At 43.5% G+C, this 72,089-nt stretch overlaps 2 protein-coding genes across 2 annotated transcripts in view; one reads left to right on the top strand and one right to left on the bottom strand.

Moving 5' to 3' along the window:
- TSPAN13 (tetraspanin 13) overlaps nucleotides 1-13,309 on the top strand; it is a 26,265-nt gene extending 12,956 nt beyond the window's left edge. Inside the window, exons 4-5 of the mRNA XM_077490684.1 lie at nucleotides 4,131-4,244; nucleotides 6,365-13,309. Coding sequence (XP_077346810.1) covers nucleotides 4,131-4,244; nucleotides 6,365-6,439 — 189 coding nt within the window. The 3' untranslated portion in view covers nucleotides 6,440-13,309. The remainder of the gene's footprint in view (nucleotides 1-4,130; nucleotides 4,245-6,364) is intronic.
- Nucleotides 13,310-34,135: 20,826 nt separating this feature from the next.
- Nucleotides 34,136-52,227, bottom strand: AGR2 (anterior gradient 2, protein disulphide isomerase family member). The gene is made up of 8 exons (XM_077490683.1): nucleotides 52,071-52,227; nucleotides 49,348-49,479; nucleotides 49,041-49,104; nucleotides 41,049-41,101; nucleotides 40,306-40,379; nucleotides 36,874-36,937; nucleotides 36,119-36,202; nucleotides 34,136-34,360 (listed from the first exon to the last, which is right to left on the bottom strand). The coding sequence occupies exons 2-8, from the start codon at nucleotides 49,469-49,471 to the stop codon at nucleotides 34,311-34,313; spliced, it is 513 nt and encodes a 170-aa protein (XP_077346809.1). The 5' UTR covers nucleotides 49,472-49,479; nucleotides 52,071-52,227; the 3' UTR covers nucleotides 34,136-34,310.
- Nucleotides 52,228-72,089: the final 19,862 nt, after the last annotated feature.

Below are 72,089 nucleotides of genomic sequence, written 5' to 3'. Positions count from 1 at the left end.
ACTCCAGGTGAGGCCGGACCAGAGTCTTGCAGAGTGGGAGAATTAAAGCAGAAATATTCTGTTTGCTTTGTTAGCAGCAGCTGGACATTGCATGCCATTGCTGAGCCTATTTATTAGGACCCCAGGTCCTTTTCCATCCTTGATTTCCCCCAGTGAGTAGATTGCATTCATATTTTTGTCACCCAAATGCATTATTTTAAACTTTTCCAAATGAAACCTCATTTGCCATGTAGTTGCCCCACCCATCAATTTGTTCAGATCTTCTTGCAAGGTTTCTACATCCTGCGGAGATGTTATTGCCCTGCTTAGCTTAGTATAGACTGCAAATGCCAAGATTGAACTGTTTAACCCATCCTCCAGGTCGTTTATGAACAAATTTAAATAGGATTGGTTCCAGCACAGAACCCTGGGGGACCCCATTTTCCACCCCTTACCATTCTGAGTACTCCCCATTTATCACCACCCTGACCTCTCCCTTGTAGCCAGTTTTCAGTCCATGCCAACTGACCTTACTTTGTACAGTAAACGTTTATGGGGAACTGTGTCAAATTTTTGCAAAATCCAGATACACCACGTCTACATTCCTTCCTTTATGTAGATGGCAGCTCGCCTCCTCATAGAAGGTTAATAGATTGGTTTGGCCAGAATGATTATTCATGAATCCATGCTGATTACTGCTAATGATACAGTTCTCATTACTAAAATCTTGTATTTATTATTGTTATTATTATACAGGATTTATATAGCGCCAACAGTTTACACAGCGTTTTACAACATTAGGGTAGACGGTACAATTACAATACAATTCAATACAGGGGGGAATCAGAGGGCCCTGTCCCTTATCATCCCCTCCAAGAGCTTGCATACTATTGATGTTAGGCTGACTGGTCTATAATTCCCAGGGATGTATTTTGGCCCTTTTTTAAATATTGGTGCTACTTTGGCTTTTCTCCAATCAGTTGGTACCATTCCAGTTGGTAGACTGTCAGTAAAAATTAAGAACAATGTTCTGGCAATTACTTGACCGTGTTCCCTAAGGAAATGAGGGCGCTTGCTGAGATGTCATGAGGATAAATACTGAAGTTTTTTGGTTACTGAAGCCCCCCCATTCCCTCGTGAAGATGGAGGAGAAGAATAAATTCAATACATTTTTGCCATCTCCCCATCCTTTGTAACCAGATTTCCTTCCTCGTTCTTCATGGGGCCAATATGGTCTGTCCTCCCTTTCTAACAGTTTATATACTTAATGAATTTCTTGGGAAATCTCTCCTCTGTGTTCTTTGTTCCTAAGATTTTATCCCAGTTTTTATATCTTCTAGGAAGGTTCGTAGTTTAGGGAAGTTCACGCTTTGGAGATTCAGTGTCTTTGTATTCCCTTTATGCTTGCTATCTGCGTGATTTTACTGAAGCTAATTGACTTGTGATCGCTGTTTCCTAAATTGCCCCGTATTTCCACATCCATGATCGAGTCTGTAAATTGTCCTGCAAGTCATTAGGAACTGGCGAGCCTTAGACGAAAGCGTGATTCCTTCCGCCCAGTCTATGTCCGGATAATGAAAATCCCCCATTATGATGATACTTCCCATCCTTGCTACTAATCCAAATTGTGACAGGAAGTCCGTCTCCCCCTCCTCCCTCAGGTTATGAGGCCTGTAGCGTACTCCCAGTATTATTTTCCCTTTAGTTTCATCCCTTTGGAGCTCTACTCATAAGGATTCCACCTCCTCCCTAGCTCCCTTAGTTATGCCATCTCTTACATTAACTTGTACATTATGCTTAATATACAGGCATACCTCTCCCCCTTTTTTTTACCCTCTCTATCCTTGCGATAAAGGGAATACCCTTAAATGGTTGCCAGCCAATCATTAGAGCTGTTGAACCAAGTATCTGAAATTCCCACAAAATCGAAGTCCTCCTAGTACAACAGTATCTCTAGTTCTCCCATCTTGTCCACCAGGCTCCTGGCAATGGTGAACATGCCGCGTAGTTTAGACCAGTCGCATACTGCCCTTTTTATTGGGTGTTCTGAGATTGCAAATAGGACTTGTTGTTGTACTTCGGGTTTTATTAGGTCTTACTAATGATTTGTACATTTTATTCTGTATAACAATAAAATACAAAAAAAATCACAATTCTAATGTTATTTGAGGTTTTTGGGGGGTTTTTAGATAAAAAAAAAAAGTCCAAAAAGCAACCCCTAAAGGTTTTAAAGTAAGTGTTTTTTTTCCCCTTTCTTTTAAATTCTAAGACCCCTTTCACACCAGGGCGTTTTGCAGGCGCTATAGCGTTAGAAATAGCGCCTGCAATCCGCCTTAAAGAACCTGCACCATTGTGTGTAGTGTGAAAGCCCGAGGGCTTTCACACTACAGCGGTGCGCTGGCAGGACGTCAGGGAAAAGTTCTGCCAGCAGCTTCTTTGGAGCGGTGAAGGAGCGGTGTATTTACCTCTCCTCCACCGCTGCTCCCCATTGAAATCAATGGGGCAGCGCTGTAATACCGCCGGCAAAACGCCACTATTGCGGCGTATTGCTGGTGGTTTTAACCCTTTCGCGGCCGCTAGCGGGGGGTAAAAGTGCCCCACTAGCGCCCGAAATGCGTCGCAAAGGGCGGTGTGGTGTGAAAGGGGTCTAAGTAACTCTAAATAATAGTAAAATACACAAAAAACAAAAAATTGTATAGTCTCAAGTTTTCTGGTTGCTATTTAGAAATGTTTTTTCTTTATTGCCTTAGGCCCCTTTCACGCGGACAATCCATTTAGGTCCGCCTGTCAGTTTTTCAAGTGAACCTGAACGGATGCTCCATAGAGGTCTATGAAGCGTCGGATGTCAGCGGTGACAAGTCCGCTGACATCCGACCCGCTCCGATCCGAAAAAGTGTGACGGAGGCAAAAAGCTATTTTTTCATCCGTCATCGGATCAGGTGACGACTGCCCCGTGTGAAAGGACGGGGAGCGGTGCGGGCGGCCGGTCGGGGAGCAGTGCGCGGTGCGGGCGGCCGGTCGGGGAGCAGTGTGCGGTGCGGGCGGCCGGTCGGGGAGCGGTGCGGGCGGCCGGTCGGGGAGCAGTGCGCGGTGCGGGCGGCCGGTCGGGGAGCAGTGCGCGGAGCGGGCGGCCGGTCGGGGAGCAGTGCGCGGAGCGGGCGGCCGGTCGGGGAGCAGTGCGCGGTGCGGGCGGCCGGTCGGGGAGCAGTGCGCGGAGAGGGCGGCCGGTCGGGGAGCAGTGCGCGGAGCGGGCGGCCGGTCGGGGAGCAGTGCGCGGTGCGGGCGGCCGGTCGGGGAGCAGTGCGCGGAGCGGGCGGCCGGTCGGGGAGCAGTGCGCGGAGCGGGCGGCCGGGCGAGGAGCAGTGCGCGGTGCGGCCGGGCGGGGAGCAGTGCGCGGAGCGGGCGGCCGGTCGGGAGCAGTGCGCGGTGCGGGCGGCCGGTCGGGGAGCAGTGCGCGGTGCGGGCGGCCGGTCGGGGAGCAGTGCGCGGTAAGTGTAAAGGTTTAAGAAGCACAGATGGAGCATGGAGGGAATTTCTGTAGTGATGTAGCGTTTGGCCACACCCCTTCTCCACCCTCCACCTTCTCAGCCCTCTGCACAGATGACAGAGTCCCCACCAGCTGCAACCTTAGAATGGTGTGTTTCGTGGCATTGGAGGGACACTGCAGCCAAGTAAGAAACTCAAAGACAGACCTTGCCAGGCCCGTGACACTGATGGTCGCAGAGATGGGGTTGAACCCAAACACCCCCCCTGGCACTGCCCCTGGATTAGGGTGTGCCCAGGCACACCTCCTGCACACACCTATCCAGCGTGAGCCAGCTCTGTTCTCCAGTGTGACTCTCGTGCTCATGCTGGGCAGCGGGCTCATGCTGTATTGGAAGCGTTGGCTTACGCTGGATGATGCACATTGTGGGAGCCTGCTGTCTTTCATCCTGCGCCCCTCTAAATGTTGCGCCTGCAGCGACCACATCGGATGCCTTCCCACGTGCTACGCCACGGAGTAAAGCTGACCATGAAAAATAGTCTTCCCTTGACTCCATTGCAATTTGAATTTTATCAAGGTCTCCCTCAATTAACCCAATTTGCTCATTACTACGGTTTATGACAGTGTTCTGTCTGACTCACAGTGTAACAATTTATTCTTCTTGCAGAAATGTTTTCAAACTCATAACTGTGTGTCGACGTGTGGCTCGATCATTGAGAAGCATGCTGAAGAGGTGCTGAGAGTTGTGGGTGGAATTGGTTTCTTCTTCAGTTTTACAGAGGTAAGTTGGTGCTCGGGTGGTTTTGGGGAGATGTCGCTGTTACCGGAAGTGAAATTCCACCAATGAGCGTATGCAATGAAACCTTACATGAGTTCTCTGCATAGCGCCATCCACTTATTCACTTTACGTGCCATGGAACCATTTGGAGTGCACCAATTTCCTTTATATTTCCCCAATTAAGACACTATAACTTGATAAAACCTGGCAGGGGTCCTAACCTGTGGAAAAAAACACTAATGACTAAGGGCTGAAACTATTTTAAAGGCCCATTCCATGCAAGGTAAAAAAAAGTTCCCCAAAAGAGGTTTAAAGGCAAAGTTTTTTCCTTTTAAGAAATAAATGCACATAGTTTGCAGGAAAAAAATTGTGTACAGGCGGTCCTCTAGTACAGTGGTCATCAACCCTGTCCTCAGGGCCCACTAAGAGGCCATGTTTTATGTATTACCTTGGGGAGATGCAGACTAGAATACTGCAATCACTGAGCAGAAAATGATATCACCTGTGATGTATTTCAGTTATCTTACAAACCTGGCCTGTTAGTGGGCCCTGAGGACAGGGTTGATGACCACTGCTCTAGTACACATCTGACAATGACTCCTACTTACAAATGGAGGGAGACAACAGGAAGTGAGAGGAAATCTACCCCTAGGAATGGTAAGGTTAGGCATGGTGGGTGTATTGTTAGTTTTTGGGCGCCAGACACTTCTTGGATGCAAAAGAAAGTTTATTTCTCTTTAAAAAACTTTTTTGGGGGGGGGGGGGGGGAGAGGGCTAGGGCCAGGACACCCTTAGGTAGTTGCAAGATTAATTGGCAGACTCCAAACTTCAATAGGAAGACAGCCATGCAGGTAAAGGCATCCAGCAAGATGCCACATCTGCATGTGCAGGAATGCTGTCTCCTATGGCAACAGTCTTTAACAGTTCCTAACACAAGGCTTAACAGTTCGTTCACTTTCATTACAATTGCTCCTTGTAGTTCTCCCATACACTGAGCTCCCAGTCTCTCACCGCTGCCACTGAATCCCTTGAGCTCCTTCAATCTTCACGGTGGTATCTTCATCAAGCGTCGACACCTGTCCAGGTGGCACAAAACATAGATCACCTGACTCCATCTGAATATATAGGCTCTCGCAGCAAGCCAAGGGATTCAAGAAAACCCCTGCCCATTGGCTGAGATACCCCATATACCCATAACCTGACCTTGCGTTGCCCTTCTCGTATCTAGTACCACCAAATACCTGGCAACCTAATGGTAGAAGAGAAAAGGGCAACAAGGCCAAACTTCAGGATTAATCAGTAGATCTCTAGCAATAAACCAGGATAACTAGTCCTGGCAAGTAAAATTTTTGTGAGGAGCAACCCTGCCTAAACTCTAGTGTACTACAGACGTATTAGACATGTCGAGAGCTGAGGAGGTTAATATGGAGGAACTTAACTGGCCTTCATAGAGCCCAGATCTCAACTCTACTGAACATGTTTGGGATAAAACACAATGGCAATTGTGAGCTAGGTCTTCTCACCCAACATAAGTACCTGACCTCACAAATGTTCTTTTGACTCAATAGATTCAAATTCCCACAGACACCCTACAAAATATTGTGTAATGGAAGGGTCTGACAGACAAAAACTATAAATGGGTGTGCCACATCCCCAAATATGTGGCAAAAGAAGGGTGTACCCCTACCACATTATACCTGTACCTTGCGGGTACAAAAATGTTTTTTCAATTGTCCAGCAGTTTACTGCATTAAGGAGAAGCTTGTCCTCTAATTGCTATGTGTTAATTGTTTGGGAGTGTCCCATCCCCTCCTACTAGTAAAGTTTCTTCAAGCATTAACTCTTAAAAATGATGTTACTGGAGTCGGTGTGAATGGACCGGTTCTGGCTGGGGTGGGCAGCCTCTGTACTATTAGGAAAAAAATCTGATATTGCCAACGGCCCCTTCTGGGGTAGCACTACATCCATATTGCTGGTCATGGTTTTGGAATGAGATGTCCAATAAAATGTATAAAGGTGTGAGGGTGAAAGTTCCACAAACCTTTGCCCAGAAAGTGTGTATTTGAAGGCTAGCTTGGGTTAGTTCATTATTAGTTATTAATAATTTTTTATTTTTTTTCCAGATCCTTGGTGTTTGGCTGACTTACAGATACAGAAATCAGAAGGACCCGCGAGCCAATCCCAGCGCCTTCCTCTGATAGCAATACCATTTCTAAGACTGCTCGCTCCCTGTACACTACTGAATCCTCTACAGCGTCTCGGTTGCTGTGGTTGTTCTATCTTCTTTTTTTTTTTTTTTTTTGTCTGAAGGTCGTGACAACTATAAACCTTCTTTTTGTTTTTTTAAAAGGGACTTAAAATACCAATAATTAATTTATGTTCAACACTTGAAGGAAAGCTTAAAGGTGAAAACAAAAAAAGCTAAAATATTATTGATCCTGTCACTTAGCCTCTGTTACTATGGAAACACTTCTGAAACTCCAATGTCGATAAAAATAACACAAAACTATGTATTAAAGTGCGGAGTGTGATAATCCCAAAGAATCATACTGCTATATTTCCTATAACTTTTTTTTTTTTGGGGGGGGGGGGGGGGGGTTAAATGGAGGGGAGGTATGTGGGAACCACCAGACCTATAGTGAACTAATAAAGGGAAGACCAATGACCAAAGCTATAAATTGTGTATTTTGGATTAAGACCCCGTTACTACTTTTCCTGCTTCGTAGCATATGTATGGGGTAGCACTAGACCTGGTCATTAGGTCTGTGGTGGCACAACTCATGGGGATACCTTGGAGTAGGTGCCCTAAAGCATGCAAAGGTTGTTCGGGTGGAAGAGGATCACTGTGCATAAACGCAGTTCTTGGAAACGCAAGCTGATTGGAGAACAGTGATCACTTTTTTTAGGGTAAAACATAGCCAACGTGTTTCAGGGGACTGGTCATCCCCCTTCCCCAAGGCTAACATTGGGGAAGGTACAAATTAAAAACATATGTGAGTGAATGCATCTACAACTGAGGTACAAGTGGCCCTGAAGAAGGGGGAGCCCCAATCGTACACTAAAAAAGTGGTTATACTGTTTTTTTCAACTGGTTGGACTTATCAAGACTGTTCACTATGGCTCTCCTCGCCCACCCCCACAATCTTCAAGTATTTTTTGCTGTCTGTGTCCCATTGAGAAGATTTTTCTTTACTTCCTGTGTCAGAGACAAAACAGAAAGGGAATTCTCTTAACCAGCTGGCACCGAAACGGGTGTCTCCATTGGAAGTTTTCCTATCCCTTTCTATCTTGTTGACCATGGTCACCAGCACATATGATGCAGATCTTTCCAGTTGTGCCTGGACAGCAATAAAACATGACCAGGGTTTTCGAACCATTCCACACTCCATCAAAAAACTAAAAAATGTAAAAATATTTGGCTATACTTGCATTTACTATAACTGCAATAAAAAGTACATTTGTTGTACAGAATACAATTATGGGTTGGGTCCAGTGGAATATAGCCAGCTTGATTTTTAATGCATTTTTACTGTTGTCTGACAGAATTACGGGTTTGGGAAGCCATTATAAAAAATAAAAAAAAGGATCATTTCATATTCCATTACTTTCAATTATTTGAAATTTGAGAGTACTGGGGGAAAAAACTTTATAGAACAGTCATTATTGTCATTATTGACCATTTTGTTCCAGTTATTTGTGCTAAGACTACTGAAGTTCTCTTAATCAAAAGTTAAATGCATTTTATGATTATTTTGTGTACATTTTCGAGGTTCTCCAGTAAAGTGTTAATGGAGAGCTGTTCAGTGAATTGCACTCAGTTTTAAAGTTAAATGCAAGTTTTGAGGGCAGTTTGAATGATTGCTTGCCTAACAAACTGGAGTGTCCATGTCATCAGGAAACAATGTGAGGGTTGTCCAAAGTTCCCTTCCACATTGCAGCACTGGGGATAAGAGGAATAGGTGACCTGGGTATCACAAAAGTTTGTTTAGAAACCAGTGGAGGGGTAGCCAGTAGTGTGTTTGTTTTTTAATGCCTTGAGTTTAACGATGGGTTGGAATGATCGTGACATGAATTTTAACCAGTTCTATTGCTGTCTGATACCCCAAGACAAACAAGCCAGATTGTGTTGAATCACTGGATAAGACAACTGTTTCCCTCTGTCTTTGGTCAGGAGAACTTAAGAACTCTGCTGGTGTCGGTTAGTACTTGGACAATCGGTCCATCTTGGCTTTGGTTGTTCTACTACAGGGTTTCCAAACTTTTTAAACAAAGAACCATTGAGTTCTGTAGGAATGCCCCATCACTGGTGTCAGTGGGAGCAATAGTGTCCTGTCATTGGTGTCAGTGGGAGGTATAATTCCCCTGTCGTTGGTGTCAGTTGGAGGAATAGTGACCCATCGTTGGTGTCAGTGGAGGCAATAGTACTCCATTGTTGGTATTATTGGAAGGAATAGTGCCCCATCATGGGTGTCAGTGGGAGGAATCGTGCCCCATTGTGGGGGTCCTTAGAAGAAGTGCCTCATCATTGATGTCAGTGGGAGGAATAGTGCCCCATTGTTGGGGTCAGAGTTAGAATAGTGTCTCATATCAGTGGGAGGAATAGGGCCCCAAGGGCCAGATGTGGGCAAACAAAAAGATGCATCCAGCTTGCAGGCCACAATTTGGAGACCACTGGCCTATTAATAAGGGCTTGGATTTTTCACAATCCTCAATTTTTTATAGAAGTTCATGAACTGAAGAATGTAAAACACTGAATAGTCCTCTCTGTTGAAGAAATATGTCTCACGTTTATCTAAAGAACACCATTAAACCGAATTCTAGTAAAAGCAAGTGCATTTCTTTATTAAAGTGGTCTCCAATCAGTTTCTTGGCACACCATGAGGCAGTATTGATGGTGCCAGTCTCCCCACAGGTGCCCAGTACCTGGACTTTGGAGTAACTGCTGCACTTCACATGGTCCTATATGCGGTCTTTCCTTTTGCGTTGATGAGACTGTTTAACTTGCCAGCTATTGTGTTTTTTTTTTTTGTTTTTTTTTTCCCTTTTGTTACATAAAGCAAATTTCTGGAAAAAAGATGCATGTTGTCTTTACACCACCCTTTTTTAGGTAATGACTATTGGCTACTCTCTGGTACAAGAAAATCTGTTCCAACACTTGGAATTTTTGAATCGTGAAAATTAGGTTTCTTACTGTCTGTTTGAATTATAGGTTATACTGTAGGGTAGTGATACTTGTGTGCACTTGTTCTATCTGTAAAGAGAAACCACTTTCTGATCCATAGCAGATTTTACAACTTGTGTATTCAAGTGAGTGAGTCCTACCTGTACTGACTTAGTAATGTTTGAATGGGAGAGTATAGGAACATTGAAAAGAACTGTATTCTCCCTTGTTTCATTTTCAGTCTGGTTCCATTATCCACAATTGAGCACGGAGCCCTCTGGTGTCATTATTGAGGAACTTCAATTGTAACCCATGGAAGTAAACCTCCAATATAAGGCCAATAGTTTGTGGGCATCCTTCCAAATTTATTAACCAGTTTGGCGGTAGGAACTCAAGTGTCCTTTGGGATGAATTGGAACTCCAATTAAGAAACGGTGCTTCTCATCCAACACCAGTACCCAACCTTACAAATGTCCTTGAGGCTTATTGGGAAGAAATTCCCACAGACACTCAAAAATCTTGTGGAAATTCTTTCCAGAAGAGCAAAGCCTGTTATAGCTACAAAGGGCACAATTCCATATTAATGTCAACTGTTTTGGAATGGGATGTCCAACAAGCTTGTATAGATGTGATAATCGGGTGTCCACCAACTGTTGGCCATAAAGTGTTTCCAAAATCATTCTTTTTTTTTTTCTTATTAAAGATATTTAAAGAAGATGCCTGCACTGAAAATTAAATAATTGTCCCTCATAGTCTTTTTGAGGGGGGGGGCACACTATCTGGATCAAACTACATTATGCCTACAACAGCCACAGGAAGTAATGTGTCACGCTGATGCCTCTGTTGCTGCTTTAGACTTGTATAGCTCATTATGTTTTAGCAAATAAATTTCGTTATAATACAGCAGTTCTCAACTTGTTTTACCTCAGAGGAACTCGTAAAGTAATTTTTGGGTCTTAGGGGATTTCTTACTGAAACCAGTTTATCTGGGGTCGATGGGTAAAGTATTCACTTACCTTAGAGACCAGTCGGAAGAATGCTCGGCTTACAGTGGTGGTAAGAATGCCACCCTTACTGATGGCTTAATAGATTATGGGTTTGATTTTTGATGGGACAAATTTAAAAGTCAGCAGCTACACTTACTGTTCCACTTGTGGATGGGACTCCGCTTTAAGGAAGCCTTGGCTACCTCTAGAGGAACTCTAGCGATCCACGGAACTCTGGTTGAATAGCTGACACAGCAGCCTTCCTCCAACTTATTTACCCATGAGGAACTCCTAAAATAAGTGTCAGGTCTTGGGCAACACTTACTGAAACCAATTTAACTGGGGTCAATAGATAAAATGCTCCTTACATTTGTGGGCAGGGGGAAGAATGCCAACCTTACTGACAGCTAAGAAGATCAATGGTTTGATTAGTTAGCTGGTTTTGCCAAGTCGTGTTGGCTCTGGAACTATGTAGGTACCATCGGATGGGAGGGTAATTGGCCAGAGCTTAAGGAACCTCTGGAGGAACTTTAGAATTACACAGAGAATGGCTGACAGAGCATGAGAATGGCTGACATAGAAAGTCTTTTTTTTTTTTTTTTGTGCCCTTCTGTCTGAAGGGGTTATTGCTGATGTTTTTAACCCCCCCCCCCCCCCCCCCACAAATGGTGTGCAAAATGCAGGAACAGAATAAACAATGAAATTTAATGAGTCGATGGGCCTTTCCATTGTTAGTAAATATAGCTCATTTTGTGATTATTCGTTTGTTGATATTCTTAATACATTCCAAAAATCCCACTTGTCCGCCATTGGTTGACTTCTTTCTAAGAGTTTAAAGTGATACTAAACACACACTATTTAATTTACATTATCCCTTTTCTTTCTGTATGTGGATGGCGGCACTAATTGTTAAAAAAAATAAAAAATAATCAAAATACCTTTTTTATTTTATTTTCTAATTGATATCTGTATTGTTTCCTGCCTATCTGCAGGGAAACTGTCAGGAGGAGCTTTCAGTCTTCACCTACTGGTCACATGTTCAAAAAAAAAAAAAAATACAGAGTAACAATAAATAATACCTATAAAGAGTTTTAAATTGTCATACAAATATGTATAATGAAATAAAATATTTATTTTTTGGCAAGAACATGTTGTGGGATTTCTGACAGTCACAGGCTGTGTCACGCCCCCTCCAAGCCTGTGTCTTAGCCCTTGTACACATGGTCGGAGAATCCGTCGGAATGTGTCCTATCGGACCGTGTTGTTGGATAATCCGACTGTGTGTGGTATGCATCGGACTGATTCCGTCAGACCCAATTTTCCAACATGTTGGAAATATTTCCCGACCAACTGGTTCGATCAGACATACTCCGATCAAGTGTAGAGAATTTTGATCGGACCAAGTGCCACGCATGCTCAGATCAAATTCCTACATCAAAGCTATTGGCTACTAGCCTGAATGTAGTCCCATTGTAACGAAATTACGTCATCACGTTCTGAATGATCGGATTTTTCGAAAACTTAGCCCGACCGTGTATATACAACAGTTTCGGACAAGATCCGACGGACAGAATCCGACGGACAAAATCCGACGGATTTGGTTGTCGAAATCTCAGACCGTGTGTACAGGGGCTTAGAAGAATAGGGAAATGAAGCCTCCATCAATCAGGATGTAATATCCCATGCCCATTGTGTTTAGCTGGTTAGTGGGCATGAAGGCGAAGGAAGGAAGTGGGCTGTCATTTATAACTGTTTATGCCCACATGTGTTACTCTATAGTCACATGGGCTGCTCAGATGTGATAGGGAGGCAGTGCTCAGTATAGAAAATACACTGACAACTGAGCATGTGCAGAGCTGCCAATACTGCTCTGCAAAATCCCCAACTGCAGTGGGAACATAGACGGGAGGGGGGGAGACAGAACAGCAGGATCAACCAGATTTTTTGCAGAATATAGAAACAAATCCCATAGTGACAGTGAGTATGAACAGCATGTAATACACCATTTTATTGATAGTTGGTTAGGTTTTTTTTTTTAATGATGTGGGTTTAATGACACTTTAAGCAATGGCTAACCACATGTATTTTGTTCATGCTGTGTTTTGCATAAATATTTTTTAAGTGACTGTCATAGAACAATTAACTAACGTCTGAGTGAATTCAGAACTTATTCCAGTTCAGTGCATGCAAAGATATTGAAGCCATTGGACCTGCATGACGTCACGCCAAACAGCCTTTTCTGGAAGAGATTACAATGGCAGCTCACCTATACTGTATGTCCCATTGGCAGGATAGACTTAGCCAGAACTGGGCTCTTTGGCGTGACCAGGCAGGGACAAGCGTTTACTATGTCCCTTTTAGCTTTGCAGTGGGGGCAGATTCAGTACTTTATTGCGGTCCCACACAGTGCTGTGCTTTCCACCAGCACCCCATGCCCACAGGCCTTTTGAAAAACCAGAGAACATTGCGTTTCCGATCACTAATAGATTTCAGCAACCAATCCAAAGTCATACTTCAGCAGCAGAAATTAAAAGAATTCAGATTGACTGCTGTAGATTGCTACATCACTTTACCTTTAGTACCTAGGTATTCAAAGAGACCCTGTCACCAGTAACTCTTTACACAAAAGGACATACAATAATAATAAAAAAAATACAAATAAAATACTGGTCATATTCATTGGTGACAGGTTCACTTTAATAATCTGCTGACGGCAGCCTCTCTCTTCTGTAGTCTGCTGGTAATATCTTGTATATGGTTTTATTCACTGATGTGGTTTTTTGTTTATTTTATTTTTTGGAGCGTATTCCTGTACATCTTACATCTATGTTGTGTTATTCCCTCTCTTGTTTTAATGCTGTGAATACAGACTGATCTCAATTTGCACTGCAAAATGATTAATAAAAATCTAAAACAACTGATTTTGCGAAATCTCTTTCTAACTGCCGGCATCATAAAAAAAAAAAAAAAATATATATATATATATATATATATATATATATATATATATATATATATATATATATATATATATATATATATATATATATATATATATATATATATATATATATATATATATATATATATATATATATATATATATATATATTATTGCTCATGAACATTCAATGACAAGTTTAAACTACTATGTATAGTTGTTTTACTGCTTATATAGCCGTAATAATTTTTGTTCCACACAGAGAGCATTGAACAATTATCGCTGCTTCTGAAAATCTAGCACCCCTACCCCAGTGCTATATACTGTGTTTGTATGGTTTATATATATATATATATATATATATATATATATATATATATATATATATATTGTATTTTCCAAAAGTTTTAGGCAGGTGTAAAAAAAAAAAAAAAAAAAATTAACAACTTAAGGACCAGGCCTCTTTTTCAGACTCGGTGTTTACATGTTTAAAACAGGTTTTTTTTTTGCTAGAAAATTACTTAAAACCCCCAAACATTTTATATTGTTTTTTTTCTAACACCCTAGAGAATAAAATGGCGGTCATTGCAATACTTTTTTTTTTCACACTGTATTTGCGCAGCAGTCTCACAAGTGTACTTTTTTTAGAAAAAAATTCACTTTTTTGAATAAAAAATAAGACAGCAGTAAAATTAGCCCAATTATTTTTTTTTTTTATATCATGAAAGATAATGTTACGCCGAGTAAATTGATACCCAACGTGTCACGCTTCAAACTTGTGCCCGCTCGTGGAATGGCGTCAAACTTTTAGCCTCAAAAATCTCCATATACGACATTTAAAAATTCTACAGGTTGCATTTTTTGCGTTACAGAGGAGGTCTAGGGCTAGAATTATTGCTCTCGCTCTACCGATCGCGGCAATACCTCACATGTGTGGTTTGACTACCATTTTCATATGCGAGCGCTACTCACGTGTGCGCTCGCTTCTGCGCCTGAGCTCGTCGGGACGGGGTGTTTTTTAAAAAACTTTATTTTTTCTTATTTATTTTAATTGATTTTATTTATTTTTACACTGTTTAAAAAAAAAAAAAAAACACTTTTATTCCTATTACAAGGAATGTAAACATCCCTTGTAATAGAAAAAAGCATGACAGGTCCTCTTAAATATGAGATCTGGGGTCAAAAAGTCCTCAGATCTCATATTTGAACTTAAATGCAATAAAAATAAAAAAAATAAGTGATTTGAAAAAATTACATTGAAAAAATCTGCCTTAAGGCCCCTTTCACACTGGGGCGGTGCGGGCGCCAGCGGTAAAGCGCCGCTATTTTTAGCGGCGCTTTACCGTCGTTTTAGCGGCGGTCTGCGGGCGCTAGCGGGGTGGTTTTAACCCCCGCTAGCGGCCGAAAAAGGGTTAAAACCGCCCGCAAAGCGCCGCTGCAGCGGCGCTTTGCCGGCGGTATTGCCGCGCTGTCCTATTGATTTCAATGGGTAGGAGCGGTGAATACACCGCTCCTTCACCGCTCCAAAGATGCGGCTAGCAGGACTTTTTTCACTGTCCTGCCAGCGCACCGCTCCAGTGTGAAAGCCCTCCAGCTTTCACACTGGAGTGAAAGGGGCCGGTTTTTTTCAGGCGCTATTTTTAGCGCTGTAACGCCTGAAAACCGCCCCAGTGTGAAAGGGGCCTTAAGAGGTATGGGCGGAAGTAAGGTTTTTGACGTCGCTTCCGCCCTCCTATGGTATAGAGATGAGTGGGGGCCATCTTAGCCTCACTCGTCTCCATACCCAGCACAGGAAAGGACCAATCGCCTCCGCCGCCTCCGGTAAGTGGTGGAGGGCGCGGGGGTGTGGCACCTCTCCCGCCACGGATAGCAGTGATCTCGCTGCGATCCAGCCGCAGAGACCACCGTTACCGCACACACGACCAGCGCCTGAAGAGATGGATATCTCGGTTGTGGCAGCAGCTGCTGCCGTTACCGAGATATCCCTCTTCAAAAAATGGACGTACATCGGCGTGCGCTGGTCGTAAAGTGGTTAAGAATGCGTTCTGAAATGGAAGCCTTCAAACCAGCATTAGATCTTCTAGGTACACTTGCACACAGTTTTTGAAGAATTTTGGCAGCCAAGTTGTTCCAAAAATCTTGAACTAAGCACAGATCTTCTGTGGATGTTGGTTGCTTCAAATCCTTCTGTCTCTTCATATCATCTGTTAGAAGTTTTTGAGTTAATTAGTATTTTAAGTGATAAAAGTTTCTAAAAATATGATGCACATGAATGTGATAATGTATTGTTAGTTTTCGAAGGTCACAGGGACAGAGGACAAAGAGATATGGTTCTGCTGTATAGGTACTTCTATTTTTGAGTTACTATGTCAGGACTAGGGATGAGCTTGGTGTTCGACTCGAACATCGGCTGTTCGCCCGTTTGGCGAAGCCAGAACTCTGTAGGCCGTTCGCGCCAAATTTGTGTGGCGCTCATGGTCCACAATGCACTGTGCCATCGCAGTGCATTGCTGGCTCATGATTGGCCAAGCATGCACTGTGACCCCGCATGCTTGGCCAATCACAGCGCTGGCAGCGAGAAGAGCCATGATTGGCCACAGGCAGGATGCCTGTGGCCAATCATAGCTCGGGCTGTGTAGTACACGCCCTACACTATATAAGGCCGCCAGCACGGTGGCCTTGTGTAGTGTGTTGGCGTCTGTAGGAGTTAGTGGGTGTTCTCTGTGTACCTTCAATGCAGTATACACCGATCGTTATCCACCTATTTAGCGTTCTTGCGCTTCTGTAATTGAGCTTTCAGCCAGCTGCGGGAGTTTGTGGATAATGGTGTATACTGCGGTCAGGGCACACAGACATTATCCACCTATATATCTTTTTTTTTAAATATTAATCTTTATTAAATTTTCACAATATACAGACCACATTTTAAAATAACATTGCCAAAATTTCAATACATATTCCTTCCATACAGGAGTCTGAGTTTTAAAGTTCTAGGAAGGGGGGGGGGCATAAAAATACATCCATACTTCACATATAATTAACAAAATAAAAATCAATATCTAGACAATACCATAATCCCCAATATCCTTCCTCGACTGTTTTTGCAATTCCTACATTTTTCCTATTGATATAACCCCCCCCCCCCCCTCCCACCCTTTCTATCGATACAACCCCCCCTCCCCTCCCCCCCCCCCGATATATATGTTTGTGCTTTTATCCTACAATGTGTCGTAAATATGTTATAATGCTTCCCATACCTTTAATATACTCTACCCTGCTCCCTCCCAATACCCATCCCCCCTCCCCCTCTCTTCTTCCTTTTCCTATCGTGGTTTAAACTGGGGTATGCATCTCTTCTATCCACTCTCTCCAATTTCTGTTAAACTCTTTTAAGTTATTTCGTTTTGCATATACTGCTCTCTCCTTACATAGGTATTCGTTTACAGCACTCATCCAATCCTCTACTGTGGGGGCTAGCTTTGATTGCCATCTCCTAGCGATCATTCTTCTGGCTTGGAATAGGCATTTTAGAATTATCGTTGTTACTCCCTTTCTCTCTACTTCATTTCTATATCCTAAGATACACACTATGGGATTTAATTCTATCACAGTCCCAAAGGCCCTACTTATTGTCTCTACCACTCCTTCCCAGTATCTAAATAATTTGGGACATTTCCAGAGCATATGCATTAAATTCCCTGACCCCCCACACCTGGGGCAACAGTCATCTGTTCTCTTACCGAATCTAAATAATTTCTGGGGAGTATAGTAAGCTCTATTAATTACCATCAGGTGGGAGATCCTATGGGGAGGAGAAACCGAGACCTTTGGGCATGCCGCTAGGATATTTTCCCACTGTGCTCGTGTTATATTACCTAAGTCTTGCTCCCATTTCCCCTTCTCGACCCTCCCTTTCCTCTCACAATTAATCTGTTCACCCAGCTGGACATAGAATTTAGATATTAATCCTTTAGTGGGTCCTACTTGTGCTACTGGGTATAGCAAGGGCAGTTCTTCCCATGTTGGTGATAAGTTTCCAAACTGGGTCTTTAAAGCATGCCTCACTTGTATATAAGCATAGAATGAGTTTTGTGATATCTTAAATTCTTTTTGCAGTTGATCGAAAGATTTGATACCCCTGCCGCCATATAGATGGCTAAGCCATACAATACCGCATTTTTCCCATTCTAAAATTTTTCCAACCCGCCATATTTCCTGTAGCTTCTTATTGTTCCAGAGAGGTGTATACTTTGTTATTTCACTATATCCCATTTTTTTTTTAACTATATCCCATAGCTTTAACATCATTTTTACTGTAGGGCATCTATACTGGAATGAGTCCGCTTCCAAGGTCTCAATCAGCGTGCTATGTGGGGAGCCTGTTAATACTAATCTCCCATTTGGGGTTCCTCCGTTCCTCTCATTAATCCCCCCTAACTGTTGTAGTTGGGACGCCCAAAAATAGCACTCTGGATAAGGGACTGCGAATCCTCCTTCCTCTACCGGTAGCTGGAGCATCCGCAATCTCAATCTGGCCTGTCCTCCCTTCCATATTAACTCCCTGAACAACATCTCAATTTTATTAAACCAACTTTTATTAATCCATATTGGAGCATTATGCAATATGTATAGAAGTTGGGGCATCCATATCATTTTTATCAAATTACATCTGCCAGCCACCGAGAGAGGCATTCGCTTCCATATAGCAATTTTTTGTTTAAACTTAACCAACAATGGGACTAAGTTACAACTTATAAATTCCTCAGGATCCCTTGTCAAGGTTACTCCGAGGTATTTCAACTTATCCACTATTGGCATTTGGGGGGTTCCCAGGGCCGTTTGCTGACCAGTTGGGTCCAGAGGAAGACATTCCAACTTTTCCCAATTAATCTCCAGCCCTGTGAAGCCTCCAAACCCTTGCACCAATCCCATTGCCCTTGGTAGTGAGTACCTCACATCCCCCAGAAACAATAGGATATCATCTGCATAGAGTGAGATTTTTTCCTCCCCAGTTTTTCTTACAAAACCGACTATCTCCCGGTTTGCTCTAACTGCACATGCCAAGGGCTCTATAGCCAACGCAAAGAGCAGGGGTGATAGTGGGCACCCCTGCCTCGTCCCTCTCCCCAGCTCTATTTTCCCAGATAACTCGTTATTAATTTTTAGTCTCGCACTAGGTTTATCGTATAGCATCCTAATCCAGCCTATGAAGGAAGGACCCAGGCCAAATTTCTCCAAAACTTTCCATAAATATCCCCATTCTACGCTATCAAATGCTTTCCTTACATCCAATGCCACTACTGCACCCGGAGTATCGTTATCCATTGGGATCTGCAAATTCAAAAAGGCTCTTCTAATATTTATACTAGTTGACCTGTTGGCTATAAACCCTGTTTGGTCCATATGGACCAAACTTGCTATAACTCGATTAAGCCTAATCGCTAATACCTTGGCCAGTATCTTTGTATCGGTACACAGGAGAGAAATTGGTCTATACGCTGCAACATCTAGGGCGTCCTTTCCTTCTTTGTACAACAGGATTATAACCGCCTCCATCATTGATGGTGGCAATTTACCCTCCCCATATGCTCCTCTTAACATCTCCAGGAGTTCAGGAAGCAGTATCTCGCCAAAATTTTTATAAACTTCAATCGGTAGCCCATCCGGCCCAGGCGACTTCTGATTTGGCATACTCGCAACTGCTTCCTGAAGTTCTTTCAAAGTTATTGGGGCTTCCAGTTCTTCTCTTTCTTCTTGTTTCAAACATGGTACCTCTAGTTGACCTAGAAATGTTTCCATTTGTTCATCCATCCCCACTTTCTGTGCAGTATATAATTTTTTATAATATCCTTCAAATACTTGGCATATACTCCCAGTTTCCGTTGTAACCTCTCCCTCAGGTATCCTAATCGCCGAAATTGAGGAGGGACCCGTGTTATTCTTCACCAGTTGTGCCAACATTTTTCCCACGCTTTCCCCTTCAGCAAAGGAGGTTTGCCGTTGGAACATATGTTGTATCTCCGCTTTCTTCAGGGTTATTATCCTAAGTTCTTCTTGTTTATCTAACCAGATTTTTTCTTTGCCCTGGATGGGGTCGCTAATAAAATCTTTTTCAGCCTCTAACACTTCTCTCCCTATTTGGGCCTCCTGCTCCCTAGACTTTCTATTTATTTTTGCTATTGATTGGATCAGAAGACCCCTCACAAAGGCTTCCAGAGTATCCCATAGGATCCCTGATGTTACTGTACCCCGGTTATTTTTTAGAAATTCTTTTAGTTCCCACTGAATTCTCTCAGGGCGTTCTTCTGTCTCTTTTTTTATCAGTTCCAACCAGAGCGGGTTCACTTTCCACATCCTCTGTGCCTTTCGTTCTCTCATTTTTAATACTGCTGTCACTGGGGAATGATCTGAAATCCCCCTGGACTGATATTCAATCTTTTCCACCATTTGTAAGGCCAGGTCATTCATTCCCCAGTATCATATCAATCCTAGATAACGTAGCATGCGTGGCCGAGTGACAACTATACTGCCGGGTTCCCTGTTCTCCATAAATCCAGTAGTCCTACTTCCTCCACGTACTGACCCATCCTCCCCTGCCAAGCTGGTTCCGCCAGTATTTTTTCTGGAAATCTATCAATTTTAATATCCAAGACCGTGTTGAAATCCCCTACTATTATTATAGGAACACCATCTATCCCCACTAAAAATTCCTGTAATTTAAAAAGCACTTCCATTTTAAATGGTGGAGGGATGTAGATATTTGCCAACATACATTCTCTATTTTCAATTAAGCAATGTAAGAAAATGTATCTGCCCTTTTCATCCAGGCTGACCCGTTTACATACAAAATTCACCCCCGTTTTTACCAAGACACTCACCCCTCTACTATATGTCGAATAAACAGAGTGGTATTGAAATTGATATTTTCTACTCTGCAACCGGTATATTGTGTCTCTATTTAACCACTTCCCGACCGCCGCACGACGATGTACGTCGACAGAATGGCACAGGCAGGCATATTGGCGTACATGTACGTCCCTGCCTTCCCGCGGGTCGGGGGCCCGATCGGGCCCCCGCCCGGTGCCCGCGGCGGTCGGTATTCGTTCGGGAGCGATCCCGGACGAGGGACGGCCATTCATTCATGGCCACCCCCTCGCGATCGCTCCCGACGAATGAAAATGCTCCGTGACATCACTTCCTCTCCTGTAATGTAAACACAGGAGAGGAAGTGATGTAATCTCTCCTCCGTGTCGGTATTTTTCGTTCCGACACCGAGGAGAGAGGATCGGTGAGTTGCACCAACACGACACTACACAGTAGAACATGCCAGGCACACTCACACCCCCCCAATTACCCCTGCCCCCCAGTCACAGTGACACCAATGTCATTTTTTTTTTTTTTTTTTTGCATTGGTGTCATTTGTGACTGTTATAACTGTTAGGGCAGTTAGGGTTAGCCCCCTTTAGTTCTAATGTACCCCCCTAACCCCCCCCAATAAAGGTTTAACCCCGTGATCACCCCCCGTCGCCAGTGTCACTAAGGCTGGGTTCACATTGCAGCGGTTTATGAGAACGAATGTGATTCGCACCGCACTGCAGTGCAAATCACATCCGATCTCTGTGCGATTCGAGTTCAGCCATTCGCCACACCCGCCGCAAATTCGCACGGGACCCTTTTTTTGGTCCGCAGCAGAATCGGATCGCATGGGTGTTCACACCATGCGATCCGAGTTTGCAGATCGCACTGCGATATGCGAACTAATCTGGGGGTGTCATTAACATTTCACTGACACTCCCAGCAGTTCGCATAGGGCAGTGTGAACTGCCGCCGGGAGGCATGCGATGCGGGAACCCGCCGCGGATTTGTGGCGTTGCCGCATCACTCCAGTGTGAACCCAGCCTAATAAGCGATCGTTTTTCTGATCGCTGTATTAGTGTCACAGGTGACGCTAGTTAGGCAGGTAGGTATTTAGGTTCGCCGCAGCTTTTTATAGCACCAGGGACCCCCATATACTACCGCATAAAGCCCCCTGATTGCCCCCTAGTTAACCCTTTCACCAGTGATCACCATATAACTGTTACAGGTGACGCTGGTTGGTTAGTTATTTTTTTATAGTTTCAGGGCACCCGCCATTTATTACCTAATAAAGGTTTAACCCCCTGATCACCCAGCGGGTGTCATTTGTGACTGTAATAACTGTTAGGGCAGTTAGGGTTAGCCCCCTTTAGTTCTAAGGTACCCCCCTAACCCCCCCAATAAAGGTTTAACCCCGTGATCACCCCCCGTCGCCAGTGTCACTAAGGCTGGGTTCACATTGCAGCGGTTTATGAGAACGGATGTGATTCGCACCGCACTGCAGTGCAAATCACATCCGATCTCTGTGCGATTCGAGTTCAGCCATACAGATAGTATGGCTGAATTCGTGTCGCACCCGCCGCAAACTCGCACGGGACCCTTTTTTTGGTCCGCAGCAGAATCGGATCGCATGGGTGTTCACACCATGCGATCCGAGTTTGCAGATCGCACTGCGATATGCGAACTGATCTGGGGGTGTCATTAACATTTCACTGACCCTCCCAGCAGTTCGCATAGGGCAGTGTGAACTGCCGCCGGGAGGCATGCGATGCGGGAACCCGCCGCGCATTCGTGGCGTTCCCACATCGCTCCAGTGTGAACCCAGCCTAATAAGCGATCATTTTGCTGATCGCTGTATTAGTGTCACAGGTGACGCTAGTTAGGCAGGTAGGTATTTAGGTTCGCCGCAGCTTTTTATAGCGCCAGGGACCCCCATATACTACCGCATAAAGCCCCCTGATTGCCCCCTAGTTAACCCTTTCACCAGTGATCACCAAATAACTGTTACAGGTGACGCTGGTTGGTTAGTTATTTTTTTATAGTTTCAGGGCACCCGCCATTTATTACCTAGTCTCACTAGTGTACCCCTAAATTTAGGGGTGTCTACTTTCCAAAATTGGGTCATTTGGGGGGGGTTTGTGCCATCTTGGCATTTTATGGCCTTCAAAACTGTAACGCCCTTAGAAAGCCTGAAGGCGGTGCTTAGTTTTCGGGCCCCGTACGCGGCTAGGCTCCCAAAAAGTCCCACATATGTGGTATCCCCGTACTCAGGAGAAGCAGCAGAATTTATTTTGGGGTGTCATTTCACATATGCCCATGGCATGCGTGAGCAATATATCATTTAGTGACAACTTTGTGAAAAAAAAAAAAAAAAAAAAAAAGTTTGTAATATTCCCGCAACTTGTGGCAAAATATAAAATATTCCATGGACTCAACATGCCTCTCAGCAAATAGTTTGGGGTGTCTAGTTTCTAAAATGGGGTCATTTGTGGGGGTTTTGTGCCATCTTGGCATTTTATGGCCTTCAAAACTGTAATAGGTAGTGAGGAGTGAAGTCAAATATTTACGCCCTTAGAAAACCTGAAGGCGGTTCTTGGTTTTCGGGGGCCCCGTACGCGGCTAGGCTCCCAAAAAATCCCACACATGTGGTATCCCTGTACTCAGGAGAAGCAGCAGAATTTATTTTGGGGTGTCATTTCACATATGCCCATAGCATGTGTGAGCAATATATCATTTAGTGACAACTTTGTGAAAAAAAAATAAAAAAAAATTAAAGTTTGTAATTTTTCCGCAACTTGTGGCAAAATATAAAATATTCCATGGACTCAACATGCCTCTCAGCAAATAGCTTGGGGTGTCTACTTTCTAAAATGGGGTCATTTGTGGGGGTTTTGTGCCATCTTGGCATTTTATGGCCTTCAAAACTGTAATAGGTAGTGAGAAGTGAAATCAAAAATTTACGACCTTAGAAAGCCTGAAGGCGGTGCTTGGTTTTCGGGGCCCCGTACGCGGCTAGGCTCCCAAAAAGTCCCACATATGTGGTATCCCTGTACTCAGGAGAAGCAGCAGAATTTATTTTGGGGTGTCATTTCACATATGCCCATAGCATGTGTGAGCAATATATCATTTAGTGACAACTTTGTGTAAAAAAAAAATAAAAAAAATGTTTTTTGTCATTATTCAATCGCTTGGGCAAAAAAATAAAATATTCAATGGGCTCAACATGCCACTTATCAATTTCCTTAGGGGGTCTACTTTCCAAAATGGGGTCATTTGGGGGGGTTTTGTACTGCCCTGCCATTTTAGCACCTCAAGAAATGAGATAGGCAGTCGTAAACTAAAAGCTGCGTAAATTCCAGAAAACGTACCTTAGTTTGTAGATGTGACAACTTTTGCGCAAACCAATAAATATACAATTATTGACTTTTTTTTTACCAAAGACATGTGGCTGAATACATTTTGGCCTAAATGTATGACTAAAATTGAGTTTATTGGATTTTTCTAATAACAAAAAGTAGAAAATATAATATTTTTTCAAAATTTGCGGTCTTTTTACGTTTATATCGCAAAAAATAAAAATCGCAGAGGCAATCAAATACCATCAAAAGAAAGCTCTATTTGTGGGAAGAAAAGGACGCAAATTTTGTTTGGGTACAACATTGCATGACCGCGCAATTACCAGTTAAAGCAGCGCAGTGCCAAATTGTAAAAAGACCTCTGGTCATTTACCAGCAAAATGGTCCGGTCTGAAAGTGGTTAAATGGGTCTCCTGCAGGCAGAACAACTCTACTCCATATCCCTCCAACATGGATAGCACAGCTTTTTGTTTCACCTGCGTCCCCAGGCCTCTCACATTCCAGGAGCCTATCTTAATTTTTCCATCCTGCATAACCATAAACCAACAAAGAAAAAAATTAGGGCATGGAAGAAAGAGAGCAAGATAACCAGTCTACTGAGGACACTATTGAGATCCACTTGTCTCCCAGTACCCACCATCTCCCCCCTACCTTCTCTTATTAACTTATGCCGCACTCCCCAAATATTACTCCCTAATATAATAACAAATTTAGTAATCATCACCATTATCTCATATATTATGTGTTTCTTGATGTGGATTATACTATATACAGTGGTGTGAAAAAGTGTTTGCCCCCTTCCTCATTTCCTGTTCCTTTGCATGTTTGTCACACTTAAGTGTTTCGGAACATCAAACCAATTTAAACAATAGTCAAGGACAACACAAGTAAACACAAAATGCAATTTGTAAATGAAGGTGTTTATTATTAAAGGTGAAAAAAAATCCAAACCATCATGGCCCTGTGTGAAAAAGTGATTGCCCCCCTTGTTAAAACATACTATAACTGTGGTTGTCCACACCTGAGTTCAATTTCTCTAGCCACACCCAGGCCTGATTATTGCCACACCTGTTCACAATCAAGGCATCACTTAAATAGGAGCTGCTTGACACAGTAAGGTCCACCAGAAGATCCTTAAAAGCTACACATCAGGCCGAGACCCAAAGAAATTCAGGAACAATTGAGAAAGAAAGTAATTGAGATCTATCAGTCTGGAAAGGGTTATAAAGCCATTTCCAAAGCTTTGGGAATCCAGCGAACCACAGTGAGAGCCATTATCCACAAATGGCGAAGACATGGAACAGTGGTGAACCTTCCCAGGAGTGGCCGGCCACCCAAAATTACCCCAAGAGCGCAGCGACGACTCATCCAAGAGGTCACAAAAGACCCCACAACAACGTCCAAGGAACTGCAGGCCTCACTTGCCTCAGTTAAGGTCAGCGTTCATGCCTCCACCCTCAGGAAAAGACTGGGCAAAAATGGCCTGCATGACAGAGTTCCAAGGAGAAAACCACTGCTGAGCAAAAAGAACATCAAAGCTCGTCTCAATTTCTCCACAACACATCTTGATGATCCCCAAGACTTTTGGGACAACATTCTGTGGACCGATGAGACAAAAGTGGAACTCTTTGGAAGGTGTGTGTCCAAGTATATCTGGCGTAGAAGGAACACTGCATTTCATAAAAAGAACATTATACCAACAGTAAAATATGGTGGTGGTAGTGTGATGGTCTGGGGCTGTTTTGCTGCTTCAGGACCTGGAAGACTTGCCGTGATAATAGGAACTATGAATTCTGCGGTCTACCAAGAGATCCTGAAGGAGAATGTCCGACCATCTGTTCGTGTACTCAAGCTGAAACGAACTTGGGTTCTGCAGCAGGACAATGATCCTAAACACACCAGCAAGTCCACCACCGAATGGCTGAAGAAAAACAAAATGAAGACTTTGGAGTGGCCTAGCCAAAGTCCTGACCTGAATCCTATTGAGATGTTGTAGTATGACCTTAAAAAGGCCGTTCATGCTCGAAAACCCTCTAATGTAACTGAATTAGGACAATTCTGCAAAGATGAGTGGGCCAAAATTCCTCCAGGACGCTGTAAAAGCCTCATTGCACGTTATCGCAAACGCTTGGTTGCAGTTGTTGCTGCTAAGGGTGGCCCAACCAGTTATTAGGTTTAGGGGGCAATCACTTTTTCACACAGGGCCATGATGGTTTGGATTTTTTTTCACCTTTAATAATAAACACCTTCATTTTCAAATTGCATTTTGTGTTTACTTGTGTTGTCCTTGACTATTGTTTAAATTGGTTTGATGTTCCGAAACACTTAAGTGTGACAAACATGCAAAGGAACAGGAAATGAGGAAGGGGGCAAACACTTTTTCACACCACTGTAATTGTTTATTACCATTTTCCCCCTTGTGACCAGTAGATTTTCCTTGTTTTTTACCACCCCAAATTTTACCACCCCATATTTTGTGTCCTTTCTTAATTTGAGTTGTTTCCTGCACCCCATTTATTAGTGCAAACATATTTTTTTTCCCCTTCACCCTCCCCCATATTTTCTCCCCCTCCCCCCCGTGCTGCCTCCCTCCCCCCCTCCCCCACCTTCCTAGGTGTTACCCTAGGGGCTATTAGTGACCTTATACCACTCTCTTCACAACCTATTCACCACCCACACCTACTACACTCGCCGTGTATTACCTCCCTCCCACCCCCCTCCCATACAGCACAAAAAAAAAAAAAAAGCACACATACTTCATCCCCCCAGCTCTTTCTATCTTCCTGACCCACTCAGTACCGAGAACCCCAACGGCTACAATTTTTCTTTATTTTCTTCTATCCATTTTTCCACTTCCATTGGGGAACAAAAAACCTGAGTATACCCTAGTGCGTTAATCCGTAGCTTTGCAGGATAAAGAAGAGCATACGGCACCCTGAGCTTCTGTAACCTGCGTTTCACCTGGAGGAACTCTACCCTTTTTCTCTGGAGTTCCGGGGAAAAGTCAGAGTATAGTGAAATTCTAACACCCTTATACAGTACGTTCCCCATTTCCCTTGCTTTCCGTAATAACACCACTTTATCTTTATAATTAAGTAATTTCATCAATAATGGCCTGGGACGGCCCCCCTCCAGTGGTGCTCTAAAGGGTACCCTATGCGCCCTCTCTATTAAGAATGTTGTTGAAAAAGCGTCCCTTCCAAACAGTTCAACCAAAAGATGCTCCATAAATTCAGCAGGGTTTACACCCTCGCTTTTTTCCGGAAGACCCACTACTCGCACATTGTCCCTCCGGAGCCTATTTTCCATTTCGTCCATTCTTGTTCTATATCCACTGAACTGCTCCTTCAGGCTTTCTATTTCTTTAATTAGGAAGGTTGTATCATCTTCTAGTCTACTAGTCCTTGTCTCAAGTTCTGTTGTCCTTTCCACCACTTTCTGTAGGTCTTGCCTTACCGCCAATAGATCCTCCTTCACTCCCTTCATTTGATTACAAAGTTCTTTCAATAAGATGTTACACGCATTTACTGCCAGCAACACGTCCTTAATAGTTGGCTCTTTTTCTAGCGGAAGTGGGTCACCCGTTGTAATATCTATACTCTGTTCCCATGTACCCGCATTTTTATTAACCGAACATTTTGCTACTGCTCCGGCATGCGCATTAATATTAATGTTTGACAGTCCCATGCTTTTCCTTTCAGGCATTACTCCTTGCTGCCCCTTTGTCTGCCCCTTTTTTGGAGGGGTCTGAGATGACTGTATGGGATTGTGAGCAAATTGTTCTAGTTTAGCTGCTGTAGCGGACTGTTGCGAGCTTTTTTCCCCCCTCTCCTTTGCAGAGCGCAGGTGCTGCATTTTTCTTTCTCTTTCCTTTTCTCCCCCCTTTCCTCTCCCCTCTCCTTAGATAATTCCTCCTTTACTTATCCTGATCCAGTCTTCAGAGCAGTCCTGGGTATGGTATTTAATGTATTGTTGACTTTTTAAATCAGCCGCTCATCACTCAATTTGTCGATTAGTGCAATGTTAACCACAACTTATAACCATTTCACAAGCCCTCACTTCAGGTCTCACAGAAACTTTCTAGTTTATTGCTTACAAACGTTCGTCTTCGCAACAGGTACTTATTTGCACATACTATTTCAGGTACTGTTCATTCATCTTACTGTGCAATACGATACGGTGAAGTCCAGATAAAGGTGTTATAAATCCTCCTCACCCTCAGCCAGCACACTCCTGTTTGCTAATTGCCAGACTCCAGGCACCGCTATGTCCAAAGCTTACACTGCAAAACATCCGTCTGCTATGCCCCTCACACCTCCGTCTTCTCCCCCCCCCCGCAATCCTGCCACTTACCTCCTTCCTCCTAACGCGGCTTGCTGGAGAGCTTCTCGGTGTACACTGCGTGTAGGATCGTTCAGCAGGACTCGGTGACGCACGGAGTGGCTCGGAGGTGCTCGTGAATCCTCGGCCGTGTTTGCTGGAATTCGGAACCCGGAAGCATACGGAAAACCCCGAGGGCTCCGTCTGTACTCGGCACGCTGGTACGCTGGCACTCCTCCTCCCGCCCAGCTTCGATAATCAGCTCCGGTCCTCCTCACGCTGCGTCCGGCCACCGCTCTAAACACACCGCGCTCTCGTCAAGGGGTCAGGGAGGGAGTCATACACGGCGTCTCCCATCCCTCACTCACTCCACTCCACCTTGCACATCCGGTCAAACCCCCCGCCGAGTCCTCAGCATTGCTGAGTACAAAGTTGTCTGAGTCTCTTTACACTACCCACCTATATATCTATATTGCTCTTCTGTAATTGAGCTTTCAACCAGCTGCAGGAGTTTGTGGGTGTTTTCTGTGTGCCCTGATCACAGTATATACCATTATCCACCTACATAGCTCTTCTGTGATTGAGCTTTCAGCCAGCTGCAAGAGTTTGTAGGTGTTGTCTGTGTGCCCTGACCGCAGTATACACCATTATCCAACCAATTTTGCTCTTCTCTAATTGAGCCATCTGCCATCTGCAGGAGTTAGTTGGTGTTGTGTGCCTCCAGCACAGCACAGTATACATCGGTATCTACCCTTTAATTCCTGTTGTTCTATAATAAAGGCATCTGCAAGCGTTAGTGGGTGTTGTGTGCCTCCAGCACAATATACACTACCCAATTGCTCTTTTTTCCCATCTCCCTTCAGGCCATTACCATGTCTGGAAGGCCAACAAGGATAGGCAGACAGGCGCGAGCCGATAAGAGGGCAAGCAGGCTCTGTGTCTAGAGACAACAGTGCTGGTCGTGGACGCAGTGCATCATCATCAGCACGTGGCCATGGGAATGTACCAGTTCAAAATTACAAACCGATTCTACTTAACACAACAAACCTACACAGTCCCTGTCTTGTTTGCATCGCCTGTATACTGCTGTTCTGAGTATATAGGGCCTGGGGGCACCACGCCTTTCCTTTTTTTAATATGGGTACGGGGTTCCCCTTAATATCTGTACAAGACCCAAAGGGGCTGGTAATGGGCAGGGGGGGCTACCCATGCCATTTTTCTCAATGATTTTCATCCATAGTGCCGGAATCAGATATAACATTAAAACCGCAAGCAGTTTTAAATGACGTTATTTCCGTTTAATGTCATTTTGTGCAGGGACTGTTCTAAACACGGAAAACATGTGGCACTTCACAGGCATACTACAGACACCCCCCAGGCACCATATTTAAAGGAATATTTCACTTTTTTTTTTTTCACTTTAATCGTCATTAAAATCAGTGATCCTGAAAAAACGGCCTTTTTAAAAACATTTTAGGCATTGACCCATGTCCCCTGGGGCAGGAGCCGGGTCCCCAAACCCTTTTTAGGACAACATGTTGCATATTAGTCATTAAAATTAGCACTTTTTATTTCAAACGTTCGAGTCCCATAGACTTCAATGGGGTTCTAAAGTTCGCACAAATTTGCGGTCCGTTCAAAAGTTCTGGGGGGGAGGGGGGTGTTCGGCTCATCCCTAGTCAGGACAATGGGTGGAGCTATATAACTTAACTTTAACTTAACAACTTAACTTTAGACTGAAGCCATATAAGAATGGGTGTTATTATTAGGAAATGCTGACATTACTTTATGAAACAGTATAAGGATGGATGAGGATTGTATGGTAGCTGGGAAGAGAAGGAACTCTACACTTTGGAGAATGTAACATCAGATGTCTCTTCCTCCTTCTGAGGCCATCAGCATGCCATATGTTACCAGATGCCAGTTGTCTTTGCTTATCTTTCTGAACAAAAAAAAAAAACTCTTCTTGAAGTATTGAACAAAGGATTCTTCAATTTCTACTAAGAAACGAATTCCTAAAAGTAAGTTGGAAATGCGGCCTTGAATAAAGAAAGATACACTTCTCCTCTACACACCCTCTAGGAGAGAGGACACTGACTGACATATTACACAAAGACTTTTCTATTCATCCAGAAATGCCCCTGTGAGTATAGTAGAATACTAGATTTTAGATCTTTCTACATTTATCATTATCCCAGACAGACTCCGTGATGTTCAGATCAGGGCTCTGTGGGGCCAAGCTGTTACTTCCAGGACACCTTGTTGTTCTTAAAGAGGAAGTAAACCCTGATGAGTTTACTTCCTCTTTCATTCCCTGCAAAGGCAAAGCATAATGGACTACAGTGCATCGCATAGTAGCCCATTATGTGTCACTTACCTGACACAGGAGCCAGCGAAGTCACCGATGTCCCCTGTAGTTCGGCGCATCCATCTTCTCGGTGGGGTCTCGCAGCTCCGCCGCTGTCATTCGGCGAAGCCGCGATGACGCCACTCACGCGCATGCGCATGGGAGCCGAGACGCGCGGCATCTTCGTCATCGAGGATGCCACGCTCAGTGCGCCTGCGCGCCACTGTCTTCGGGCAAATATCTCCTAAACCATATAGGTTTAGGAGATATTTCTTGGACCTACAGGTAAGCCTTAATCTAGGCTTACCTGTAGGTCAAAGTGGTTTGTAAGGGTTTACAACCACTTTAACTCTAAAGATGATTCTTGGTGAGATATTGGAGTAGTGTGATCTCAACTATTAACGTTATATATCATGTTCAATTGGCAGTGGACCCACTGACGTGTATGTTGGGGAGTCTTGATGAGGAACTATAGTCTCCTCATATTTACTTAGCCCTTATTCTGCTGTTTTACTTGGCTAAGAAATGAATAGCAAGAGTGTGGTTATCTCCACAGCCCCAACACGTGTGCAATGGATTCAGTCGAGCATTCTCATTTTTATTTGAGAAAAAACACCTATCATCATAGGAACTCTCCTAAGAGATTCAGGAATATCTAGCAATGTTGGTTGGGTACACTGAGCGTAGCCCCCCACCCAAAACCAAAACTTGTTTGATAGATTATTACAGCTTTAGACGTAATGAAACCAAGAGTACCCCTAGTGAGTCTTATGTCACTCATCTATGGAAAAATTACCATTATTGTGTTTCTCCTATATACTCACTATAGTTAATTACCAGGTGACTATAATTGTTTTAGTCCTTGAAGACAGGTAGGCAATATTCCAGAATGTCTGTCCTTTTTTTTTTCCTGTATTTGTTGTACATTATTTGCATTGGTATTACACGGTGTCTTATACTATGGTTCTATCATGTACAAACAATCTTAACATAAGTAAGGAGACTTCATGCTTAGACACTGTTGCGGTTTTCTTCACTGCTTGATATTGCACAGGACTTAAGCATTGTTTTTCATTGTTGTAACTGAACAATTGACTGTTGTGATGCCTTTTTACTTTTTCAAAAAAAGTTACTTGATTAAAAAATAAATAGTTCTTAATTACATTGGCTGTATGTTTGGGGTTGTTGTACTGCTGTAGAATACATTTGGGGCCAATCACACACCCCCTGATGCTATGGCATGATGGATAACTATCTGCCTGTATTTCTAAGCATTGAGGACACTTGATCCTGACCAAATCTCCAACTCCATTTGCAGACATTCAGCCACAAACTTTCAAGGATCCTCCACCATGCTTCACAGTTGCCTGCAGACACTCATTATTGTAACCCTCTCCTGCCCTTCCCCCAGCAAACTGCCTCCTGCCACAGCCAAATATTTCACATTTTGACCCTCTATAGTTGAGTCATTTAGCCTTGTTTCCACGTTTGGAGGTATGGCTTTATGGCCACAATTGTTACATGAGGACCATTTCTTAACAGTAGCTTGGTGTACCTGGGTCCCACTGGTTTTCACCAGATCTGTGCCGGTGGCACTGCTGGACATCTAATGTGGAAGGGAAGTAAGCATGATGTGTCTTTTAGCTGCTGCATTAAGTTTCTTTGGCCCGACCACTGCAACTATGGTCTTCAACATTGCCCGATCAATGTTGTCCACAATGCTGAGACATAGACACATATTTATACATCACACCATACCATTAGGGAGGTGTGTGATTGGCCTCAAATTTATTCTGCAGCAGTATAACGAAACATGCAGCCAATGTCACTAAGAACTATCTTAAGTGTAAAGAAGAACAAGGAGTCCTGGAAGTGATGGTTTGGCCCCCACAGAGCCCTGACCTCAACATCATGGAATTTGTCTGGGATTACAGGACAAGACAGATTTATTTGAGGCGGCCTACTCTCACAGATCTGTGCTCAGGTCTTCAAGATGTTTGGAACAACATATCTGCCGAGTTCCTTCAAAAACAGTGTGCAAGTCCACCTAGAAGAATTTATGCTGGTTTGAAGCCAGAGGGTGGTCACACCCAAATACTCTTCTGTTTACTCACTTTGGGTTTTGTAAATTGCTAAAAACCAAACAAAATATATATTTTTGGAAGCATTCTTACTTTACAGCATTTCTTCACACCTGCTTGGAACCTGTGGATCTACATTTCCCAGGAGGCATTGCACAGTTGCCAGTTAGAATTACTCCCAGAAGCATGAGGGGAGTTGTAGTTCTGCAACAGCTGGGGGGCCCCAGGTTGCCTAGAGTTAGAGCCTTCCTGCAGTGATGTGAGGGCCCAATAATGAGCCAGGATGGAGAGGAGCCAAACACAGTAGACCAATACAGATAGAGCCAGCACATGGAGAGGGCTGGAGGCCAGAGAGGAGTAGACCTGCACTCAGGGCAGATGGCTGTAGACTTCCTGACCCCTATGGAGGTGGGGGCTAGGGCAGGTTGCAAATGGCCTTTAAAAGGTTATGCCAAGAGTTCCCTGAGTGAGGCTATTCCCCTGGGGCACCTTGGACAGGTGTACATATGGAAGATGGTGACTGCAGAGCTCTCATTCCAGTGAGTACTAATAACCCAGAGTGGAAGGCAAGGCTGTTAGATGGAGATGGGTGTTTAAAGTGCTGCATATGCTTTCACATGTGACTGCTGCAGACTGTCCACTAAATGTGATTGACCGTGTAATATCTCCATAATGTATGTGATGTGACTTTTATTCCATTTCCTGCTTCCTTTACTTAGGATGGTGGCACCTACCTGCACCCAGAGCTAATTGTAGAATCAGTTCAGGAGAGGATGTCGCTGGATCCCTGGACAGGTAAGTGTCCTTATATTAAAAGTCAGCAGCTACAGTATTTTTTTTTGGGGGGGGGGGGGAGCTCCTCTTTAAGATACGACTTTCATGCGACTTTCGAGAGTTTACATTGCAGTCTGTGGGACTCAAGTCACATCAAAGTACTACAGGTCGTGGGTCCCTCGGACTCGATTGCCGTGGGCATAGCCGCGATCGTTTCACAGGGCGGCCGAACTGGGAGATGCCGTTGTAAACAGCATCTCTCTGTTCTGCCTAGCAACAAGTGACGCTGATCTCTGCTCCATGTGATTGGAGCAGAGATCAGTGTTCACTAAAACAAAGCCCAGCCCCCCACAGTTAGTAACACACCCCTAGGAACACTTAACCCCTACATTACCACCCACTGGTTAACCCCTTCACTGCCAGTGTCATTTACACAGGAATCATTGCATTTGTAGAGCAGTGATTGCTGTATAAATGAAAATGGTCCCAAAAATGTGTCAAAAATGTCCGATGTGTCCGCCTTAATGTTGCAGTCACAATAAATAAAAATATTTTTTTAATAAAAATGCCATAAAACTATCCCCTATTTTGTAAACGCTATAACTTTTGCGCAAACCAATCAATTGCTTATTGCGATTTTTTTTTTTTTTTTTTTTTAACCAAAAATATGTGGAAGAGTACATATCGGCCTAAACTTAGGGAAATTTTTTTTTTTATATATTTTTGTGGGATATTTATTATAACAAAAAGTAAAAAATAATGCGTTTTTTCTTCCAAATTGTCGCTCTATTTTTGTTTATAGCTCAAAAACGCGATCAAATACCACCAAAATACATTTTGTAAGGGAGCCACGTTGCGCGACCGCGCAATTGTCAGTTAAAGCGACGCAGTGCCGAATCGCAAAAAGTGGTGCGGTCTTTGGCCAGCAAAATGGTCCGGGGCTGAAGTGGTTAAAGTGGCTGTGACTTGTCAAGTTGCATGACACAAAGTCGCATGACAAGTTGCACAAGTGTGAATGGAGCCTTATAGTTACGTTTGAAACCATGAAAACACAGGGAAGATATCACAAACACTTAAATAACCCGGGTTGATTTTATTTAAAAAAGGTCAAGAAAACATGAACACAGTTGAAAAACAATATTCTCCCAAGTCACAAAATCAGGTTATCTGTGAAATTAAATACATTATTACTGACACATCCATATTATGAACATTTAATCTATCTATAAAAAGGTAGAGGAGAGGTCTCTACAGCTCGGTCTTCAGGAGGATCTTGGCCTTCTTCATGTTCTCAAACACTGAAAATAGAAAAAGAAGTCACAATTAATATGATGTGATAACAAGTAAAAACTTAAAGGATCAGTCCACTATAAAGTGATAGCCAAGTTCTGGGTGGACCATGACGAGCTGATTGGCCCAGTGGTTTTCTATACTTCTTAGCCCTTGTACACACATTCGTAAATTCAGACGGAAAATGTCCGATCGGACCGCGTTGTTGGATAATCCAACCGTGTGTGGGCTCCATCTGACTTTTTCCGTCAGAATGTCCGACCAACAAAGTTTGAGCGCTGGATATAAAATTTTCCGACAACATGGTCCGATTGTTTGTAGAGAGTTCCGATCGGACAAAGTGCCACGCATGCTCAGATCAAATTATGAGACCAAAGCTATTGGCTACTAGCCGCAACGTAGTCCCGTCATAACGAACAAACGTCATCACATTCCGAACGATCGGATTTTCCATCAACTTTGTCCGACCGTGTGTCTGCAACACCAGTTTCGGACAAAATCCATCGGAAAGTCCAACCGTGTGTACAAGGGCTTAGGCTTTGCAGCTGTCAGATCTTCCCAGTAAAGTTCCCAAATGAAGTGAAGAGTCTAGGGGTGCACCCTTCTATGATAGGAGCTGGGAACCAAGGGGCAATTATTTCACTGCTGAAGTCTCTATGATATAAGTGAAGCTGGTGGGCAAGCAACAGATGTTGGGAACCAGCTTTAGAAAAAAAAAAAAAAAAATATATATATATATATATATATATATATATATATAAAATTGTGGCTCCCACCGCTGTCGCTGAGCCAATGAGGAAGGGTGAACCATTGTTTTCATGCACATCGTTGGATCAAGATCAGGCTCTGGTAAGTATTGGGGGAGCTTCTACACACAGACATAGAATGCATGAAGGTTAAACCCCCCCCCTACAGCCTCTAGAGCAGTGGTCCACAAACTGTGGCCCGGTGCTTGCCTTTATCTGGCCCTAGAGGCATTTTCCTCCCATTGATATGAGACAATAGTCTGCCAACAATTGGGCACCATTTCTCCCAATAATACCAACAATGGGGCGCTGTTCCTTCCATTGATACCAACGATAGGGCACTATTGCTCCCAATAATACCAGTGATGAGGCACTATCCGTACCCAATATCAAATGTGGCGATGTTTACTCCCAATAATGCCAGGAAAATTTCCATGCCCACTGGCTTCCCAATGATACCAACAATGAGGGCACCATTCCTCCCAATGCTGGTGCACTATTCTCCCAATAATTGGGCACTTCCTCCCAATGAAACCAACAATGGGGCACTATTCCTCCCAATGATACCAACGATGAGGGCACCATTCCTGCCATTGATACCAACGTTGGTATTAATCCTCCCAATAATACCAACGATGAGGGCACCATTCCTCCCAATGATACCAACGTTGGTATTAATCCTCCCAATAATACCAACGATGGGGCACTATTCCTACCCCAATACCAAACATGGTGATGTTTATTCCCACTGATGCCAGGAAAATTTCCATGCCCACTGTCCATGTTTCGGCCCTCCTAAAGTCTGAAGGACAATAAACTAGCTTCTTGTTTTGGAGACTTGGAGACTGCTTTGGAACCACTTTCAAAGATTAAAAATAAAATATAAAAAAATAAAACAAAACGAAACAAAAAGTGGTCAAAATGCTCCACCAAAAACAGCATTACCAACCAACCCCCCACCCAGCCCCATGTCTTTCCATGGAGGTGACCAGGAAGGGCAAGGACCCCTCTTCCACTTACGCAGTTCGATGTCTTCAGGCTCGTAGGTGTAGCGGTGGTTGGAATATTTGCCGGGAATATCAGCTCTGACCACAAGGGAGGGATCTGGAGAATATAAAAGATACAAATACAAGTTATTATAATACAAGGAGCCTCATACCAGGGATGGAATGAATCATATTAAAGGGAACTGAGAACAATGTAAAACCATTTCCAGCAATGTTTGGATGCTGTGCCTGGGATCTTCCGTATCTATGGCACCATGGTTAGATAGTCAATGATTAGAATCAGAACCCAAAGCCCAGCACAGAGCACGCAGTGTAAACAAAGCCCAGCGCAGAGCATGCAGTGTAAACAAAGCCCAGCGCAGAGCATGCAGTGTAAACAAAGCCCAGTGCAGAGCACGCAGTGCAAACAAAGCCCAGCGCAGAGCACGCAGTGTAAACAAAGCCCAGCGCAGAGCACGCAGTGTAAACAAAGCCCAGTGCAGAGCACGCAGTGTAAACAAAGCCCAGCGCAGAGCACGCAGTGTAAACAAAGCCCAGCGCAGAGCATGCAGTGTAAACAAAGCCCAGCGCAGAGCACGCAGTGTAAACAAAGCCCAGCGCAGAGCACGCAGTGTAAACAAAGCCCAGCGCAGAGCACGCAGTGTAAACAAAGTCTGTGATGCATCTCTGGTCCGATTTTTGTTATAATAGGGGCGAGGGATGGAAAGGGGGGGGGGGAGGGGGGCAATGAGGGATATTTATACAAATTACTATAACTAGAAAACTTACCAACAAATACAATCTTTGGCACATACTGTCCATCCAGGAGCAGGTTTTTGTCGGTGGGATCGTACTATAAGAAATAAAATGAACAGACGTTAGCCAACCTTGACAAAAAGTCTTAAAGGGAAAAACCTGAATTTTCTATACCAGCCATTGTTTTTATTTTCTATATCTTTCAAAACCATCTTTCCATTCACTTCCAGAGAATTCAGTCTCCGCCCACAGACGTGATGTGATAGCACCCTGGCGCTCATCCCCCTGCTCCTACCTCCCGACTCACTGCCTCATCCAAATCTGCATATAGTATTAGGCTCAGTTGCTGCCAGCCTGTCACATAGAATCTTTAGCCAAGGGACCTGAGTGTCTAATGGGAAGTCAGGGGTGCCGTTATTAAAAGCATTTTTTTTTAGGCATATTATACAAAATTGGAAATCTCTACACGTCGCTTCAAAGCTGAACTCCGACCTTCCCTTTAGTTTAGTACAGTTGTACCTGCTCCTCTTCTAGCCTGAAACAGTTTACTCCGATTTCACTGCACACTGTGAGCTTCTCACAATGTGCATTAGAAGCTGCAGCAAGTCAGATAGAGCCCCACCTCATTTCCTGGCTGGAGGATGTCCAGCATCATTTAGTGCTTTCCTCCCCAGCCTGCCTGTCCCTGGCTGCCTCTGTCAATCACGGAGGATCAGCAGCACATGTGGGGGCAGTCTGCATGCAAGTTCAGCTTGCCTGGGAATGCCCACTCCTCCAGACTGACATCTGCCAATTAAGGCATCTTCAAATTTGCACAACCCCTACCAAGTGCAAGCCCACTGCTTGCATCGGGGCGTGCCGCAATGTGCCCCTCTCTCAAGAGCCCCAAGACCCCTTTTATACTGAGGCGATTTTCAGACATTTTAGCACCTGTAAAAACGCCTGAAAACTGCCTCCCATTAACTTCGATGAGTGCTTTCACAAATCTATTTTTGTGTAGGGGTCTATTGTTGCTGGGAGGGATCTGTAGTTGAGGGACGTCTAGTGCTCCTGGGGGATATTTTTTGTGTGGGGACCTACTTTTGTGCGGGGGGGATCTATTGTTGCTGGGTAGGGCTTTGGTTGCCGACAGGGGGGGGGGGGGGTCTTATGTTGCTGGGAGGGGGTCTATTGTTTCTGGCTGCTGGGGATGCATCTATTGTCACTAGTGGGGGATCTATTTTTGTGTGGGGGTCTACAGGGGCAGACTGACAACTCATGGGGCCCCCGGGCAATAGGAGATTATGGGGCCACACAGTATACACAGACATGTTTCTATTGGCTGAGAATGTACTGGAGAGGTGGGGCAGCTAAAATCTCAGGATTTTTAGACCAAAAGAATGTCAGTAAGGAACATTTCAGAGACAGATGTAAAGAAAACACAGATTTTTACATACTGTCCCTGGTTTTACTGAGGCTGGCAACCCTGATGGGGCCCCCTAGTGGCCTGGGGGCCCAAGTGGCTGAATGGTCAGTCTGCCCCTGGGGGTTTATTGTTGCTGGCGGGGGTCTTATGTTGCTGGGACGGATGTCTATTGCTCCCAGGGTATCTATCTGTTTTTGTTGGTGGAGGATGGGAATCTACTTTTGTGGGCGGGGGTCTTATGTTGCTGGGAGGCATATTGAGAGGTATATTTCTACTGGCGGGTCTATTGATGCTGGATACTGGGGGGGTTGGAGGAGGAGATCTGCTGTTGTTGCTGGGAGGGGGGGTTATTGTTGCTGGGAGATCTATTGTTGCTGGGGTGGGGTCTATCAAATTTCATACAAATTAAATAATACAAATTGGTTCTGTATTCTCTAAAATCTAAAAGGGGCCGGGATGTACCTTTTCTCTGAAAAAAAAAAAAAAAAGCCATGGAGAGGAGTGCTGGGGCCGAGTGCTGTGATGTTTTCGGGAAGCCATGTACAGCACCTACTTGGCCCCTCCCACCAGCCATGACCTCCCTTTATTGCATAGGAAAGCACAGAGACCTCGGAAGGACAATACAACAATCAATGTGTGGTCAGTAGAGTAGACTGCCCCATAACTGACACCCCCTGAGGCTGTGTGTGGTATATGGAGCAGAGCGCAACGGGAATTGTAACCGACCTACACAGCTGATGAATAGGAAACTTTATTCCTGCAAATAATGGCCACAAAACCGAAAAAAAATAAAAATTAAATAATTAAAAAAAAAAAAAAGAACTCCTGTGACTACTATTCCTTTTATATTGGCTTTTAACATTTACAAAATGCAGCAATTTAGAATTTGGATAAAAAGTTTAGCATTGGAAAACACTTTTTGATAGATAAAAAGTGCATCTATATAGATCAGACCAATAGAAGGGACAAATGAGGGGGAGAGAGGGGCAGAGGGACATTGCTACAAATCAGGGACAGTCCCTCCAAATCCGGGACAGTTGAGCGCTATGATCATAGGAAATACATATTTGATGATGAACTTCAAGAGAAACTGCAGTCCGCTCACATCATTTCTAATAAAAAACATCTTTGCCATTCTGGAGCTTCCCTCCAACCACTTTGCATATTATTTTATATATACTGTGATTTTGTATTTGCCAAATATTCAGCAGAAATCTCCCTCCACTGAGTCTGGCTGCAGCCATTTTAACTGTGGGCAGCTGAAGCTCCTGCCTGTTCACTTCCTAGATTTACACAGAGGCACACCTCCAGCTCTGCAGATCTCATTGGCCCTCTTATGACGCATCCCCCCTCTCGCATGGAGAGAGAGAGAGGAGAGAGAGAGGAGAGAGAGAGGAGAGAGAGAGGAGAGAGAGAGGAGAGAGAGAGGAGAGAGAGAGGAGAGAGAGAGGAGAGAGAGAGAGCTGTGCATGATGTCATAAGCCTAGGCTAATGACCAGACAGGAAACAGGATGTGGGCTGTATAAGGGATTTACTGGCAGAAAAAAAAAAAAAAAAAAGTTTTACTATCCAAAGTTAAAACAACAACAGGGGCAGAAGATTTAATAGATGGAAAAAAAAGACTGAAGGCTCCATTTAGTGGGCAGAACGCCATATTTTCCTAGTTAATTTTATTCCGTATAGAGAATAACGTTCGACCTGGAGAGAAACTAGCCTAACAACATTTGATTTTTTGTCTCTACCAGCACACAACACATTTACATACAGTTTCAAAAGGGGAAAAAAAAAAAAAAAGTTGTTTTGGGGTAAACACTGGTTTGGTAGGCTCTACGCAACACCTACAGCTCCCTGAGTGTGGAAAAATACCCGCAAATATACACAGTAATGCCAAACATTGTCCATGTGGATGAAGCCAAGATCTCCAGGGTCTACTAAAAACTGCAATACTAATTTTGGGTAGACTGGCCCTTTAATTTTTCTTTATTGGGGGCTCCTTATCCTCCACTCACCCCCCTCTACAGGACAGACAGAAGAAGACACACAGTCCCCTCCATACTCACAATGACATTGATGAGGACGAATTCTTCAGCTAATTTCTGGATTCCTTTGTGTTCAGCGAACGCTTTCTTCAGGGCTGCAGGGAGCAGATCATAAAATGATTACAATGTTATTTAATGTACAATGTATTAATTTAATTACCGCTCTGTAACGTTATACACGGCGATGCTGATCCAGGCGCTCCTTCCGCCGCGGTTAACCACTCATCCATTTCTAATTAAATCCCCTATAATGCATTCCTTAGCACGGTTCGGGGAATAATTGAACTCTTGACTAGCCTAATATTCATCTAAAGGATATCTTTAATTTTGAATGGAGTGTGAAAAGGTTAACACCTTTAATTATATATATATATATATATATATATATATATATTATTAATATTAATTTTTTTTTTTTTTTTATTATTACAAACCTAAATTCACACTGCTTTTTTTGAATTGTGGGCAAAAAAAAAAAAAAAAACCCCACATGATTCCAAATCGGGTGGCAATTCGCTGCACTATACACATATAGTTACATAGTCAGGTTGAAAAAAGACACAAGTCCATCCAGTTACACGATGTGTCTTGGGTGCCATTATCCTTTAATAATTGATTCCTGCAACGATTTTTGAGCAGCAAACCCGGCCTTTAAAAATTGCGCCCAAAAAAGGAACAGGAGCTTCTTCTTGGGTAAGAAACATGAATAGGGTTTGGATGCGGCCACTTTACAGGCTTTCATCAATGAAAAGATTATTACTTACATTGTGAATGTGGACAGTCATCTCTGTGGTTAATCAGCATCAAAGGCTTGTTTCTGTAAAATGAGAACAATTCCCATTGCATAAATATTTTATTGATATACAAAAGTACTATAATTATAAAAACTGTTGTTCGGTTATTATTGTGTACAATAAAAGAAGACGTGCAGAACGAAAACATTTGTTTTTTGTTTTGAATTCAGTATTTGCATCAATTTGTTTAGTTAAGTTTGTTTAATTCTTTTTTTGAAATTTGTTTAATTTATTCCAATTCAAAACGATTCAAATTCGCTTTCAAAATCAAGTTTATTCTAACTGAAATTCGTATTTTGGAATATGATTATATTCTTTCTGTTCCATTCTATTCCATTGTTTTTTATATTCTATTTTTTTGTTCTATTCTTTTTACCTTTTATATTCTATTCAAAAATCGAATTTATTCTATTGTAAATTCATATTTATTCTATTTGAAATTCAATTTTTCGGAAAACAGTTATACCATATTCTATTGTTTACTCAGTTCTCTTCTATTTTATTTGAAGTCGAAGTTATATTCAGAATTTCAATTTTGGAAGGTGGTTATATCCTTTCTATTCTATTGTTTTTCTTCTATTTTTATCCTAGTCCATTCTATTATTTTATTTTCTAATCTATTCAAATGTATTATATTCGAAATTTCAGAACAGTTATATTATATTCTTTCTATTCTATTGTTTTGTTTATTTTCTTTTGATTCTAGTCCAGTCTATTATTTTATTTTGTATTCTAATTTAATCTATTCCAATTTTGGGAAATGGTTATATTCTTTCCATGCTATTGTTTTTGAATTCTATGCTCCTCTTTTCTAGTGATGGACGAACGTTTCGCCCGGCGGTCGTTTCGCGGCGAATTTCCGACATTCGCGGTCCGCACGTTCGAACGCCTTTTTCCGTCGTTCGCCGCGGCGGACTTACGTGTTTAATGTATACAAGAACTTTAACCTTTGGTGACACGTTTATCATGTGATACAGGACAGCCAATTGAGACATGACAGCACATGGACACTTGGACATTCCCCCTAACCTATAAATACACCCGATCCGGTGGCCATTTTACATTCTTTCTTCTGTTACGATAGGGACAGGTTCCTGTGTGGAGTAGGGAGAGATAAACCACTAGCTATTTGGTACACAAAAGTTCTTTTCAGGACTGGTATAGGTGTTAGGTGTTGATAGGTTTGCTGTGCTGCTGATTCTTGCAGCAGCCTGAGTGTCTTTTGTTAGTTTAGAGAAAGGGAAAGGACGGTGTATGCTACAGGGACAGCCAGATTAGTCTTTCATCATCATCATCATCATCATCATCATTAGCTGTTACTATCAAGGTCCACAAAAGAGCTGTTCCAGTAACCACTAATCGTTCTCTTTTTTTGCCAATTTGTATAGGGACAGGAAGGAAGCAGTGTTGTCAGGCAGTGAGGGTAATTTTAAAGACTTGCTGTTATTATTAGTTCCACAAAGGTTCTTTTCAGGACTGGTATCAGTGGTACAGTAATAGGCTTGTACATGTATAATATTCTTTCTTCCAAATATAGAAAGGATATTATACTTGACTGCTGCCCTTCTGCTGCAGTCTGCTAAACATTCACAACTCACTTGTTCCACAAAAGTTCTTATAAGGACTGGTAACTTGGTATAGGGTGCTACGGTACATAGGCTTGAGTGCGGTACAGTCTGCTGTTCTGTAAGGACCGCTATCGGTCCACAATAGATAGGGTTGACGTGCACCACTGCTGACCGCTGCCCTATACTGCAGCAGTCCTTCAGCGGTATAGGGACTGACGTACAGTCTGCTAATCACTAACACACAACCTGCTTGTTCCACAAAAGTTCTTATAAGGACTGGTAACTTGGTATAGGGTGCTACGGTACATAGGCTTGAGTGCGGTACAGTCTGCTGTTCTGTAAGGACCGCTATCGGTCCACAATAGATAGGGTTGACGTGCACCACTGCTGACCGCTGCCCTATACTGCAGCAGTCCTTCAGCGGTATAGGGACTGACGTACAGTCTGCTAAACACTAATACACAACCTGCTTGGTCCACAAAAGTTCTTATAAGGACTGGTAACTTGGTATAGGGTGCTACGGTACATAGGCTTGAGTGCGGTACAGTCTGCTGTTCTGTAAGGACCGCTATCGGTCCACAATAGATAGGGTTGACGTGCACCACTGCTGACTGCTGCCCTATACTGCAGCAGTCCTTCATCGGTATAGGGACTAAGAGTTTTGTCACAGGGTCATTTAAAAAATGACAGGCAGAGGAAGAGGCAGGCCCTTCCGCAGGGGTGGTAGGGGTAGGGCAGGAGCAACAGGCTTGAGCCAAAGTGGGAAGTTGCAGAAGGTGCGTTCAATTACTTTAAAGGATGCACCAGACTTGGTTGAGTGGCTCGCTCAGCCTTACTCTTCTGCACCCTCCTCATCCTCTCGATCTGCACCCTCTTCTTCACTCTCTGCTATGTGCACCCCCAAAGACACTACCACCAACAACACGACCACCACCACCACCACCACATACCTTCCGCTTGAGTCACTGGAATTATTTTCCGATCCATATCAAGAGGACATTTCTGATGCGCAGCCACTCTTGGTATTGGATCAGGAAGAGGAGGTAGCAACAAGCGCTACTCAGCAGTCTGACGACAGTACCCAGATCAGCCCAAGGAGGAGGTTGGTCCCCGGTGTTGCTGCCTACTCCGAGATCTCTACTTATAGCGGTGGGGAAGGTGACGTTGATGATGACGTGTCTAGTGATGTCACGTGGGTGCCCACAAGAGAGGAAGAGGAGGGGAGTTCAGAGGGAGATATGGACCAGCAGATAGGGAGGAGAAGCAGGAATAACTTACATTGCACAGGAGGGACAAAGCAGACTGCAAATGTATCAGGAGCGAGTCATCGACCATGTACGGTCACATCTGGCGCTCCCAGGACACCGGCACATGGCTCCGCAGTGTGGGCTTTTTTTAACGTGTCCGCTGCTGACAATAGCGTTGCCATCTGCAATCTTTGCAGTCAACGCGTTAGTCGCGGTAAGCCCAATACTCACCTAGGGACGACCGCCTTAAGAAGGCACATGAGCAGCCATCACCGAGCCCAGTGGGAGCAACGGAACACACAAAGCCACACTGCAGGCTCTCACCGTCCAGCCTCGTCTTCTACTTCTCCTTCTCCTCTCTCCTCACAATTGTCCTCCACTCCACCTTCCATCTCGCCAAGCTCACATTTTTCTGCAAAAAGGCAGGCTTCCGTGGGCCTAATGTTTGAGCGTAAAAAAATGATGACGCCGGATAACCCTCTTGCCCAACGGTTGGCGGCTGGCTTGTCAGAACTCATAGCCCGCCAACTACTGCCATATAAACTGGTGGACTCGGAGGCCTTTCGCAAATTTGTGGCCATTGGAACACCACAATGGAAGGTCCCAGGAAGGAAGTATTTCTCAGAGAAGGGCATCCCAGAGCTATATGGCCATGTTCAGCGGCAAGTGAATGTATCTCTGGCACACAGTGTCGGTGCCAAGATACATCTGACCACAGACACGTGGTCTAGCAAACACGGGCAGGGAAGGTATATCACTTTTACTGCCCACTGGGTGAACCTTCTGACGGCCGTCAAGCATGTAACCCGTGGCACCCGTGTAGATTTGGTTTTACCGCCACGGATTGCATGCAGGCCTGACTCTTCTTCTCCTCCTCCTACTCCATCCTCCTCCCTCTCCTCCTCAGCTGCCTCCTCCTTTTCCGCTGCTAGCGTCTCTTCCGCTGCACCGCCCAAGCTCCCCAGAACCTATTCCACATGCCAGGTGAGACGTTGCCATGCCGTGCTGCGTCTGTTGTGCCTGGAAGCAAAGAGCCACACTGGCCCGGCACTCCTTTCAGCTTTGCGTTCACAGGCAGATGAGTGGCTAACACCGCTCAATTTGACAGTTGGTAAAGTGGTGTGTGACAACGGTGCCAATCTGCTTAGCGCATTGAAACAGGGCAAAATCACGCACGTGCCGTGCATGGCACACGTCTTAAACTTGGTCGTGCAGCGATTCCTTGTCAAATACCCTGGGGTCCAGGACATCTTGCGGCAGGCAAGGAAAATCTCGGCCCATTTCAGAAGATCTTACACGGCCATGGCTCGCCTTGCTGACATTCAGCGGCGACACCATCTGCCGGTCAGACGTCTTATTTGCGATTGCCCGACGCGATGGAACTCAACCTTCTATATGCTTGATAGGCTGCTCCAGCAGAAACGTGCAGTTAACGTCTACCTGTATGAACTCTGCGAAAGAAACGGTTCTGGGGAGCTGGGTTTTTTTTCACCGCGCCAGTGGCTGCTCATGCGCGACACATGCAGACTTCTGCGGCCATTTGAGGAGATCACCAAACTGGTCAGTCGCAGCCATGGCGCCATCAGTGACATGGTACCTTATGCCTTCTTTCTGGAGCGTGCATTGCGTCGTGTCATTGATCAGGCTGTGGAGGAGCAGGAGCGGGAAGATGAGGAAGTCGCAATGCTGGATGAATTCCCAGGGGGGGCTACTCTATCTGAGACAAGTCAACAACAGGAGTCTGATGAGGAGTCAGAGGAGGATGGTGCCGGGGCGGATGAGCAGGAGCAAGAAGAGCATGCTTTAAACCTTTCTGGGATCCCTGTTGTGCGAGGATGGGGAGAGGAGAATGAAGAGGACGACATTATCCTGGATGATGAGCAGGAGCCAGGCCACCACACCGCTTCCACTTTAGTGCAAATGGGGGCCTTCATGCTCCAGTGTTTTAATAGGGACCCCCGTATAAAAAGCATGAGGGTCAAGGACCAGTACTGGGTGGCAACGTACTTAGACCCCCGGTACAAACACAAAATGGCGGAAATGTTACCGCCGTCGCAGAGGGCTGTCAGAATGCAGCACTTCCAGGCCTTGCTTCGAGAAATGCTGCATTCTGCTTTTGCGTGCGCTGGCAGAGGAGCAATTCCCACTCCCAGAGAAGGATTTGCGGGTACCAATCCAACAGCGCCTGCAAGAAGAGGCCGGTTTGAAGATGTGTTGGTGACTTCGGATATGAGGTCATTCTTTCAGCCGACCCATCGACAGGTGTCATCCGGATCCAGCATCAGGGAACGCCTAGACCGTCAGGTGTCCGACTACATTGGGTTAACGGCCGATGTGGACGCTCTGAGGAGTGATGAACCCCTAGACTACTGGGTGGGCAGGCTTGACCTCTGGCCAGAGCTTGCCCAATTTGCAATCGAACTGTTGGCTTGCCCCTCATCCAGTGTCCTGTCCGAAAGGACGTTCAGCGCAGCAGGGGGGATTGTGACCGATAAGCGTACTCGCCTAGCTCACGACAGTGTTAACTACCTCACATTTCTAAAAATGAATGAGGCATGGATCTCGGAGGAATTCAACACATGTGACCAGTAGACCATGTATATGTCTATAAACTATTTTTTTAATCAAGCACACAGACCTTCTTAATTCATTTGGCTCACTTCCTTGACCCAAAAAAGCACACCGTACTATATGCCCCTACCCTCCTCTTTGAAGAGGTTGAGCGTTGTCATATTTCTACTGGGGCTGCTTATGATATCCCTGTGCTGTGCTGACTTCCTCCTGGGGGTTCTTATTATGAAGGGATCACACTATCCCTGTGCTGTGCTGACTTCCTCCTGGGGGTTCTTATTATGAGGGGATCACACCATCCCTGTGCTGTGCTGACTTCCTCCTGGGGCTGCTTACGGTGCTGCTGTCAGTGCTGTATGTCACGGTGCTGCTGTCAGCGCTGTATGTCACGGTGCTGCTGTCAGCGCTGTATGTCACGGTGCTGCTGTCAGCGCTGTATGTCACGGTGCTGCTGTCAGCGCTGTATGTCACGGTGCTGCTGTCAGCGCTGTATGTCACGGTGCTGCTGTCAGTGCTCTGTATTACGGTGCTGCTGTCAGATGCCTCTATCACGGTGCATGTGTCATTCCGGTATGTCACGCTGCTGGTGATCATCTCCTGCACCCTCTTCTTTGCCTACCCTGGTCCCTGACCTTCCCTCTCCTCCATTGCCTTCATTAGCTCCATAGTCCTGAATTGTTAGAACAATTTCCCAAATAAAATAAAAATGCTTGTAGTTATCGATCCCAAATTCACCTCATACATGTATTATGTCATTGTCCAGATGGTGGGACTACGTTTTACCCCCTAATAATTACCACGTGGCCGCAAATTCGACATGAAGGTTTGCAAAGTTCGCCTCCCATTGAAGTCAATGGGGCCCGCGGCGAACGTTCGGTTTCGCGAACGTTTGGGTCCGTTCGCATTTCGCTTTCGCGAAACGTCCCGTCGGAAGTTCGTCCATCACTACTCTTTTCTATTCGAATTTGAAATTCGAATTTCAGAGGGTGGTTATATTCTTTTTATTATAGTGTTCCATTCTGTCCTGATTTTTATTCTATTCCATTTCTTCATTTTCCATTCTATTTAATGCTGTTCTTTTATTTTCTATTCTGTTCTTTTCTAGTTTATTCCTTTATTTTCTATTTTCTTTGGAAATTCAAATTCGATAACTATTTGAATTTTGTTCGAAATCTAGTTTCGTTATTTCGGATTAGTTTAAATCGTAATTCGGAAATTTCAGATACATCTGAATTTCTGAATAACAAAAAATTTGTCAGAATTTCAGTTCGGAACGCAACGAACCGCGCATGTCTACAACAAAATACAACATGATAAAAGCTGCAATTGCTTTACATTGTTAATATAGAAATGCATTATACTTATTTTTTTTAATGCACTACCAAGACAGAATTACCAATCAGGTTAAAGTGGTGGGGGGTGTGACCCCCGCCCCTTATGAGGGCACAGTCCCAAGGCATGATGGGACTGTGCCGTCATAAGGGGTGGGGTCACCAGACATACTGGTACTGTGCCATCATAAGGAAACATTCTCACGGGCAGGTGCTGTAGCCGCCCTTGCATCGTATTTGTTCCATCGGACCAGCATACAGACGAACGTGTTTCCCGATAGGAACTGGGTCCGCCGGAGTTCCGGTGGGAAGATTTAAAACATGTTCTATCCGTCTGATTTTTGGACAGCAAAGGTCCAATGAAGCCCACACATGATCAAATGGTCCGATGGATTCGTTCCATCGGACCTTTGCTGTCAAAAAGTCTGGTCGTGTGTACGTGGCATTAAATATGTAAACCCAACATTTCATATTCCTGATGTGTGCCTGCTGTACCATGTACTTCTATGAGATAGTCTCCTGTTCTCTTTGTATTGCTTCCTTTGTGTGAAATCCCTGGTGTTTCTGTCAGTATCTCTGCTTTTCCTATTTAAAAAAAAAACTGACTGCACTAAGCAGGAGAGCACAGCATTGTCAGTTCTCCAGCCATTCACTGAGAAGATCAATGTGCTGTAGTTTCTCTCCCCCCCACCCCCCCCCCCCCCCCCAGCTCTCTGTTCTCAGCTGCACAAGGAACTTAACTTGCATAAGGAGAGAGTATTTAAAAAATAAAAACCACACACACACACACACACCAAATAAAAATCCCCCCCCCCCCCCCACTGACAGTATGTCACAGTGCTGGGGATGCCAGAAAATCTGCCTCTGAGGAGTCCTGGATGTTGCCATGATTGTAATGGAGCAAAAATGTATTTTCTATGGCAATTTAAAATGTATATATTATACCTTAGTGATATAAAAAGCACAATAATATAATAATAAACAATACAATAACACATTTGCTAATAAAATATGGTGCAATTTTATTGAAATTAATATCTTGATTGTGTGTAGCAAATTTATATTCCCGTTTTTTTCCCCCACTTAATTGTGTTTTATTTATTTTATTTTTTGCTATGGAAATCATGACTATTCAAATACTTTTTTGGTTTCACTGCAATACTATGATCTAACACAAGATGGCAGCCTAGGTTCTCTTAATACTAATAGATTGAATAGATTGAATGGCATTGCCCTGTTACTGACCCTGACTTGGCTCTGAATAAAGCTTCCTCATAGGTCTGCACCCATTCCAGTTGGTCACCCCACCCTGCAGAGAGAACACAAAAAAAAAAAAAAAAAAAAAACACAATGAAGTTTTAGTTTTATATTTGCTGTAGATGAATGCAAACAATGCAAAGCAACAATTACAACTAGGAAAAACACGGTCAAGAACCAGGAACAAGGATGTGAAGGACAGAAGACACGCCCAGGGTGGCGAGGAGTGCCCAGAACTCAGAAGTTGCAGTTCCTCCTCTGTGTCTTACAAAGTTTTATTCCGTTCTGTTCTTACCTCTGGATAATGTTTGAGGCCGAACAGGCTTTGCAGTGGTTTTGTCTTTTGGAGAGGCATCTTTGGCCAGAGACAATGAGGCAGCCACAAGTAAAATAAATACTGACTTGACTATGGAATCCATGGTGGGTGCTAAAAAACAAACAAAAAAAACGTTAATTTGTAGCATAGTTTTTATTTCCAGTCTATGATGGTCGATAAACAATAAGAAGGAAAAAAATGATTTGGCTTCAGAGAGCTTAAGATGACACGTGGATAACGTGGATACTCAATGGAAATTGGAGGAGAAGCGGTTTAGGTGAACACACGATGTGTAATAATTGTACACCGACTATGATAAATGTATTTGCATCATTAGAAACATTATATAGGTTATAGCAGGAATTCATTATAAAAATACATTATAGATTTTCTAGGGTTGGTTGGTTATATAGCATATATAACCAGTCTGCCTGACTGGTTATATATATGCTATAAATTCCTCTTACTTATTAACTATGAATGTCACAGGCTGGTGATCTCCAGAATACGACTCGGGATTATTAATAGCTCAAACCCAAAGGTCCTAGCTATAGTTGTGCTTCCAAAGCCTAAATTTGCAGTCAATTTTCAATACTGCACAGCTAAACTATCTCATGTAACGTTATGAGGGGTTCCCACCATCCCAGTGCTGAGTTCCCAGGTCTGCAACCCTGCTGTGCCCATTATGAGGGGTTCCCACCATCCCAGTGCCAAGTTCCCACTTCTGTACACCTGCTGTGCCCATTATGAGGGGTTCCCACCATCCCAGTGCCAAGTTCCCACTTCTGTACACCTGCTGTGCCCAATATGAGGGGTTCCCACCATCCCAGTGCCGAGTTCCCAGGTCTGTACAGCTGCTGTGCCCATTATGAGGGGTTCCCACCATCCCAGTGCTGAGTTCCCAGGTCTGCAACCCTGCTGTGCCCAATATGAGGGGTTCCCACCATCCCAGTGCCAAGTTCTCAGGTCTGCAACCCTGCTGTGCCCATTATGAGAGGTTCCCACCATCCCTGTGCTGTTTCTCTATGGTTATCTGACTGTATAGGTGGATTGACTAAACAACATTATTAATACTTTCTATTGATCAGCAATACCCCTCCCCCCTATTCAACCTTTTCTATTGACGACTGGCAAATGTGGGATTTTCAATCCCTTCCTGTCAAGACGACTGGACAGAAAGTGAAGGGAGGTCAACCAATGGGGGCATAGATGGCAATGACAGAGGTTCTAACCCTTACACTGCTCAATCCAAAAATTGAAAACTTTGGCTGGAGCTCCACTTTAAGGAAGTATTGTCTTCTGTTACTAAACTCTAACTCAATTCTTACAAGATTTATATCCTGAAGATGATAAAGAACAATACATTTCTGCACCCTCAGGCCTTCACACCAGATGTGTTGGGCTGTGCCGGGCAGCTTCGCCCAATGCATAGACAAAGCAAAGAGACATTTTTCCTACCATGGCAGTTCACACCACTGAGCCGTGGCATTGCACCACCCTGATGCAATTAGAATTAAATTAAATATCACTTTGACATTTCAAAAAAGTTCTAACAATAAAAAAAAAAAAATATATATAATATATATATTATTTTGGCTTGTTGTTATTTTATTATTTTGTGTTGGCCAGTATGGGGCACCAATATCCGAATTTACACTATATCAAATATCTAAGAAATTGATTTTCAGGGTGCTCAGACTTAACACTAATAGAGTAAAAGATAGGTAGAAGTTTGCAAAAGAATATAACATAATAAACCTGCAAGTTCACTGCAATGCACAAATATCAATAGAATGTCTATGGTGGTGGTAAAAACAGAGCAGGAGCAATTTGTAGAAAGACTTTCAGGTGGAGCTCAAAATGTCATAAACAATAGCTGACAAGGAATTACATGCAGATAATAAATGTTTGCTTTGCCTTTGCAGGAAGTGGAATTTGAACTAAACTGTGTTTGCATGGAAGTAATATTATTCTTAAATTCATGATTGGAGCAATGAGCCGCAATAATATAATCCTTATTATTATTATTATTATATTTATTTCTCACATTATAACTACTGTAAATATATATATATATATATATATATATATATATATATATATATATATATATATTTCACACACACTTTATAGTTTTTTTTTGTTTATAAGTTTCTCACTACTCCCATAATATTATCCCTAAATTTACACATACATACATACATACTTTTTGATCAATTTCCCAATATATATATATATATATATATATATATATATATATATATATATATATATATAAATTCTCCCTACTGATACAATAATATAATTATTACAATAATTGTATTATAATTATTATTATTTTTATTTATATAGTATATGTCTCACTGTCTGTTGCAAGAATTTCTTCTTTTTTATTTTTTTCATTTTTGCCAAAGCTTTCCCAAAATACAATAATCTGCCTCTCGATCTGATCTTGCCTACTATGCAAACATTCTATTGCCCTAATTAAACTGTCTCCTTGGTGACACGGAATTAACGCAGCCAAGCGAGACTCAAAACTGCCTTTGTGCAGCCAGGACAGTAAATACCATAGAAAATAATTAATTTTCTCAGTATCCCCCCATCTCCTCCTTTCCCTCTAATTACCCCCCTTTTTTTTTTTTTTCATCCAGGTAACTTGAAGCTAAGTCCTGGAAGAATGAATGAATTCAGAGCCAACTCACCTCCTCTCCAAAGTCAGAGATAGATTTTCAGCTTTGAGTGGGATGACTTGTAGCAGTTTACCTGGGCTTTATATACACCTGTGCTCACCTGGGCCCCGCCCCCTCATCTGAATGGTTACACCGCATTCCTTCGCTGTCTCAGGTGTACACTAATCTGATTATCATATCACAAAGAGAAACCCGGCCCTTCCCAAACTGTAATTCCCTTTCTAACTGAATAATCTCTGTGCATTTTCCAGCCTGGGGGCGTTTTTAATTTTTTTTTGCATATAATGACCTGGCCGCCACCCAAGTACAGGTAAGCATAAGTCAGGAAAAGTGATTTGACTGAAGTCTGATTTGGCTGTGTGTGATTGGACGCTGTCTGAGGCCACTTACCTACCGGGAGGCAGTGAGAGGCGATGACCCTGATTTACAAAAGTGGCAGAGCATGTTCAATTTTCACTTAGTGGAATAATCTCCCTTTGGAATTATTAAAATATTTTGAATGTGGGGAAAATCCGCTAAGCAAAGAATGCCCAATCATATACAAGGGGAAAACAGGATATTTGCTTGCAAATGATTGGATGATTTTCTTTTTCTTTTTTCTTTTCTTTTCTTTATGGCTTCACCATATTTACAAAGCAAAGAGAAAATTCCCTTGCAAAGTGAACTAGCTTTGCTGTTTTAGTAAATCAGAGTCATCGCATCAAATTGGACAGATTACGTTACGTGACAGTGTAATTCTACACATTCTGGCTGGGTGAGTTGCTCAGCCTGTAGGTAAGGCAGAGCAGTTCAATACAGGAGCCGTTAAACCTTGCAAGGGATTTGTACTTCTGTCCATCCAGTCCTGAGATTTACACTGTTCGGCTACACAGCACAACCCTGTCTGGCAGGGCAGTAGACCTGATTTTTCTCCCCGGCGGTTTATTTTTATTATTACTAATACTATAAGGCAGTGATGGTGAACCTTGGCACCCCTAGATGTTTTGGAACTACAATTGCCATGATGCTCATGCACTCTGCAGTGTAGCTGAGCATCATGGGAAATGTAGTTCCAAAGCATCTGGGGTGCCAAGGTTCACCATCACTGCTATAAGGGATTTTTATAGCTTCAACAGTCTGCGCAGCCCTTTACAATACAGTAACACCTGTAGTCTGTTCTCTCCTCCTGCACACTGAGATCATCTTTCAGTCACTCTGCTCTCTTCTTCCATCAGCGTGTTTCTTATTGGCACATGAGCACTGCAGCATAACTGACTGGTTACTTGTGCCGCTTCTCCCTCCTCCTGTCCTAACCCTGCTGTACAGAAATAGCAATAATTCAGTTTACACCGCTTGTGTTTAAAAAGAAAATGTAGAAAAAATTCAATGATCTTCCATATTAATTAATGCATTTTGGAGATCCTGGTTTAGTTGAATGAAAAAAACAATGAAAGGTTCATGTACCAAAACGGCATCAAGAAAGGCTATTTGTGCAGAGTGCCGCACTATAGCTCAAAACTTCAGTAGATCTTGATGAATATATAGGGACATGAATTTGAATAAAATGAATACATTTATAGTTTGGCAACCTCTATACCGGCCAATAATCAACCAGGGTTCTGTGGAATGTGATGGTGCCTGCATAGTTCTAGGTCCAACAGCACTTGCCAGAGTCATGTCTATAAGGTATAATGACCACCAATGTAAGGAACATTCTTCCCACTGATCACCAATGCAAAAAGCATTCTTTTCACTGATCACCAATGTAAGGAACATTCTTCTCACTGATCACCAATGTAAGGAACATTCTTCCCACTGATCACCAATGTAAGGAACATTCTTCTCACTGATCACCAATGTAAGGAACATTCTTCCCACTGATCACCAATGTAAGGAACATTCTTCTCACTGATCAACAATGTAAGGAACAATCTTCTCACTGATCACCAATGTAAGGGACATTCTTCTCACTGATCACCAATGTAAGGGACATTCTTCTCACTGATCACCAATGTAAGGAACATTCTTCTCACTGATCACCAATGTAAGGAACATTCTTCCCACTGATCACCAATGTAAGGAACATTCTTCTCACTGATCACCAATGTAAGGAACATTCTTCCCACTGATCACCAATGTAAGGAACATTCTTCTCACTGATCAACAATGTAAGGAACAATCTTCTCACTGATCACCAATGTAAGGAACATTCTTCTCACTGATCACCAATGTAAGGAACATTCTTCTCACCGATCACCAATGTAAGGAACAATCTTCTCACTGATCACCAATGTAAGGGACATTCTTCTCACTGATCACCAATGTAAGGGACATTCTTCTCACCGATCACCAATGTAAGGAACATTCTTCTCACCGATCACCAATGTAAGGAACAATCTTCTCACTGATCACCAATGTAAGGAACATTCTTCTCACTGATCACCAATGTAAGGAACAATCTTCTCACTGATCACCAATGTAAGGGACATTCTTCTCACTGATCACCAATGTAAGGGACATTCTTCTCACTGATCACCAATGTAAGGGACATTCTTCTCACTGATCACCAATGTAAGGAACATTCTTCTCACTGATCACCAATGTAAGGAACATTCTTCTCACTGATCACCAATGTAAGGGACATTCTTCTCACTGATCACCAATGTAAGGAACATTCTTCTCACTGATCACCAATGTAAGGAACATTCTTCTCACTGATCACCAATGTAAGGAACATTCTTCTCACTGATCACCAATGTAGGGAGCATTCTTCTCACTGATCACCAATGTAAGGAACATTCTTCTCACTGATCACCAATGTAAGGAACATTCTTCTCACTGATCACCAATGTAAGGAACATTCTTCTCACTGATCACCAATGTAAGGAACATTCTTCTCACTGATCACCAATGTAAGGGACATTCTTCTCACTGATCACCAATGTAAGGAACATTCTTCTCACTGATCACCAATGTAAGGACCATTCTTCTCACTGATCACCAATGTAAGGGACATTCTTCTCACTGATCACCAATGTAAGGGACATTCTTCTCACTGATCACCAATGTAAGGGACATTCTTCTCACTGATCACCAATGTAAGGAACATTCTTCTCACTGATCACCAATGTAAGGAACATTCTTCTCACTGATCACCAATGTAAGGAACATTCTTCTCACTGATCACCAATGTAAGGAACATTCTTTTCACTGATCACAAATGTAAGGAACAATCTTCTCACTGATCACCAATTTAGGGAGCATTCTTCTCACTGATCACCAATGTAAGGAACATTCTTCTCACTGATCACCAATGTAAGGAACATTCTTCTCACTGATCACCAATGTAAGGGACATTCTTCTCACTGATCACCAATGTAAGGAACATTCTTCTCACTGATCACCAATGTAAGGACCATTCTTCTCACTGATCACCAATGTAAGGGACATTCTTCTCACTGATCACCAATGTAAGGGACATTCTTCTCACTGATCACCAATGTAAGGAACATTCTTCTCACTGATCACCAATGTAAGGAACATTCTTCTCACTGATCACCAATGTAAGGGACATTCTTCTCACTGATCACCAATGTAAGGAACATTCTTCTCACTGATCACCAATGTAAGGAACATTCTTCCCACTGATCACCAATGTAAGGAACATTCTTCTCACTGATAACCAATGTAAGGGACATTCTTCTCACTGATCACCAATGTAAGGAACATTCTTCTCACTGATCACCAATGTAAGGAACATTCTTCTCACTGATCACCAATGTAAGGGACATTCTTCCCACTGATCACCAATGTAAGGAACATTCTTCCCACTGATCACCAATGTAAGGGACATTCTTCCCACTGATCACCAATGTAAGGAACATTCTTCTCACTGATCACCAATGTAAGGGACATTCTTCCCACTGACCACCAATGTAAGGATCATTCTTCTCACTGATCACCAATGTAAGGAACATTCTTCCCACTGATCACCAATGTAAGGAACATTCTTCTCACTGATCACCAATGTAAGGAACATTCTTCCCATTGATCACCAATGTAAAGGGCATTCTTCCCACTGATCACCAATGTAAGGAACATTCTTCCCATTGATCACCAATGTAAGGAACATTCTTCCCACTGATCACCAATGGAAGGGAAGAATGCCTCTCTTGCAGACAGATGCTGGCTCTGCAAAGTGTTGTTGGACCTTAAAATGTGAAGGCACCATCTGATGGGAGGTCAGTCAGCCACAGCTCAAGCAACCCCTTGCAATTTCTTGAGGAACTCTAGGGTTCAGTAGAACTCTGATTAAAAAAAGATGTTTTAACACTTGAATTTGAGACCCTGCTGGTGTGAACAAGGCCTCCGTGAGAGTAGGACTCCCAAAAGAGATATATATATATATATATATATATATATATATATATTTTTTTTTTGTTTTTTTTTTATATTTTCAGTAAAACATATCATACAAAACAGAGAACTAGGACTGCCAGGGCCACAATTAGCGACAAACATCCCTGAAACAAAACAATCAAAAGATAATTTTTAATTGTTTTTTTTTAGCAGAGGATTAACTCTCCCGCCTCTCCTACTTTTGGGACTAAGGTAGGGATCAGCTTATCATTCAAAGTTTTTGAGAAAAGAAGATAATTGTCTTCAGGTAGTTACAGATTTCCAGGATAGGATGATCAATGCATCTGGTGCACTTTTTGCACAGTTCTTTTATACAGGACATGAAATGATACGCTGGAACCTCGGGAATAAACACAACAAACAATAAGGATTCATGAATCAATAAAGACAACCCAGAATAGTATGTCAGAATATTGACATAAAGGCTGTGGTATTTATTTAAGGGATAACCCAAACATAAAGATACGTATTAAATCAAATATGGAAATCAAAGGATACATAAGCTTAGCCATAAAGCTCAGGCTGACCACATAAGTATAAACAACCCAACAACTCAAGATTAAAGATGTCCATCCATCTAAAAGCTGGATGATCAGCCCCTCTAATGCCGCGTACACAAGATCGAATTGTCCGGCGTACTTAGTCCGGCAAACAATCCGGCGGACTTTCTACCGAACGGACTTGGCCACACACTGACACACAGAAAGTCCGGCGTTTGCTAGCGCGATGATGTACAGCACGTACGACGGGACTAGAAAAAGGAAGTTCAATAGCCAGTAGCCAATAGCTTCCTTTTCGTAATTTGCTTCTGAGCATGCGTCATTCTTAGTCCGCCGGACTAGCATACTGACGAATGTATTGTCCGCTGAAACCCAAGTCCGGCGGAAAGATTGGACTGCAAAAATACTTTCTAAGTCCGCCAGACTTTACGCTGAGAAAGTCCGCTGAAGCCCACACACGATCGAATTGTCCGGTGAAATGCGTTTCGGCAGACTAAGTACGCCGGACAATTTGATCGTGTGTATGCGGCATAAAGAACACCATGATAAAGGCGAAGCAATAGAGTAGGGTAGGTGAGTTGGGGTGCTACTTTGCTACCACTGCTCCAAAAGCGAATCCACCATCTACATCAATGAATATAAGATGGGGTGGATTCCAGGTGTTGGCCAAGTGTTACTTTGTCACTTTTCTAGCCGATATGTGCCCACATTAGGGGACTGCACTATCACCTAGTCTTTTCTCATCTAAACAATGCCAACCCACCTGGCTCTCCTATCCTGGAAGATACCCTTGTAATATAAAAACCTGTAGGTACTGTAATTTGTGTCTTTTGGGTAAAACGTTTGTTGCCACAGCCACAGATGAACAGTTCATTATACAGCAATACATCAACTGTGACACGAACCATGTAATTTACCTGATCACCTGCAGGCTTCAATATGTAGATTGCACCACACATCCTTTCAGAGCCTGTATAGGGGAACATTACTGCGACACAAACAACCCAAATGCTACAAATATTTAGAATGCAACACGTCACATCTTTCCTCATTTCGCTTCAGAGGAATAGAACGGTTGTCTCACCCGCCCAGAGGAGGTGACAGCGAGAGAAGGTTACCGGGGAGAGAAGTATGGTGGATTTTTTTATTAAAAACTAGAATGCCTCCTGGGTTAAACCTGAGGTGGGATCTGGACTTGCACTTACATTAAGAATGCTTCTCCCCAGAGCCTCCCCACTCTCTCCCTTCCTTTCTCACTTCTGTTTTTTTTTACATACCTGGATTATTATTTTCATCTTTTTTTATTTAATGTTTTTTGAATTTTATGGTGTGCTTCTTTATGCATATGCCTATACGTGTATAAATGTATGCACGTGTGTGTGCATGCGTGTGTACATACATGTGCATATTGTCACTACAAGGTGTGTGAAAATTAGTGACACATGGATCACCCTATATGTATTGCAGCTGATTCTCTTTTTTGGATAATTGCCGATTTTCAATTAAGGCAATCAGTGGGTGGAGCCTTTGATCTTTAGAGCTACTATTTATTTCAAAGTTTTATGTCTGTAATGTGGTTATGACTAAGGCCTTAGAGGCTGAAACGCGTCAACTGATTTTATCAGCATTTGTTCACTGTGGTTATTCTATAAAATAAAGAAATTTTAAGAGCAACACCCGGAGTGCAGATCATTTTTTTCTAGCAGTAAGAAGGGTCGCTGGTTCAAATCCCAACCATGACACTACCTGCCTGGAGTTTGCATGTTCTCCCTGTGCCTGCGTGGGTTTCCTCCAGGTACTCCAGTTTCCCCCCACACTCCAAAGACATGCAGGTAGGTTAATTGGCTTCTGTCCAAAATTGGACCTAGTATATGAATGGGGACCTTTGATTGTGGGCTCCTTGAGGGCAGGGACCGATGTGAGTGTGCAATGTACAAGTATAGGGACAATTGTAGACACTCAGGTTGGACTGGTGTCTTTATTCAACCTTACTTACTATGAAACTGCCAAAACTCCAATGACTAATTAGTAGCTCTAGGTCAGTATTCATCTCATGTGGGGGCCTCACTAAACACAATAGCCAAGATTGAATCACATTTGTCCTTGCCACCAGAGGACGACAATCAAATGTCCTAACCCACAGGTGCACACATGTACCCTGTAGGGCTATTTAAAGTGGAAACTAATGAAAGTGGACTTCTTTGTCCACATCCAGTCCACAAGATGCCTATTCCTGAAACCTGGGATAGATATGCCGCAATTTTCATGATTTAGTATGTAGTACTTGTAGAAGGATTAAAAGGTTGGAGATTCAGGAGCCTGCTACCTTCATTGGTGAGGAACCATAGCCAGTGACTGGCAGGGAACATTGGCACTTGTAGTTGTATTTCTTCCATAGCTGAAAGGTCTCTGGATGTACAGTACATGGTATAGTTTAGACATTCTCAACCAGAGTTCAGTGGAACCTCCAGAGTTTTCTAGGAGTTCCTTGAGCTGTGGCTGTTTGGTGGTCTGCATAGTTCCAAGATCAATGCCACTTGGTAGAGCCACCAACATGACATTGGTGATCCTTTTAGCTGTCTGTACGGGTGGAATTCTAGCCACCACTGTATGGGAATTTTCCCAATGTCTCCCAATGAATTTATTTTAGTAGGAGTTCTCTCGACCTAAAAACGATTTTCAGGGTTCCTCTAGGGAAATTAGGTTTGAGAAAGGCTGCTATACACAGTATGCTCTCTTGGCCAACACAATGACTTGGGCTTCTTCAATTATCTTTAAGAACATAAGGAATATACAGTTCCAAAAGGTGCTTCTGTGTAAATATATTTGCCTTTTTTTGTAATTTTGTTAGTTTTTATTGGGTTATACAAATAACATAGAAGAGACAACACCTAACAGGATACAATAAACAAGGCTATAGGTGATGTTGGTACAATAAAAATAAAGAGAGGGACAAAGTTCAGGAAGGTAAAGCACATAAGAATCATGACAGAACTTCTAGGAAATTCAAGTTTTGGTAAGCCCATTGAGCCCAAGCTTTGCATGAGTTGAGAAAGGTAGAGAGCTTGTCTTGTCTAAGCTGGCCATAGACAGAGCGATTTTCTTGTCTGCAACCACGGGTTGCAGGAAAGAAGATCACTTGATTCCCCCATCAACACAACCAGTGTTGATGAGGGAATGCCTGCCGCAGAGCCATTGTGTTCTCCTGGCAGGACGGGGCAGGGGAAGACGTCATGTAAAAAGCATGTAAAATCGGACAGACTGGTTGTACCCAAGTTGATTGATCAAATCTTGATTACAGCTGTCTATGGCAGGCTTAAAAGTTTATACGTTTTTCATAGATATAATGCGTTTTAATAATTTCAACAGTTTCTGAGGCGTTAGGAGAAAACTTTTGTTTCCAATGTCTAGTGATGATGGATTTAGCTGCCAATAGAATATGAGCAACAATCATTTGCAATTGAGTTGGGAAGTTCTCTAGACCTCTGTTTAAGGTCACCAAGGCAGGTTGGGGAGCAGTCAGAATGCCAGTAACTTCAGAGATTATTTGAAAAAATATTTTCCTCCAGAAACTGGTGATCTTTTTGTATTGCCATGTGAAATAAAGTACCTATGGAGCCATATCCCCAGCAGAAAGGAGACTGCAAGTGATAGAACTTGGCCAGTCTATATGGGGTTAGGTACCCTCTTTGGGTAATATTTGGGTCAGTTCCCAATGTTGAATACAGCTAGTGGCTTTATACAGGTAGATAGAGTTAAAGAATAATAACCATTGGGAGTCTGTAAATTAAGCTGAGAGGTCTGATTCTTATTGATTAATTGTGGTGGTTTTGGTGAAGCATGCTTTGCTATATATGATGTTGTAAAATTGGGAAGTTCCTCTTTGATTATGTGTAAAAAAGGTATAAAATTGCCAAGCTACATTGGGAATCGGCATACATTGGATAGGAGCCCTATGCAAAACATGCACTATGCGGGTATAATTGAAGTATTCAGTATCTGACAGGCCAAATTCTGTTGTGATGTCTCTGAAGCTCTTCGGGTGTGTTCTCTATATAGATCGCTATTTGTAGTTATGCCCACCATTTGCCAGAATTTGATAAAGAGATCTTGGATTAGCAATTCTAATATCTTGAGTGGCATGGGAATAGAGTGTGTTTGAGTGTTGGAGATTGAGTGTAGAGATTTCCAGGCATGGGGGACGCTCACAACAAAAGGGGTAAGTGCTTTAATGCTAAAGGTTTCCACCATTAGCCACCAGTAAATAGTTGGACAGATTATGTCTGGGAGCTAGGCATTGTTTGATATTAAGCAATAAAATGTTGGTGGATGGCTTCAACAGTATCCTATACCTCCATATTTTCTGTGTTTGATAAGGTGTAGGTGGGAACGTCTGGGTGTTTTGCCTTCCTTGCATGAAACGCCTGAGTAAGGAGATTTAAGAGTGTAGATATTTTACAGGTAGAGGAGCTAGCAGATGTGTAGGATTTGAGGGAGAACAAGCATCCTAAAGCCTCATATGCACAGTACAATTGTTGGCTGGGGATTGTCTGTTGACAGACTGTTGTCCTAAAATCTTACCGTTTAGTACCCTCCTTTTGACAACTGTTGTCCGACTTTCGGCCAACAAATGTTGGATGGCAGGCTCATAAATTTTTGTCAGCACACAAATCAGTCACACAAAAGTCGAAAGTACAAACACACATGCTCGGAATCAATGCTGACCTAACACAAAATTAGCAGAAGGGGTCCAAAGAGTGGCGCTCAAGAGCTGAAATTTCTCATAGTATGTCACTACGTTAGTGTTCATGGCACGACAATTTTGTACCGTTAGTATGCATGACAAGATCCTGGCACACACCCTTTTGACACAAATCAGACGCTCGGTTGGCCAACAATTGTACTGTGTGTACAAGATTTAAGAGTTGCTTGTTTACCAGACTAGTTTAATTTATTTTAGAATAACTGGGTCAGATGATTGTTTAGTTTTTAGTGGTTTATAGTTAGCATCTAGAAACGCGTCTGAGGTTAAAGAAATACCTAAATAAGGTATATTGTCATCCAACCATGTATAAGGGAAAGACAGATGTAGTAGAGATTTGGAGGGCAGATCCACTCCCAAGTTAATTATCAAGGATTTTGAAAAGTTAAGGATCTGGTGTGCCTTTGGGAGAGATGTGGTCGGGTTGGTCAAAAGAAGGATGACATTATCTGCAAAAATATTGATCTTGTGGGGTTTTTGTAGACTGGTAAAGCTTGAGATCTCCGGGTGCAAGCATATGGCCTCCACTAGAAGTTTGATAAAGAGGTTAAAAATGGAGAGGGAGAGTGGACAAGGACAAGGGCTGTTAGTTATTTCCAATGGCTTCGATAGCATATTTGAAGTGTAGACTTGGTCAGAAGGGCAAGAATATAGTGCAAGTATGGCAGATAGAATGGAGCCAGTGAACCCAAACTTGATAAGCACATGATGCATATATCTCCAATGAATCCTATCAAACACCTTCTCTGCATCTAGTGAAAGAAGCAGAGAAGGCGTTTGTCTAGCTTTCGGATACTGAATTATGTTAATTCACCTAGTGGCATCTATGGATTGTCTTCCACAAGTAAACAAAATTAGGCCTGGGTGTATCAAGTTAGGGAGGATGTCTAAGCCCTTGTACACATGGTCGGACATTCCGACAACCAAATCCATCGGATTTTGTCTGACAGATTTTGTCGGAAACTGTTGCATACACACAGTCGGACAAAGTTGTCAGAAAATCCGATCGTACTTAACGTGATGACGTTATTTCGTTAGGACGGGACTACGTCCAGGCTAGTAGCCAATAGCTTTGGTCTAGGAATTTGATCTGAGCATGCATGGCACTTTGTCCGATCGGAATTCTCTACACATGATCGGACAAAGTCCGATCGGATCATGTTGTCGGAAAATTTTATAGCCCAGCTGGAAAACTTGGTCCGTCGGATACTCCGACGGAAACAGTCCGATGGAGCCCACACACTGTCGGATTATCCGACAACATGGTCTGATCGGACATTGTCCATCAGAATGTCCGACCGTATGTACAAGGGCTTAGAGGCAAAAATGGATCCAGCAAGGGGTCTGGATGCAGTTGAAGCTGCACGTTTGTCAACTGGGAGATTGAGAGAAGAACAGAGTGTACCCAGGCACTCAGAGAACATTATAAACTGAGAGAAGAGAAGATGAAATAAATGTGGTCAGGTACTTCCTTGTATTGGCTTCTTGGTTTTCCACTTGTGCGAGACTACTTGTTAGCCTGGCAGAACTGTATGGAGTGTTGGATAAGTGATTCTCCTAGGATTGTTCCCCATTCACATAGAAGGTGGGGAACATCATCTGATGATTCAACTGTTGAGAAAGTGCAATTGCATTGTTGATAATGAGTTTGGGTGGGAATGCCCAGCGGTATATCATTTTAGTATTCTGCAATACTTTGCTTATTGGGAGCAGGTTTTTACAGAGTTGCATTGTGTGTTGCCAATGGTCAGAGAACACTTGCAGGAATAAAAATAGCTTGGGTATAAGTTCAGGTTTGAGAAAGGTTGCCAAAATCTGTTCTTTGATATGGTAGAAAATACGTATTATAACCTCTCTAGGTACACAGGTGTCAGAGAGATAAGGAGTCAACTGCTAGGTCAGAGTAGCTGGAATGTTTAGTAAGATGGACCTAAGGAGGTCCTAGATATATCCAGGCAACTGTGAGGGCTGAAAAGATTTTGCTATACCCCTACAGTTGAGATTATTTTGGCGAGACCTGTTTTCCAACTCTGCCACTTTGGCTTTCAGCCATGAGTTATTTTCTTTCTGGTCGCTATGGGAGTTGAGCGAAGTGTCAAAAGAAGATGCAAATTCTCCCATGCTACTTTCCACCTGGCTCACTTTGTTGTCTAGGTCATGTTCTTCCCATTTGCATTGTTTTATGCAGGACATCATGTCAGCTGGCAAAGACTTGAAGACATAATAACATCTCTTTCATAGTAGTGTCCAGCATGGGTTGATTTGTAGTAGGGAAATTAAAGGTAGTGGGGAGCACACTGACCCCATCATCCACAAGTGCTACAAGTGTCCTGTGACAGCTGCACCATTTACTGGGCTTCTGGTGGAAGGGGTAGAGGAACCCGAAGAGGAGGTAGATCCAGTGTGACCCATTCAGTTCAGTTTTGTGCTTCGATGGGAGCTGTGGGAGGATATATTATGGTGCCATTTTGTTAAAGCCTACAGCCGGAGGAAAGGCGGCCAAGAGCTTCTGTGGCTGGAGTCTGTCTTTCCCTTTTTGAGACATCTCGCTGAGACAGCGGAGGTCATGAATGTTGTAGGGGCCAAATTATAAATATACAGAGTGTGACACATATTATAGAACTTACGAAACCCTCTGAAGTCGTGGCCAAAGTCGCAAAGATAAGACAAAGAAACTACTTCCTTGTGACTTTTGTGATTTTAACATTGCAGTCTATGGCACTCATGTTGGAAGAAAGATGCAGAAAAATAGTGCAGGAACTATTTTTTTTTTTTTGTTGCTGCCACCTGAGTCTCAGCAATTAAGATGGTACCCGTTGAAACGTATTTGTTTTGACTTGTGATGTGACTTTCTGTTTCAGACATTGCAGAAAGTTGCAGCAATTTGAACCAGGGCTTACACATTACTTATTCGGCATGCATTGAACATGAACAAAATAATTGACGCTAGGTCTACTTTAGACTACCAATTTGTTTTTGGATTGTGGCTGGAAATATACCCACATCGGCGGAGAGTTTCTTTGGTGGGAAGTAGAACCGGGACTCCAGTGCTGCAAGGCCAGCATGCTAACCACTTTAACTCATGTAAAGTAATCAAACCATCTGAAATCGTTTTTTTTTTTTTCTTTCCATTGCTGTGTTCAATAACTCGTAGAACCTGAGTGATTCTTTTCCATTGTTCAGTGGCTGAAATTAAACAAAGTTACTGGAATGAAATGATCTCATCTGAGAATAAAGCCAGAAGTGGAAGAGGAAATTGGTGTGAAATAAAATGTGATGATGTTCTATCAGCTGGAAAAGAACAGGTTGTAGCAATCTGTGGCCCCAGAGGGAAAGGGGTCAGTAGGCCCAGGATGGGCCAACGATTCTGGTGCAACAATGTATCCAATGTCTGTGTTTGCTTTAGGTTCAAACCTTGACTCTGGACACAAACACTTGCTACTTTTTATAATCCTTGATGCTACGTCCATTGTGCCCAACCTGAGGCCTGGGGGCCCTATGAGGCCCTTTGGTACTCATTGGTTATTCTTTTTTTTTTGTCTGGACTGTGTAAAAAAAAAAAAATAAAAAAAAAAAAAAAAATCATTCAGAGGGATTCATACTAATAATTGCTGTCATGGCTTTATGAGTACTTAGCTCTGAATTATTAGCGGCAATAGTGAGAACTTCTAGAAGCTGAAGGAGCAAGGAAGTTCTGTGAATTTATGGCAGGCAAGCCTAATACTCCAATCTGCTATGGAGAAGAAGATGGAGGTACATGGTCTGCATCATCATTAGGCCTCATTTACAATTGTGGCTGGGGAGTGGTAAAATGCCTAGTTGAACCTCCATTACTGCCCCTGAACTATCCCCTCTTAAGCTACAAAGGCAGTGAACAGGAGTGTACACATGGTGTGGCAAAAATCATCTCCCCGTCGTGTTAAGCAGTAGCTTGTGCCCTCAAAAAGTGATCCTTCAGCTGAATAGCCCCATGCTGCAAACACCCTGCAACCACATGAAGGTGCGCTGCAATAGTGCTGGTTTTTAGGGGATAAACCAGATAGTGAGAAGGTGACGTATTGCCTCCTCGCCGCCTGTCAAATGCCCTCTGGAAAGCGTTCCACCATGGATTGCTCTTCATACTTCATAGGGCACCTCAAGTGTGAATGAGCCCTTATGCCTCGTACACACGAGCGGAATGTCCGACAGAAAAAGTCCAATGGAAGCTTTTCATCGTATATTCCGATCATGTGTATGCCTCATCTGGCTTTAAAAAAAAAAAAAAAAACTGACGGACCTAGAAATAGAACATGTTCTAAATATTTCTGACGAAACCAATTCCTATCAGGAAAACCGCTCGTCTGTATGCAGTTCCGACGGACCAAAAACGACACATGCTCTGATGCAAGTACGAGAACGGAAGCTATTGGCTACTGGCTATTGAACTTTCTTTTTCTAGTCCGGTTGTACGTCACCGCGTTCTTGACGATCCGACTTTGGTGTGACCGTGTGAACGCAAGACAGCTTGAGCGAAATTCCATCGGTGCTCCATCGGTAAAACCTTCAGAGTTTATTCCAACAGGAAAACCGATCATCTGTACAGGGCATTGTGGTAAATCCCTGCATCAAATTTACTTCTTTGTACAATCTACATGCATCATTGCATGGACATTATAGGTACATGGTCGTTACAAGAATATGGACTTACAATTACATGGACGTTACAAGTACATGGACGTTACGATTACATGGACGTTACGATTACATGGACGTTACAAATACAAGTACATGGATGTTACAATTACATGGACATTACAAGTACATGAACGTTCAGATTACATGGACGTTACAAGTACATGGACGTTACGATTACATGAACGTTACAAATACAAGTACATGGATTTTACAATTACATGGACATTATAAGTACATGGACGTTACAGTTACATGGACATTACAATTACATGGACAATACAAGTACATGGACGTTACAAGTAAATGTATACAAAAAGCAAAACTAACGAGTGACACTGAAAGAATGTAGCAAGTAATCTACTTCCAATTCCTTGGAATGGATGAAAAGAAAACCTGAAGAACCATGTAGAACATTCTCCCCTCTAAACCCAAAGAGAAGGTTGCTACTAACACAAGTCTGGTCTGTTCTCAGGTATGGCACAGAAAACGTTTTCCTTTGAAAAAAAAGGAAAAATTGGAAAACGTTGCTTTTTACGGTGTTGGAATGCAGAGGCCCCCTTATCTACATGCAGTGTGCCGAATGCATGGATTCCAATGGGGGGGGGGGGGGGGGGGGGGGGGGGGGGGGGGTTTGAAGGTGAATCAAGCCTGAGGCTCTAATAGGCTTCAAAATAGGGTGAGCCCACCCAGTTGTGTGATTATTGTCACACTAATTCTCCTCCCGGCCAATTGGGGAGTGGGTCTGAGACCCGTGTCCTGATTGTCCAAAAGGAGAAGCTATGCTGGCCGCTGGGAGGAGGAGACATGAGGAAAGGAGACATAGGGGATTCTGGTCGACCAGGTGGGGCGTCCGGGGTAAGTGTTGCCAGGTGACCGATCGGGGGGAGGTGCGGGTGGGGGGGCTGGTTTTTGGCTGTGCAATGTTTGCCGCCCCTTAAGCTGTTCACATCCAGAGGTACGGCCGAGTATACCTTTTTTGTTTTTTTTGCTAATTTCTGCATGTTGTGTTTAGCATTTTGGCGTGCTCACAAGATGTATGAGGGCGCCATACAATTTAATGGTGCTGCCATGCAACCGCAAATGGCGTTTTTGTGCGTTGTGGGAAAGCAAATGATTTTGCGAGCCAGCAGCTTAACTAGAACTTTCAGGGCCCCTCCGGTACAAGAAACCATGAAGGGCCCCCCTGATCACTGGGACCCTTTCCTTTGGTCCCAGGGCCCTTCCCTCCGAGCCCTGCGGGCCCTTCCCACTGATCCCAAGGCCCATTTTCCCGTTGCGGTGCCCTTTATAAGCCGTGGTTCACATTGCTGTGACTTATATGACTTGAGACACATAAAATGGCATGACAAGTCAAAACACATTCATTTCAATGGGTGACGTCTTAATCAATGCGACTCAAGGCTAAGCGACAAAAAAAAAAAAGGTTCCTGCATTTTCCATTTTTTTGCTACAATTTGCATGACATAGACTGCAATGTTAAATCACAAAGTCGCAAAGAAATTGCAAGCAAGTTACAAGACTTTGGGGGCAGCAGTGTGAACCGAGCCCGTGTTCTGCTGCGGGCCTCCTTCCTGCCATCTTGTCCCCCCCCCCTCCATGGTGGTGGAACTCCAGGGCCCAGTCACAAGTACGACCTTTACAACCCTAGCAGTTCTACGACTGTTGCGTACGTTCCTGCAATGTACTGGTTTAAGCAAAGCCTTAGAAGCAAGAATCAGTACATACCTCCCAACTGTCTCTGATTTTGAGGGACTGTCCCTGATTTGGAGCAATGTCCCTTTGTCCCTCATTGCTCCTCATTTGTCCCTCATTTTGGTCTGATCTATATAGTTGCAGGGCCGTTTTTAAGGCAGGGCAAAAGAGGCAGCTGCCCTGGGCCCTGTCATTGTTGTGGGGCCCAAAGCAGCTGCCTCATACTTTCCAACTATCCTGGTTTAAATTCCCTTGTCCCTTGAGGTTTTAGTCCTGTGCTGTGTCCTGATATCTCAGTGTGAAGTGCTGCTACTAATTCTGCCCAGCTCTGCCCTATTGTTGTGTAAAGAAGACTCACCTGCAGACCCTGTGTTTACATGTAAATTACCAGCATTTATATGTAAATAGGGGTGGCCGGCGGCATGGATATGTATATCATGCCCCCCTGAGGTCATATCCACAGTAATCTCTAGCATCCAATCAACAAGCAGAAATCATGTGCTATAACCTCTAGCAACTAATCAGTGAGCCGTAATGTGTGCTGTAACCTCTAGAAACCAGTCAGTGAGCGGTAATGATGCACTGTAACCTCTGGCAACCAATCGCAATAGCTCCCTGATCTGATTCAGTAAACTGATTTTGAGTCTAGCTGCTATTTATTGTATGTCTCAGAGCAGACGGAGAGCGAAACTGCTTGTGGTTCGCTACAGTATATGCTGGTGTACCATTTAAAAAAAGTGTGCCACTTACAGGTGTTACCGCAGCGCGCACATATCAACAAGGAATAAATGATTATTGGACGGGGTATTTAGCAGTTCTGGACGAGGACGAGCGTTTGATGTAAACACAGAAGACGCGCGGCGTTGGCTGTCAGGTGATGGCGAGCTGTGTGCTGACATTTGTTGGAATGTGTTACAAACATTGGCATCCGGCTCAGACAAATATTGAACATGTGGGGCAGGATGGCACCGTCCCCGAGGGAAACAGCCTGGGGGCACTAACAGTCCAACCTGATAGTGATATGATAATTACAGGAGATATAAACCCAAACTGGATGGCGATTAGTTTGCTAAATTAATGTGTATCAATTTCCTTTTTTTTTTTTTTATAAAATTAGATTTTTACTTTTTTTTTGTTATCCTTTGTTGTGCTCAGTGCTGCTGATCACCTGCAACCTTGTTTACAATAAAATAAAATAAAATAACAAACAAAAGGATTTGTCCCCTTAATGACCAGGCCATTTTTTAAGATACGGCACTGCGTCGCTTTAACCACTTAGGGCCGGTTCACACTGCAGTCGATGCGAGGCGACACCAACTTGCCTCGCCGCGACCTGCCGCGACCTCAGCGGCAACTTGCAGATGACTTCTGTATAGAAGTCAATGCAAGTCGCCCCGAGGTCGCCCGAAATTAGTACAGGAACCTTTTTTCTGAGTCGGAGCGACTCGAGTCGCTCCTCTCAGAACGGTTCCATTGTACAGAACGGGGGCGACTTGTCAGATCGAGGCGAGGCAAGTCGTGTCGCCTCGCATCGCCCGCAGTGTGAACCGGCTCTTACGGACGGCCCGGGGGATGGGCTCACTGGGACAACACAGAGATCGCTGTTCCCAATCACTGGGAACAGAAGATCTCTGACATTACACGAATCCGAAATACAAAATTTTTATGTATACGAATTCTGTACGAAATACAACATTTTCCATAACGAATTTACGACAACAAATTTTTTGGGTGGAGAGACTGGAATCTGATTGATTGCTTCTGTGGACAGGTATCTTTTATGCAGGTATCAAGCTGAGATTAGGAGTAGTCCCTTTAAGAGAGTGCTCCTAATCTCAGCTCATTACCTGTATAGAAGACACTAGACATGTGAGATTCGTTTGGTACGAATCGAAAATTCGTACGAATTTCTGGAAATTCGTACATTCGTACGAATCCGAAAATATGTTTTTTTATGCTTACGAATCCTGTACGAAATACGAAATTTCGTTTACAAATTTCGGATCCAAATTCATAACGAAAATTCGTAATTGTTCGTAATTCGCCCTCGGACTTGGATACATCTGAATATCTGATTTATGAAAATTTTCATCTGAATTTTGTCAGAATTTTGACTGCAACCTTGTTTCAAATAAAATAAAATAACAAACTAAAGAAGTCTTATGCCCTGTACACACGGTTAGACATTCCGACCACAAAATCTGTTGGATTTTTTTCCGATGGATTTTGGCCAAAACTTGTGTTGCATACACACGATCAGACAAAGTTATCGGAAAATCCAATCGTCTAGGTCGAGAATTATTGCTCTCGCTCTGGCGATCGCGGCGATACCTCACATGTGTGGTTTGAACACCGTTTTCATATGCAGGCGCTACTCGCATATGCGTTTGCTTCTGCTCGGTGGGACGGGGTGCGTTTAAAAAAAAAAAAAAAAAAATCTTATTTATTTTACCTTTTATTTTTCATTTTTACACTGTTTTAAAAAAAAAATGGTGTCACTTTTATAGCAAGGCTTCACTTCCTGCTTCCCTAAACGAAGATGGCGGCGGTAGCACCTGAGAGCTGAGGGAGAGATCAGCTTCGGGTGCCAACACTGCGGGTGCCTCTGAAACCCGGACACATTATTCAGACTGGGCTGTGGCTCCCCAAGTAACTGAGATAGTCACACAAAAATCTGTTGCCATCCGGGAGCTGCTGGCTGCTGTCTGGGGCAGGTTTGGCATCAATGGGGCACTGGGGGGTAGGAGGGCACGATGATGTCAGCAAGAGCAGTTTGGCCACATCCAATGTTTGCCGCAGAGTGCTGCATCACCGCTATGCTTGGGGCACCCAAGGGTGTATCAGGTCTTTTATAATCCTATAGTGTATACTGCGAAAAAAAAATGCACCCTGTGCCCCTAAAGTGTTCGGGTTTGTCGTGAAGGAAAGGTGGCAACCCTAGCTGCACTCTGAGCTATAGCTGCATATAAACTGGACAATTAGCTGCGGCCAAAAATGCTGTCCCTGGATGCAAAGGACCAGAAGCTCTAGCTTTTGTTATTCTGAAGAAATAGCTGTTTGTTTGTCTGTGTGTGTGCATATGCATCTAAAGTGAATCTTCATGGGAGTGATTTTATAATTAGCCATCAGCTGCTGCACTTGCAGGGTTCTAAGGAGGAAAGTGGCAGAGCCTGTATCCGTTTAGACACGATTTCCTATTGGGAGTATCTCACCCAAAAAATTATTTTTGTTGCAGGGGATGCCCAAAATCTGAGAGGTATCAGCGCACTTCTGGGTAAATCAGTGAGCCAATCACACAAGCAGGAAGTGACATTTCTGGGGGACGTTGCGTATACCATGCATAATACAACGCCTCCAGGCAGCCATACTGCATTTTACAGAAAATTACTGCGGCTACCATGGGCGTCCACAGAACTTTTTTCAGGGGGGGGGGGGGGGGGGGGCATCATTTTAGGGCAACCCATGCACCGCCCTTTTCAAGAATGTCATTATCACATTGTCATGGTCAGGGGCTGCAGACATAGTACAGTCGCTAGGATAAGTAATGGATAATAGCCAACAGGCCCTTTTAACAGACCCAGCAAAACTACAGCAGTGATCCTCCGGCTAGATGATTGCTCACTCTGGGTTCCCGGGGGCGACTCTGGTCAGTAGTGTAGCATGTCTGTACCCTGCAGTGGCTCAGTCTTTCTCTCTGGTGGTGCTGGGCAGCGTGGCTCTCTTCTGGGTAGTGCCGGGCAGCGTGGCTCTCCCTCTGGTGGCACTGGCAGCGTGGCTCTCCCTCTGGTGGTGCTGGGCAGCATGGCACTCCCTCTGGTGGCACTGGGCAGCGTGGCTCTCCCTCTGGTGGTGCTGGCAGCATGGCTCTCCCTCTGGTGGCGCTGGGTAGCGTGGCTCTCCCTCTGGTGGCGCTGGCAGCGTGGCTCTCCCTCTAGTGGCACTGGGGCAGCGTGGCTCTCCCTCTAGCGGCGCTGGGCAGCGTGGCTCTCCCTCTGGTGGCACTGG

The sequence above is a fragment of the Lithobates pipiens genome, unplaced genomic scaffold, assembly GCF_037356315.1.
Source record: "Lithobates pipiens isolate NorthernLeopardFrog02 unplaced genomic scaffold, aLitPip1_a1.2 Scaffold_19, whole genome shotgun sequence".
Classification (NCBI taxonomy): Eukaryota; Metazoa; Chordata; class Amphibia; order Anura; family Ranidae; genus Lithobates; species Lithobates pipiens.
The sequence above is the reverse complement of the archived record's forward strand: the minus strand, read 5'-3'. Positions and strand labels throughout refer to the sequence as shown.

Coding starts and splice junctions, on each gene's coding strand:
- AGR2 (XM_077490683.1), bottom strand. CDS start 49,471: ATGGATTCCATAGTCAAGTCAGTATTTATTTTACTTGTGGCTGCCTCA. Junction 49,105..49,347: donor GCCTCAAACATTATCCAGAG/GTAAGAACAGAA, acceptor TTCTCTCTGCAG/GGTGGGGTGACCAACTGGAA. Junction 34,361..36,118: donor GCCTGAAGACATCGAACTGC/GTAAGTGGAAGA, acceptor TTCTATTTTCAG/TGTTTGAGAACATGAAGAAG.